This window comes from Lepus europaeus, chromosome 7 (assembly GCF_033115175.1).
Source record: "Lepus europaeus isolate LE1 chromosome 7, mLepTim1.pri, whole genome shotgun sequence".
NCBI classification, from domain to species: Eukaryota; Metazoa; Chordata; class Mammalia; order Lagomorpha; family Leporidae; genus Lepus; species Lepus europaeus.
Genome location: NC_084833.1, coordinates 27,823,908 through 27,895,996, shown reverse-complemented (window position 1 = coordinate 27,895,996; position 72,089 = coordinate 27,823,908).

Genomic DNA, 72,089 nt, shown 5'->3' with positions numbered 1-72,089 from the left:
AAATGCTTGAAATCAAACAAGCATAGTAAGACAGAGTTTTAATGTTGGATTTCTTTGTTTGATAGATCTCTTGCTTCTAAAAGAGCACCAATGAATAGGTATAAGTTCTGGTGGCATCCTGGTTTATTTGGTTCTGCCTGTTGGATACTTCTGCACCTGCCAGGTTTTGTGACATAGAGTTCCCTGCTCTCGGGTCCCACTGCACATGCAAAACTATGCTCTACAGAGTGGGGTCAAACCCATTGTTAAAGCATAACATATTGAATCTTTCAGGATAAGAATGGGGAATATAATAAGAAGTTGTTTTGAGTTTGTGATATTGGGGGGAACTCGGTGAAGCGGTGGTGCAGACTGGTAAAGGGGCTGTCTTATAACAGTTTGTCTCAGCAACTCAATTGCTAAACCTTCAGAGGGAAAGTTTTCAGTTCCCTAAAATGTTGTGTTTCAGTTTTTTAAGTCTATAATCCATAATCCCCATCTACTCAAAAATCCATAGGATGTGTGATATAAGTTATAATTTAAGTACCAAGAACTCTACCTGCTAGAGATGAGGCACTCAGTAAATGATAGTTGGCTTTCTTGTTTTACCATATCAATCATATAAGATATATTGGAACTCAAGAAAAGATGTATATTTTGATCTCATCAAAAAGTATGTCTTTCTGGGGTTTTCTGTATCCTGTTGAGCTGTCTGACTTCTGTATTTCACCCTTTTGGCCAATTTTAGTTTTGCAATTGGTGGAAGAAACATTGCAGAAATCTCTGTTACCTGGAAAATGTGAGAGGCAGGGTTGCAGGAACAGCATTGAAAGGTAAACATAAGTTCCGGTCTGAGTAGAGCACCACTATTGGAACTTCCTGACGAAACCTTCAGCCTCATACATGACAGTGTGTATCCACTGCAGTTAATACAACTGACTGTCTACTCAAGGTCATTCAGAGAAGGATATACCCCACATGCAAATATAGAGGACTGAAAGCTTTCCTTCTACCCTTTTCGGGTTAGTTAACTAAATCTTTGTAATAAGTGGACAGCAGGCAGGATAACAGGAGGAAAGATGTGCAAATTCATTGCATGCATAGGGGCATCAAAGGAAATATTGGAGAATACTGCAAAACCTAATAAAACTTACATGCTATACCCTCTTCATAGGAGAGAGGGGAAGGGACTATGGGAAAGGCAGGGGAAAGAAAATGATTTTTTGGCAAAGATGAAAGGTCCTTAGAAAAATGTATGACAGTCAAAGATAAGGGCTGTCTAGGTGAGGTGTCAACCTTCCGTCTCCTAATGTGGGAGGTGGGTGGACTAACAGGCAGTTAGGTTGGGTTTTGGTCAGAATGAAGAAAGGGGGAGCCTCTTTAAGAGGGTGCAGAATGCACACTTCTCCCCAGAAGCTGCCTTTATCAAGATAAAAGTGCCAACCCCTGAGTTTCCAATTTTATCATGAGAATAGCAAAGAAGTAGTGATTCCACCCTTTTGAGTTTTTAGTGTATCATGGGAATATAAAGCAGAAGTTACCAATCACCCTTCTGGTGGCTTTCCTTTTCTTGCCTTTTTTTTCCATCCTGAGCAAGCTAGACAGAATTAGGATTCTGTTTTTATTTTATTTTTTTAATGGGATTTTTCACTACGCTCTGATTGTTAGCTGCTGTTCTGTTATTTATTTATTAATTAATTTATTTTTTGCCCCCAAATTGTGCTTAAAAGACTGAACCATCACAGTTTCTCAGGTCTGCCTCTCTTGGAGCCCCACTCCGGGGTGCTGCAGCAGGTTTCTGACTTAAATAAATCTTGCTTTGCTCACTGCCTTTTCCATGTGGAAATTCTCCTATGTGAGATAAGAACTGAGGCTGTCTTCTTTGCAGCAATTTTACCTTTAACACTGTGTGGAAAGTTCATCTTCCTTGGTTGATGAAGGGCACTTATGGCAATCAAATCCCCTTTGGCAAGTTCAATCCATCTTTAGGCCACTACAGGGAGCCTGCCACTCTTCCCTAGATGCTGTCAGTTCCAAGTAATCAGCAAATCAAAGCATCATATTTGGGGGTGGGATTTCCTGAACTCATTGACAAAAAAAAAAAATATTTGTTGGTAGAAAATGAATAACGGAACAGACAGGAGACAGACTTTCCAGTTTTGATAAAATTATTATAGACAGAATTTGGTAGCAAGCATACTTTATCAGGAGGAACATGAGGGAAAGGAAATAGCAAAAAAACAAATGTTTTTTGGGTAAATGGTCATGCAACCAGTCAGTTGATACACTTGAACAAGTTGCTTCCATTCTTTGAGATTTAGTTCTATACCTGTTGATTTATGATATTACTGCTTTGATTTTGATTTTCTTATCTAACAGGAATGTATTACTGTAAGACGTATCTCTGGAAAGACTTTGAAACAATTGTGGATCCCACTCAGCATCATAGTTGGCAGAAATCATGAAGAGTAGGATTTAGCTTGCTCCCTGGAGCTGCAGCTGAAGATGCTGAGCCAAATTCCTGGGGCATCTGGTCCACCGCCTGGCAGTAAGTTCTTCCAGGAATGCTAAGTGGTACCTTTGAGACCTGGCTGTGTTAATCAGGAGTTAGGTACTTTGGGAGGTGTTTTAGCTCATTGGTACCTTTGGCCTGGGACAAAATTTTATTTATGGGAAAGTAATTTGTTTTTCTCTTCAAAACAATTGTATGAGTCATTATTTGCCAGATAAAGGTGAGATGTTCAGATAAAATTGTGTCCTTGAAATATAAGCATATGTATGCAAGGATGAATTTTAAGTATACAATTAGACAATGTGGAAGATGTTAGACCAACTTTGTGTCAGCATGCTGAAGAAATTAGTAGGTCCTAATCTTTGGGTATAAACTAAAATAACTTGATGCTTATCCTGTGCATGTCCTTTAAAAAATGTGTTTTTTTTTTTCATTAGTAAGAGTATGACCTAGATTTTCCCTCTATGTCCAAGAAAGCAAAGCTTTCTTATTACAAGACAGAGCTTCTAGTAATGCTCATGTTAACTTAAAAATATAGGACAACCACCTAAGAAATGCCACAGGAAAAATATAACTGTTTTCAAACTGCGAGTTTTCATGACAGATATTCAGAGGAAAGTTGCCTTCATCTAAGTGGCTCTATAGATATCACCCTCCCAACACATGCACAGATGCACATATACTCAAATTCATGTAAGCACACATATAACATACAAAGTTAATTCATAATAGAACAGCCAAAGCTTAGGCTTTAGAGATAGATTTAAATTGAAATGTTTGTGACCTTGAATTGGTCAGGTAGTCTATAGGTAAATCCATAATGTCAGTAGCGTTTACTGTATGAATTTGTTGGTGTGCAATCTAAGAAAACATAAGATAACATGCTGTAGGTAGCATAACATGCGAGAGAGAGAGAGGAAGAGAGAGAGAAAGAGAGAGAATCCATAGGAGGTATATGAGAGTATTTCATTAAGTTCATGGAAAATTTGAATTGAAAGATAAATTTGAGGCATCCACATCACATATTGGAGTGCCTGGTTTCAAGTTCTGGTTCTCCTCAGCATTCCAGCTTTCTGCTAATGTGAACCATGGTAGACAGCATGAGATAGCTCCAGTAGCTGATTCTCTGCTACCCACGTGGGAGACTTGGATTGAGTCCCAAGCTCCTGATTTCAGCCTGACCCAGCCACTGGTGTTACAGATACTTTGGGAGTAAATCAACAGGTAGGAGAGCACTCTATCTCTCTTACTTTCAAATAAGTAAAATAAAATAGATAAAAATTGAAAAAAAGAGTTTGTTTTGATGCAAAAAATGACATCCTTAGTTAGGTTTTAGTTAGATAGATAGTTAGATAGATATACTTATTTTAAGGAATTGACTTGCATGAACACCTGATCTTCGAAGTGCCGAACGTGCAGCATAGACAGGCATGCTGGATACCCAGGATAAAGTGCCAGTTTGAGTCCAAAGGCAATTTGCTGCCAAAATTATTTCTTGCTCAGGGAAAGTCAGTTTTTGTCTTATGTAAGGCTTTCAACTAATCGGAGGAGGCTCTCCTACAATGCGGGTAGTAATTGGCTTTACTTACAGCCTACAGATCTAAATACTAATATCATTTTAAAAATATCCTCAGAGAGGTTCTAGAATAACATTGTTTCAGATATCTGGATAAGGTGGTCTAGCTACATAAAATCCACCATCAAATATGTCAAAACCTAGTTTACAGGGGCCAGAGTAGTGTTGTAGCAAGTTAAGCCACTGCCTTCAGCTCTGGCATGCCATATGGGCTCCAGTTTGAGTCCCAGCTATTCTACTTTCAATCAGTTCCCTGGGGTTGTGCCTAGGAGAGCAGTGGAAGATGGCTCAAGTGCTTAGGCCCCTTCAACCATGTTGGAGACCTGGAAGAGGCTCCTGGCTTCTGGCTTTGATCTGGCACAGCCCAGGCCATTGTGGCCACTTGGGGGGTGAACCAGCAGATGGAAGATCTCTCTCTCTCTCTCTTTCTGTCTCTCTCTATCTCCTTCTCTCTCTCTGACCCTGACTTTGAAATAAATCAACTAAATCTTAAAAAAAAAAAAAAACCAAGCAGTTTACAGTGTGCCTGACATAATGAGTACTCATAAAGTATTAGCCATTAAGCCATTATTGTTTTAGAGTCATGAAGGAGCTTCATTTGACAGCAGTTCTGTCCCAGACTCTATATAGGATTAGAAGAATCAGAAGCAAAATAGGTAAATTAAATTAGAATTGTTAACTTACCTTTAGAAATCCTTCAGACGTGTGTGGTTTAATTGTGCAGAGTTGTAGCAAAGTCATCAGAATGCATTGGTGTTTGGGGCTCTCTTCCTGTCTTTCTGCTACTCAACCACCTCTCTAAAGGTTTTTAAATGTAATTTGATGTTATTGCTTCCTTTTCCATATCTGTTGCATACCTGTGCATTCCAAAATATTTTAGAAAACATTTTTTTCTTTTTTTTTTATAGTTAGACAGAGAGGAAGAGAGAGAGAGAAAGGTCTTCCTTCTGTTGGTTCACCCCCAAATGGCTGCTACGGCCGGTGCTGTGCTGATCAGAAGCCAGGAGCCAGGTGCTTCTTCTTGGTCTCCCAAGCGCATACAGGGGCCCAAGAACTTGGGCCATCCTCCACTGCCTTCCTGGGTCACAGCAGAGAGCTGGGCTGGAAGAGGAGCAATCAGGACTAGAACCCGGCACCTATATGGGATGCTGGCGCCGCATGTGGAGGATTAACCAAGTGAATCACGGCGCCGGCCCCAGAAAATATTTTTAAAATAAGATAGTTTGGGGCTAGTGCTGTGGAGTAGAAGATTAAGCCTCTGCTTGCAGTGTCAGTATCCCATTTCGCACCAGTTCGAGTCCTGGCTGCTCCACTTCTGATTCAGGTCCCTGATAATGTACCTGGGAAAGCAATGGAGGATGGCCCAAATGTTTGGGTCCCTGCATCCATGTGGGAGGTACAGAAGCAGCTCCTAGCTCCTGGCTTCTGCCTATCCCAATACCAGCTCTAGCGGCCATTTGGGGGGTGGGGGGTGAACCAGTATCTCTGCTTTTCAAATAAATAAATAAATATTTTAAAAAGAAGTTAATTGAGGAAACTAATGCGCAAGTCTTAACACTCATGAAAATTACATCAACAATATATAGGCAACAAATGTGTCCCTGTATTCATCACTTAAGTTAAATCAGACCAACAACACCAAAAAATTAAGAATTGTTGATCTTGTAATTTTGCTTTTTTTAGCATTATTCAATAGCCTGCTCAACTCATCAAGTCACATAAATAAGCATAGTTTTAGAAGGCGTTAACTGACAATAAGAAATTAATGAGTGACAGGCTTAATCTTTTTTGCTTTTCATCAGTATGCATTACTACTTTACATTATTTGCTATTTGGTAAAGAATGTAAGATATCAACACTACCATCAAACAATTCCAAGGCCTCCTTCTCACTGTCTCCACCATCACATTATTAGCAAATCAAGTTCAGCAGTTTCAAATGTAGTTTTAGCATGGCAAAATCTAATTAACTTTATTTAAAAGAAATGTATTGCTTTTTTTTTTTTTTTGACAGGCAGAGTTAGAGAGAGAGAGAGACAGAGAGAAAGGTCTTCCTTCCATTGGTTCACCCCCTAAATGGCCGCTACGGCCAGTGCGCTGCGCCAAACCGAAGCCAGGATCCAGGTGCTTCCTCCTGGTCTCCCATGCGGGTGCAGGGCCCAAGGACTTGGGCCATCCTCCACTGCCTTCCCGGGCCACAGCAGAGAGCTGGACTGGAAGAGGAGCAACTGGGACAGAATCCGGTGCCTCAACTGAGACTAGAACCCGGGGTGCCAGCACCGCAGGTGGAGGATTAGCCTAGTAAGCCATGGCGCCGGCCAATGTATTGCTTTTTCACAAATGAAATATTAATGTGTAGAGTCAACATGAATGGAAAAACAGTATTCTTGAATTATATAACACTGTGGCTCCTGATTCACATTTATAGTTTTCTTTATAAGTGAGCCATTCCAAACAAATTTAATCTTAGAATAGAATGAAAAGAAAAATAAGGACAGAGGTAAAAATATAGCTACAGCAAATAGCAGATTAATCACAAAATGCTAATAATTTATTTTATATGCAAAAGAAATATTTTTAGAGAAGATTACTTATTTTATTATTTATTTGAAAGGCAGAGAGACAGAAAGAAACAGATTTTTTTTTTCCCTCTGCTGGTTTAGTTCCCAAATGTCAGATAGGCTGGGCCAGGGTAGGAGCCAGGAACTCTATCCAAGTTTCCCATGTGGGTAGCAGGAACCCAAGTCATCTATTGACTGACCAGTACATTAGCAGGGATATGGATGGAAACAGCATAACTGGAACTCAAACCAGCTTCTCTGATATGGAATGTGGGTGCTCCAGGAAACCACTTAACCTGTGCCACAACATGCCCCAAAATGAATTCTTAATTGGAGCATTCTTAGATCTTTTGCAAAGAACTGACTAGAAGGCATTCAAGACTCTCCCTCTGCCCATCTAGGTGAGTTGGTGATGCCTAATGGAAGCTTTTCCTGAAGGGAGAGCCAGCCCAGAGAACCACTGGAGATAAAGATCTTGTGTGGATCCTAGGACTGAGGCAACTAATGTCATGCAGAATTGTCAGAAATAGAGTGATCAATGGCAAAGGGTAAATCTAAGACTACAAAGAGGGTTGAGCTAACCAGCTCAAAGAAGCCATACTCACATGGAGTGATCAGGTTAGTTAACAGAAAACAATTTTCAGAGAAGCTAAGATAATGGGAAATAATGTGAAGGGTGGCTAGATGGTGATGCATGAAATGATCTGAAGAGTTTAAAAGCGCTAGAACTCAAGTATTGTAGGTGCTTGTTTGCAAGTGCTTCCAGTGTGCAATATCAGACTAGACAAAATGGGAGCTGCAGTTGATACTTAAAACTCTAAATGTCTTCACATAGTTTTCATGAAAATATGCTCCAGAGAATGAAGAATTTTTCATAAATACTTCTGTTCATAGGCAAAAGAATGTCTATTTGGCTTTTAAGAAAAACAATATTTTGTTCATATTTTAATAGAACTATAAGAACATTTAAGGGTGATGGTTGTTTTTCTAAGACTCGGGCTATGTGTCTACATTCTCTTCTAACCTGTAGGGTTTCTGTGAGTCTGTTTCTATAGTTAGCTGTGAGTCTAATTGGAGATCTTCTGAAGGTAATCTGGAGTTTCCCTTGTGCACATTTTAGAAACTTTTTAAAATTTGATTACAATGTGTCATGGTGAAAATCTTTCTCTGGTCGTATCTTTAATGATTTCTATATACCTCATGTACTTAGATGTGCCTTTCTTTTTCCAAATTAGGGAAGTTTTCTGTAATTACTTCACTAAATTGGTTTTCTCATCCATTCTCTCTCCACAACTTCAGGAACCCCTAAGACCTGCTGGATGGTTTGATAGTGTCTCATAAATCTTCCAACACTGCTTTTAATTTTTCCACTGTCTTCTTTTTTTTCTGGTCTGAGTGAAAACTTTCCAAAAATTTGTATTCTAGCTCAGAGCTCAGATATTCTTTCTTCTGCCTCACCAAGTCTTCTTCTTCTTCTTCTTCTTCTTCTTTTTTTTTTTTTTTGAGATTTGTTTATTTATTTGAAAGGCAGCGTTACAGAGAGGCAGAGGCAGAGAGAGAGAGTGAGAGGTCTTCCATCCACTGGCTCACTCCCCAGATAGTTGCAATGGCCGGAACTGTGCTGATCCAAAGCCAGGAGCCAGGATCTTCCTCGGAGTCTCCCATGAGGATGTAGGGGCCCAAGGACTTTCACTGCTTTCCCAGGCCACAGCAGAGAGCTGGATCTGAACTGGCACCCATTTGTGATGGCAGTACTGCAGGCAGTTGCTTTACCTGCTACACCACAGCGCCGGCCCCACCAAGTCTACTGTTGAGACTTTCCAGTCTATTTTGTATTTGACATATTGAATTCTTCATTTCTAATATTTCATTTTGATTTCTCTTCAGAATCTCCATTTAATGGGAGAATTTTTCATTCATGTCATGTATGGATTTGTTTAATTTGTGAAATTGCTTCTGATTGCTTCTGATTAATCCCAGGATTAGTCTTTTGAATTCCATTTCAGGCATCCATGAATCTCTTCATCTTCAGATTCTAACATTGAATTGTTATGTTCCTTGGTGGGGTGGGGGAGTGTCCTGTTGTATTCTTTATTCTTGTTTGTTGAATTTCTGCATTGATTTTTAGGTATTTGTGGAAACACTTGTTGATTTTCTCCCCTGATTCCTCTGTGGCTTAGTGAGGTGTCTGTTTTTCACTGAATGTCCAGATATGGGTGCTGTCTTTGTTTAGGGAATTCTTGTCAGTGCTGTAGGGTGGGGTAAGTATCCAGGATAACAACCAAGTTGGTGTGGTAGACCTGCTCTTTTATAGCTGAAAGGAGAGTATGACCGCCTCTGTTGGTGTGATCACACTCTACTCTACTCTCTTCCAAGGTGATCAGTTCTCAGGTGTTAGCTTACAATGGGTGCAATACTTGTCCATGCTGCCACATGGACCAAGCAAAGGATCTTTGCAGTCTGTAGTGTGTGCTTGGACCCCCTTGCAGTAACCCACCCCATGCAGTCAGGGAGCTCTGAGTATGTGGAACCACTCACACTGATTGCCCAGAGACCCAGCTACACCCTGCACCTTCTCATGGAGTCACAGCATTCCCACAATCTCAACACACAAGATTCCACTGTCATGTGGTACAAAGGATCCACTCTGCCCCACTACTATGTCCAGCCCACAGAGAAGCAGAGATGTTCCCAGAGCCAGCGGCCTGTGTGTGCTCCGCTTAGGCAGTTAGAGCCCCAGAGCCTGTGACATGTTGAGACTGGCAGCACCTCACAGTCCTACATGGGTGACCAGCCCCCTGTCAGTCCACCTAGCCAGACTCAGAGTCATTTGGGAACACGGGTTTTTCCCTCTGCTAGAATCTCTGTATCACATGTATGTACAAGAGGCACTGGTGGAATGCTGCATTCTCCCGGCTGGAAGCCCGGCATGGGCATCTGAGCTGCTGCCTGCGGTAATGCTGAGATGATGGCGTCTTATCCCAGCCAGTTTCTGGGTATGTGCACAAGAACTTCCACTGCTTATGCTCAAAAATGGCACCCACCCTCTCTCAGCCATTTGCTGGGAGCTGTTGTTGGGGGTGAGAGAAATGTGCTCCTTTTTCTCACACTGTGTCAGTGGGTATCCGATTCCCTGTAGGGCTCCAGGCTGAACTCATGCCTTGCTCTCCCTATGGCTCTATCACCAGTGACATGGACTTCTACAGTCTGATCTCACCCCACTTTCCAAAGCTGGGGGTTTCTCCAGCTCTCAGCTGCTGGGGTCCTGTGTTGTGTCCATGTTTGTGCTGTGTCTCCGCACCTTCTGCACTGATCCATGGCATTACTCTTCCTTCTATAGAATTTCCACTGAGGTTTTCTCTTTAAATCTCTCCTGAGAATGTAATTCATACACTTTTTTTTCATTATTATTTACCCCTAGTTTTTCACGCAATACACCCTTCCTTATTCCACTATCTTAGAATTAATCTTCATGTAACTTTTCTAGAACTAGAATTTAATATTTATTCTGATGCACTGTATTACATTTTCTGGGAAAGTTACACATATGTATGTGTTTTGAATCTTTCATTTCTACCTATTATATTTGAAATTTTTTAATATTATTATTCTATTTTTTTCTTTTTTTTAAAACCTCTTTCCAACTTCTATTTCTCTTATACATTGTGTGTTTGTGTTTGGGCGTGTGTTTGTGTCTTCATTTGTGAACTGAGTTTGCTTTCCCCCAGATCTGATTGCTCTCTGATCTAGAACCCACTTCTGAGTTTCCTTATTTATAATTAATATTATTTTTCCTTATTTTGTACATTTTTATCTGACTTGGAAATACTATATTAATTTTTTATCAATTTTTAGTCAGGCCTTCCTGCTGCTACTTAATTGTGGGGATATAATTCTTGTTTTTTTTCCTTTTGGACAGGCAGAGTTAGACAGTGAGAGAGAAACAGAGAGAAAGGTCTTCCTTCTGTTGGTTCACCCCCTAAATGGCCGCTATGGCTGGCACGCTGTGCCAATCCGAAGCCAGGAGCCAGGTGCTTCTTCCTGGTCTCCCAAATGCATGCAGGGCCCAAGGACTTAGGCCATCCTCCACTGCCTTCCCAGGCCACAGCAGAGAGCTGGACTGGAAGAGGAGCAACCGGGACAGAACTGGTGCCCCAACCGGGACTAGAACCCGGAGTACCAGCATCACAGGCGGAAGATTAGCCTAGTGAGCCATGGTGCCGGCCTGTGGGGATATAATTCTAATCTTAATTTTTTTGTAGTATAGTGTATTTTATGGGATTATATTGCAATGTTTTCTGTTGATTATTTATTAAAACGAAATTTTTGTTAATATTTTTGGAGGAGGCAAGTGGTTATAGTGGCTATTTTTAATATCCTGGTCCTAGAAACACCTCTTCTGTTATTTTTTGAAGTCTTAAAACATGTTCTCATACTTTAAGAGATTTCCTTACTTTTTCTACTTTTATCTAGCTTTCTCTTTTTCTTCTGCTATTGCTGCTGTTTTGTCCAGTTTCAAATAAGTTTCCAGAAGTTTCTCCTAACTTGATGTTTGTTCTGGGGAATTTGGCAGATTGATTTAGAAAGTACATAAGATCCAAATTGCTTCAGCCTTTCAGAGATTCCCACTGATACCTCCCAATCACCTATGAATGTTTACAACCACTACCTGGCTCAGAATCTTGGGCCGCTCTTAATGCTCTGGGCATTCGTGAGGTCTCCCTATTCTCAGATTCATCAGATATTCCTTTGCTTCCTTCTGTTTCTTCTCTCATGGATACTGATGCTATATAGATATTACATTTGTTTTTTAGCCTGAATAGTGTATTGTGATGTATATTTGAAATAGCTTTGGGTAAATTGAGCAAATACTAAACCACTTTTAAAATTGCAAGGTTGAAAATTGCATAATCTTCATTATGAATTACCAAGCCCTACCTCATTAAAGATACTAAAGTGTAGTAATGATAATGAGACTCATGCCCTGCATTTCTATGCTGTTCTGTATTCTGCATTGTTCAGGAGAGCAGAAAGCTTACAAAAAGATGAATGACATAACACAGTGGTAATCTTACATAGGAAACCACGTACAATTAACTAAAAATTATATAACGTGGTACTAAATGGGGCATAGCTGAATACACTGTGCAAGTATTTAATGTGAGAGGAAAATGTATTATGTGGAAATTGTGGCCATTAAAAACTAATATTTCTACTTTTCTTATCCTTCAGCCAACTAGTAATCTGACAAGTAGATGGACAAAAAGTGGTGGGGCAGATTTGTGCACAGGACTGAATGATAGACAAAAATCACTTTAAATTTTTTTGAAAATTTACATGTGAGTTATTTCCTTAATGCTTTCAAAATAAAATTAGTGACATACATGAGGATTATGGAAACAGTTGAAATGTGATGTTAGAAAAGAAATTTAAAAATTACATAACCAACCTACCAAATATGAGTCTTATTACTTAAGTGTTGTGCGGTGGTTTCTGGGGTTTTTCTGTAGTTCTACTTGTCTATTTTCCATAGATCAGATCTGTGACCTTTGTGGCTAAAGTGATGAAATAGAAATCAAATCCCAAGAACAGTAAACCTTGGACATAAGAATTTGAAATAAAATTTAACTGATGTGCAAGAATGGCCTTTTAAAATAATTTATGCTAATTTCTCTTCAGTGTGAAGATTTGTTATCTCCTTGACTTCCATTCCTCCCACTTATATAATCAAGAGCACTGAAATTGGGTTCCCAAACAATGTCTTGAATTCAAACGCTAGATATCATTGGGCTTCAGTCTTCTACCACCTTCCCTAAGCTTACCTCACTGTGTTGAGGGAGAGTTATAGCCAACCCTACAAGATTCTAATCACCAGACTCATGAAGTCATTTGCTCCTGCAATAGATAGCATCTTGGTGGCTGATATTGTCTGCAGGGGTATCCTTTAGGGAAATTCCAGGTCCAGGTGAGGGAATTCCAATCTGGGGCAGAAACTAATAACCACCTGCTGTAGCCACAGCCGAACTGAAGCCCATATGGCCATCCTACCAACTAGGAACATGAACACTAGCTAAATATGTAACTATACCAAATAACCACTGTGACTCCAACCACCCCCTTATTGCCTGGCCAGAGGCAGGAAATGCAGCTGTCCCTATGCTTCTCTCTCCTTATTCCTGACTCCCTCTTCCTTGTAGCTTCCTTAAAAACAACAAAACATCCTCATTTAGGAGGGCAGTAGTTCTTGAGACTATTTTCCATACCCTCACCCCGTGTCAGGAAAATAGGTTTCCTATTAGATGTCCTTTTTCTTCATCAGCCAATTGGTTTAGATGGAATTAATCTCACTGTAGGCACTGATTAGCCTACAGCATTTGATATCCTCCATTCTGTTTACCTAGTTTTGGGGTTATATAACAAGAAAGTTCTCACCATCACAGGAAGTCATTTATACCAAATGATAACCAAATAGAGCCAGGAGACCATGAAACAAGGGTCCTCTTACATATTTTCCTAATGGCAAAAAGTATTGATTACCAAAACTATGGTCATGAACAAAGAATACTTCCATGAGGACTCAGTCCAGCCACTGCCTTTTCAACCTTGGATGAACTATTGATCCTTTTGGTCAAGGATAATTGTTTCAAGCCTAACTCATGTGACCTTTTCATTTTGCCTTTCTGAGTGTGCCTATTGCCACCCATGGTTTGCCATCCTGGCTTACAAATTCATCCTTCATTCCTCCATAAATTCTTTCCTCTCCCTTGGAGAGCCTATCTTTTGTTATTTTAGGCCAATAAACCAAGTCATAATGTTGTCACTGATTTGAACCCTGGGAACTTGTTCTATCAACAACGAAGTATGTGGCCAATTAACCAGCAGGTGAGAAAACAGTTTTAACTAGTTTATTTAAAAAATAAACACAGAGGCCGGTGCCGCGGCTCACTAGGCTAATCCTTCGCCGGTTCTAGTCCCGGTCGGGGCACCGATCCTGTCCTGGTTGCCCCTCTTCCTGGCCAGCTCTCTGCTGTGGCCAGGGAGTGCAGTGGAGGATGGCCCAAGTGCTTGGGCCCTGCACCCCATGGGAGACCAGGAGAAGCACCTGGCTCCTGCCATCGGATCAGCGCGGTGCGCTGGCCGCAGCGTGCCTACCGCGGCTGCCATTGGAGGGTGAACCAACAGCAAAAAGGAAGACCTTTCTCTCTGTCTCTCTCTCACTGTCCACTCTGCCTGTCAAAAAAAAAAAAAAATAAAATAAACACAGAAATTCCTACACTTGAAACACCAGGCAGGCCTCTCAGGAAAGAACTGAGAGCCCAGTCTGCATTCAGATGGGGTTTTTATGGACATGAGTGTGGGTCTCCTGTTTCTTCTCACCTCCTCCCTCTTCTGGGAAAGTCTGGACAGAAGAGTTTTGGATGTGGAATTCCCCTAGACAAAAATCCCTCCAGACAATACTGGCCATCAGGGTTCTTATCTATTGGAAAAGCAGATTTTTCTTTCAGTCCAGGAAGGCCAGCTGTTTTGCTTCCTCAATTCAGTGAAGTCCTTTAGATAAAGGACGTGCAAGTACACCCTGATCTAGAGGAGACGGACAAGAGGCTGGGTCCTGCTTTCAGGGCTTGTCCTCATTGCATTACATATAAATCCATTTTCTTTAAAACGTCTCATTTTCTTCAGCCCATCTTACACACACAGGCTAATAACTACCTGGCTGCCTGAGAAATAGCCAGTGAGTTGTGAGATATTTAGGCTTCTGAGCAAAAGTGACTTTCTACCTCTGGACACCATAATTACAGCAACTAGATTTTGTGAATCAATATGTTTTCTTTGTTTTTCACATCTCTTTCAGTTGAGACTTTTACCTACAACATACATTTTTTCATAAGAGCTATGAGTAATCTAAGAACCCTCTAAATGGAGATCATTTATTGAAGCCAAGCTGCTATATAATGCCTTGGATATACGTACTGGATACCATTAGGTCCTGGTCTCCCATGGTCTCTCAACCTCCCTCTCTTACTCTGCTTTTATGATTGTAAACCAACCACTCACTAAAATTTAACTCACTGCACGGAGGGAGCAGTACAACCATCCTTACAAGTTCCCTTATCACCAAATTCATGAAGTCGTTTATTTTCTCTATAGATGACATCTTGATGTTCTGTCTTGCCTTGAGGGGCTTCCTTTTTTTGGAGCAAAAAGTAAACAGATGTGAGCAAAAAGTAACAGCCACTTGCATGTAGCCCCTACAATGACTGGAAGCCACTTTGCCATCATCAGATTTTCCTAAAGAGCACAATACTGCTAGCCAGTCAAAGGAGGGCAAGGTGCCCAGGAATTAAGTGATAGCTGGCAGGCTCCTTGCTCTGAACTTTCCAGTAAAAATACTTGCATTCTTTTACCAACTCAGTGATGGTGATTGGTCTGCTTTGTGTCAAACAAATTCAGTTTTGAGGGTTCAATAGCAATTCTCCAAACCAGTTTTTGGGATGTCCTATAAGATAGAACATACTCTATAATATTGAGTGAAAGGCAGTCTAATATTTGAAGTCTGATGGTTTAATTCATAAAGTTTGTGAAAATGCCTTTTTAAAAAAATCTATCAGGGCAGGCACTTGGCCCAGTGATTAAAATGCCAGTGTCTTACATCAGAGTGCCAGCTTCCTGGTCGTGCAGGCCTTGGGAGACAGCAGATGGTGGCTGGAGTAATTGAGGTCCTGCCACCCATGTGAGAGACTTGGATTGTATTCCCAGATCCCAGCTCTCAGCTTCTGCTTGGAATGCTCCCAGCCATGGTGGGCTTTTGGGAAATGAGTTAGTGGATGTCAGCTCTCTTTGTGTTTCTTTCTTTCCTTGTCTGAGATTGATAGATTTAAAAACCCATGTGCAGATATCAGTCTTTTTGCATCAAAATAACCATCTTTTAATTTAATTTTCCTTGAAATTTTCAAAGTATCCTTAAGTAATTTGAAGCATATTATGTGTAGCATGGTGTGTAGATGCCTTCATATTTTAGAAGCATGTATGAATGTTTTACTCTGACATTGAACTAAATAACACATTGCCTGAAGTTTACAGGACACTCTATCCTTAAGATTGGCATAGAAACATTTTCTGAATAGTCAGACATCTGTAATGACTTGTGTGAGCTTGTACTTGGTGTGCCTCTCTAAAATAGATGGATATGAATGATCAAATCACTGACTAGTGATCTTTTACTCAACAAGCTTTGGCTGCAAGCAAAAGAAATTTGACTCAAAATAGATTTATTATCTTATGTAACAGTTAGATGGTTCCAGATTTAGTTTATTCATTGGCCCAATTCTATGATCTGGGACCCAGATTCTTCCATTTTTTTCCTGTCTGCCAACTTCAGAATGTTGGCTTAGATTAGCTTCTCCCAGGGCCCCAAGACGGCTTGTTATATTTCCAACTATTTTGTGTAGATAATTGCAACCAGAGATTGGAATGGAAGTCTCTATACATCTCTCTTTAACAAGTCAAGAAAAGTATAGCCTCCACAGAATAACATTTTGCAGAATGGCATCACACTCACAGGAGTTTCTAAACCAATCACTGGGAAGGGAAAATAAATTATCTTGATTGGTGTAGACAGACATTTGCCACTTCCCCTACTCCTCTCTATTCCCCATTCTCCTGAGCAAGAAAGGGCTTTTTGTTTGATCAGTGGCAATAGAAAGAAACTTCTTTCATGGAACTTAAGTTTTGCCAGCAGGGAACAAAGGGAGATGGCAACAACTTATTTGTTTTCTATCAAAGAGTTTGGCTTACTTGCTAGAGATCGTCTGAACCTATTTTTTCTCTGTCTCTGTGGAAACACCTTCAGTCTCATTTCATTTGATAAAGGCCTATAACATTGAAAGTGAAAAGAAGCAAGTTTCTTGTGGCACTTTACTTACATATTTGTAGTGTCCCAGAGATCACTGAAGCACAATCCTGACAGTGTCGACTGTGTTGCTTTTTTTTTTCTTTTTAGATTTATTTTTATTTGAAAAAACAGAGTTACAAAGAGAGGGAGAGACAAAGATCTTCCGTCTGCTGGTTCACTCCCCAAATGACTGCAATGGCCAAAGCTAGACCCATCAGAATCCAGGAGCCAGGAGCTTCTTCCAGATCTTCCATGTAAGTATAGGTGCCCAAACAATTGGGCCATCCTCAGCTACTTTCCCAGGCACGTTAGCAGGGAGCCAGATTGGAAATGGAGCCACCGGGACTCGAACTGGCAGCCATATGGGATGCCAGCATCACAGGTGAGGCAATGGCTTTATCCTCTACACAGCAGTGCTGACACCTGCTATGTTGCTTTAATCCAACCACACTCTCACTTGCCCTCTTTTGGATGTATTTCTTGCAATGGGGGTGAGGGCATAGTTAGATGGATCCTCAGAAATCAGTTGATTAGCCAGTTCCATTTTGAAACTGACAATGGACCCAGCAAATTCACTCACATTCCTCTCCCTCCCCTGAAAAATGGTGTCATGATTTGAGTATATGGGTTTAATCAACTTGTTACTTCTGAATCACTCTACCTCCTTTGGTAGGCAGGATTCACAAATGAGATATTTCAAAGAAGATTGCCAAAATTTCTTAAGGAATCTGTACTAACACTTTCAAAATAATGAATAAGAATCTATCTAAATAAATTATGATTCAATTCTACTATACATATTGATATTTCTTATCCTCGGTAAGAAAAATGGCAGTGTTCCTCAAGGTAATTTTGAAGGGATGATATTATAAACCTTATATGTTATTACCAAACATATATATATATATATACATATACATATATATGTCACTGGAGAAGTGTGTGTGTGTGTGTGTGTGTGTATCCTTTTCATTCATATATTATATGAGGTATAGGTCTCAAATAAATATAATTAAGATCAGCTTCTTATCAATATGTATGCACTTAAAACAGCATTGACCTGGCATTCTGGCTGCAGATTTTGCTGAGGTACCTAGAATAATTGCATCTGCTTATTTTTAGAAGGTTTCTATTTCATTAGAAAGGAAGTGCCTGATGTTCTTCCAAACTTGCTATGTTTTATCACAGGTTCCTTCACAAGAGTAATACATATAAGGTAGTGAACTGGTCTTAACTTATTCACCTCCTTAGGCTTATTGAATGTGGAATAGGTCAAGGGACAACCTTGCACCTTCATGCCTCTTGTGTTTACAGGAACTAGTGACTACTGGCCGTTTCTAGAAATTGGTCAATGGGGAACAGATTTTTAAACTAACAGTCCGTTAGTTTATTTGGTACCTTTTTCCTTCCTTTTTTGACCTGATTGTCCATATTTTCTATGTTTAGAATCACATGAAGTAGAACAGTGCTTCACAAACTTTAATGTGTACATGAAGGTATTGGAGCTTTTGTTAAAATAATTCTAATTCAGAGGGTCTTGGTGTGTCCTGAGGGTCTGCATTTCTAACAGAGGGTCCTGGAATGTCCTGAGGTTCTGCATTTCTAAGGAGCTCCCAGGGAATGCTAGTGATAATTGTTCATGAACCAGACTCTTGAGTAGAGGATCCACCATTTCTTGCCCCTCTTTTTCATTTAGTTCTAGTGGTTCTATTTCCCAATCCCACAGAACCCTGGCTAATACCTGGCAATTATGTAGGCATTAGAGACGGGATTGTACATCAGTTTAGTTAATGCTTTGAGTTCTAGTATTTGTATTTGGCAGCAACTTTCAGTGCAACAAGAGATAAATTTTTTGCCCAGTAAAGACAGATTTCTTATAATTTGTTCATGTTTTATTATTTACTCTTGTCCCAAAAGAGGAGTAATCTGAGTAACAACCACAAGACAAGATAATATAATAATTGGATGTAGATACCTGCTATGTTGTGTAGCACTGAATTCTTTCTTCATTTTTTCCATGCTCTATAGAACTCAAAAGCTAGAGTTGTCAGATGAAATGCAGGATCAATTTGAAATATTTAAATTTAAATACAGAGACACAATGATGTTTTCTGGTACAAATTGAGTATCCCTTATTTGAAAAGCTTAGGACTAGTTGGATTTTGTAATATCAGTATATATACGAACATAATAAGGTAACTTGGGGATTGGATCCAAGTATGAGCATGAAATCCATTTGCGTGTCATATCTACCTTATCCCTACCATAGCCCAAAGGTAATTTTTTATAATAATTTTAGCGTGCAAGCATTTTTATTGTGTACTGCTGATAATGTTTTGGATTCTGAGCGTTTCAGATTTTGGATTTTCAGATTACAGATGCTCAATTTGTATTTGCCTTCTCCATCCAACATTTGGGGCAGAGCATATAATTTGGTTGGTATCTATTAGATGATTGCTTTAATTAACTTCAAATTATTTTATCTGACTCAGTGTCTAGAAATCTTTAGCCTAGGATAGAACTTGGACTGATCTTAAACATGTCAGCTTCTATACCAACTGCTGTCCTGTGAATCCTGTACTTTCAAAGTATTTGCTTTTTTTTTTGTTTTGTTTTGTTTTGTTTTTTGGACAGGCAGAGTGGACAGTGAGAAAGAGAGACAGAGAGAAAGGTCTTCCTTTTTCCATTGGTTTACCCCCCAATGGCTGCTGTGGCCGGTGCACTGTGCTGATCTGAAGCCAGGAGCCAGGTGCTTCCTCCCGGTCTCCCATGCAGGTGCAGGGCCCAAGCACTTGGGCCATCCTCCACTGCACTCCCAGGCCACAGCAGAGACTGGAAGAGGAGCAACTGGGACAGAATCCGGCGCCCCGACTGGGACTAGAACCCGGTGTGCCGGCGCGCCGCTAGGCGGAGGATTAGCCTAGTGAGTCGTGGCACCAGCCCCAAAGTATTTGCTTTTGTTTCCTTAGGGAAAACAATGGGTTTGGCAGCAATGTCTTGTTCACCTTTCCTCTACTTCTTTGCAAATTAATTAGTGATTGAAACGGCTTCTCTGCTGAGGTAGTAAAATATATCAGAGTCACCTAAGATATCCTATTTCTGAATGTCATAATCTGGGAAATGACACAAAATTTCACAATATGAGAATCCAGATATTTGGAGGAGACTTATGAAGCACATTGTAGTATTTAAAAAATCTTTGAAATGTACTTGCTTATTTACTTATTTTTCCTATAAGCTGGAAGATAAAGACAGAAGAGAGATCTTCCCTTCTGTGAGTCACTCTTCAAAAGCCCCCAGATGTCAGGACTGGGCCAGACTGAAGTATATTAGCAGGAAGGTAGATTGGAAGCACAGTAGCTGGAACTCTAATCAGCCATCCTGATATGGGATTGGGGTGTCCCAAGTCATAACTGTTGTGCCACATGCTCACCTACAGCAGCATCTTAGAATATCTTTTGCTTGTTCCTGATTTCTTTCTCCCAGAAACATTTATGGTTGTCAAGAATATGTGTGGGATTTTAATGTTGGAAGGAAAAACTTCTCCCCTACCAACTTAGGTCCAAGGGTTTGGGAGCCTATAAGTAGACCGAGAGTATACAGATTCATAGGAGTAAGTTTGTTATCCATGTATGAATGCCCAATAGTGAGTAACTGAAGGAATAGCTGAAAGCAAAGGTTTACAGGTGTATCAAAAGAGGAGAGAGTCAGGAATTAGATGGGAAAGTAAGTAGGGTTATGTCATCCTGATGCTAATGGGCAGTCTTTCTTAACTGGAAGGAGAGTTTTTGGCAGCTTAATTCACACATTCCTGGCCAACGGATCTTTTTCCAAACAAAAGCTCCCTCAAAGAGGGGAACATAGCTGTGTTTCAGGGAAGATCTGCTGTAATCAGACAAGGGAAGAAGATCAGAGTGAAGAGTGGAGATTTGTTTCTTCTGATTCCTCCAGTGGCCTTTAGCTGTAGGCCACTTGGAAAGGCACACCCTGTCAGGATGACCATAAATATATTTAGGTAACATATCTTACTAAATAAAAAAAAAGAATTGCAGAAGCTTGACATTAGGTATTGTCCAGACACTATGTTGCACTTACCTGTAGTGGAAGAATAAGGGACAAAGGAATGCATGGCAAAAAAAATTACATTTTCCTCGTTTACTTTCAGGGTGGATTCCTTAGTTTTCAAGAGACAGAGCAGATGTTAGAAATGAAATAATTGATGTACTTTGAATGAAAAAACCAGATGGTACCACGTAGACACATGCAGCTGTATGCTATTTCATTTCTGTCTCCAACCATCCATGGCTTTCAGCAATTAGAATTTATGAAATTAAGTGGATATAACATGTAGTTATTTCATCTATAATGTAAGCTTGTGTGAAGGTTACTTCTGACTGCAAGGATCCTTGGGTATTAGGAAAGGATTGAGGCAAGAAGAAATAGGAAGAGACATGTGGGTATAAAATTTAACTTGAAAGAAACTTCCTCCTTTTAAAATGTGGTATATTTATTCATCATACCTTGTACTAAGTTCCTAGAAGGAGATTTGGCAACAATTACAAATTGGTACACATTGTTTACCCCTCTATCTGTGTTATCATAAAAAGAATATTTTGTTCATAATTTAAACTAATATTTTCACATAATTGTTCTCACCTCAGCATCATGACCAGTCATGATTTAGCATACAGTTGTCCCTCAGTATCCATGGGAATTTGTTCCAGGACTGGAGATAGCAAAATCTGTGAATGCTCAAGTCCCTTATATAAAGTGCACATCATATAACCCATTTTCATATAACCCATGCACATCCTCCTGCTTACTAATCATCTCTAGATTACTGCTGATACCTGATACAATGTAAGTGCTATGTAACTAGTTGTTCTACTGAATTGTCTAGGGAATAATGACAATAAAAATGGTCTGTACATGTTCACAGCAAATGCAATTTTTATTTATTTTTAAAAAGTAAATTATTTTTATTTGAGAGAGAGAGAGAGAGAGATCCTCCATCTGCTGGTTCTGCCCCCAAATCCCCACATGACAGCAGTAGCTGGGACTGGGCCAGGCTGAAGGCAGGAGCCTGGACTCAAGAACTTCATTTGATCTCCCATGTGGGCGTCAGGGACTGAACTTCTTGAGCCATCATATGCTGCCTCCCATGGTACACATTAGCAGGAAGCTGGATCAGAAGTTAAGCTGAGACTCAAACCAGACTCTCTTGTAAGGGATATGGGTATGGCACGTGCTGACTTACTTATTCCTCTATGTCACAAATCCCACTCCCAGATAAAAAAATTTTAAACTTTTATCTACAGTTGTTGAATCCATGAATGAGGACCCTATGTTTAAACTATGTTCAAAAAGACAAATACTGAGTTGTAACCAGTCAGTGGTCTTTGCATCTCACTTCTATTTTCTGTCCATAAGTGCTATTTGACCATGTGGCAGACCAAAATTCTTTGAACTTGCTCTAGTTTGAAGGGCTAATCAATCCTAGAATTATGAACAAAAGACAAATGAGGTCTTTAAGGTAAATTTACTGTAATTTTGTCTTTTAACTGATTCATTGGCTGGGACACCTTAAAAAATACATACTAATAAGAAAAACTATACATGCTTATTTGCTGGGACTGGTGTTTTGTTATGTCCTGTACTGCTGGTATCCCATGTGGGCGCTGTTTCAAGTCTTCCAATTCAGCTCCCTATTAATGCGCCAGAGAGAGCAGCAGAGAATGGCCTAAGTACTCAGGACCCTGAACCCATGTGGGAAGCGTGAATGGAGTTCAAGGCTCCTGGCTTTGGCCTGGAGCAGCCCTGGCCATTGCAGCGATTGAGGAGTAAACCAATGGATGAAAGACCTCTCTCTCTCTCTCTCTCTCTCTCTCTCTCTCTCTCTTCACCTCTCTGTAACTCTGCTTTTCAAATAAATAAATAGATATTTAAAAAAAACTTACTTGCTATAAGTTTTAGATGTCATGGGAGCCTGCTTAAGGAACTGAAGACTTAAGGAAGTGGTTTAACCTGTATGTTTTTATGCTAGGTTTGATGAAGAGTACAGAGTCGAGAAGAAATAGGATAAAGGGGAAATGAGCTAGACGACATAAACTGGAAAAACCAGCAAGTCCTTTTCTTCTGTTTACAGGACCCTCTGACACCCTTCAGGGGAAGGTTAGAAAAAACTACCAAAATCTGCCACTTTCTTAAATCCTTTAACATGACGATGTGATGTATTTGGGGGTAGCATATTCTGAGTCCCATCAGTGGAATTATAAAAATTGACAATAACCTTACCTACTTGGCAAGAGTGATGGGAAAAGGAAACTCCATGTTCCCTTATACCTGATTGCATTATTATAGACTGTTTTGATATTTCTTTTATGAAATTCAAATATAAATGGAATAAATGGACTAGTTGAGAAATATTTTATTAAAAATTATGAAAAGGTTAAAATTTGAATTGTAAATAGTTGCAAACTATCATATTACTGACAGTATTTTGGATTATAAGGTAAGATGTTCTCTCTTGAGAAGGTGGAATGATAAGTTCTTGCCTTAAGAACTATTTATATACATCATTTATTCTCTGCTTTGGGTTTGATCTTAAGCATAACACAGTCTTGTGTGTTGTGATTTTGACCTAAGGAACTACTTTATTATCACTAACCCTCTCCAGATATTCTTTTAGTATTTTATTGAGACAAAGATTGTCTGATTTTTTAACAGATTTACATAACTTTTAGGTTGTAGTGCTTTCTTAGTTTTTTTGTTTTTAACCCTATATTCAAGCAAGAAAGAACCTTTTAAAAGTTTACAGCTTTGTTATTTGGGCCAGAATCTTGGATAAGCAACAACAATGTTGTTGAAGATTAAAAAAACATCAGGATTCTAGGTGCTGGGCTTTAGTTTTATAACATTCCACTTCCATGATTATTGGTTGAAAAGATTTTCTGCCTGGCCAAATGTTCATCTGACTCCTGAATTTTCTGCTAGTCCCATCTGTGTACTTCCTTACCTTACAAAATCCAGTTTTAGCAGAGACTCTGCTGCATCTCTTTGGCAAGTGTTTTTGACCTTCTATAGCACATCACCCTGCATTTATAATCTGATTCCTTATCCCCCACTACCCCTCAGTTGATAACTGATCATCCTGGTCTATCTTCAGCATGAATCTGATTTATATTGATTAAACCAGACTCCTACATGCTCCTAATTTTATCTCTTGGTAATTTTCTGCCTGGCAACCCCGCCTTGCTCATGTGCTATTTGGATTTGAACCTAATCTGTACCTGGTAGCCAAATCCATTATCATAATCTTTTTGTACCCATTGTGATGGTGCTGAGTAGTCTACAACACAATGTTTTAACAAATGTCAATGAACACTTTTTCCTTAACATAATAGAATGTATAACTAAGAGGAATGGGAATTTGTTGAACAATGTGTTATGATTTGACTATGTCCCCAAAAATCTATGCATTGGAAATTTAATCACAAATTCATGTTAATAAAGGTGGGCTCTTTGGGAAATGATTAGGATTAGATGAAGTTGTAAGGGAGGAGCTCCTGTGATGACAGTAGAACCAAGCAGCATGCTTGCTCTCTCTCACCACATAATGCACTCTGCCACGCTGTGGTGTAGCAGGAAGGCCTCATTAGATGCTGAGCAGATGCCAACCCCATGATCTTGGAGTTCTCAGCCTCCACAACTATAAGATTCTAAACCCTTATTTTTAAATGAATTACTTGGTCTCTGGCTTTTGTTATATCAACAGAAAATTATCTAAGATATAATGTGAGTCGTTAACTGAGACTATAGCAAATAATAGGTACTCTTCATTAGGTATTATCATCTTCATTTGTTTCCAGAATTATTTTTGATTTCTGTTTTGATTTCTTCTGTAACATAATGTTCATTCAGAAACATGTTGTTCAGTCTCCGTGTGTTTACATATGATCTAGAGATTCTTGAGTTGTTGATTTCCAACTTCATTCCATTGTGGTCAGCGAAGATGCATGGTATGATTTAAATTTTTTTTTGAATTTGCCGAGACTTGCTTTATGGAATAATATATGGTCTATTCTAAAGAAAGTTCCATACGCTGGTGAGAAAAATGCATATTCTGCATCTGTAGGATGAAAAGTTTTGCATATATTCATTAGGTCCATTTGGTCTATAGTGTTGGTTAACTCTGTTGTTTCTTTCCTGATTTTCTGTCTGATTGATCTGTACATTGGTGAAAGTGGAGTATTGAAGTCCCCCGTTACTATTATATTGGAGTCCATGTCTCTGTTTAGATCAATTACCATTTCTTTTAAACAGTCAGGTGACCTTGGTGCTGTGGTGCAGCAGCTTAACACCTAATGCCCTGGCCTGAAGCGCCAGCATCCCATATGGGCGCCGGTTCAAGACCCAGCTGCTCCACTTCCAATCCAGCTCTCTGCTGTGGCCTGGGGAAGCAGTAGAAGATGGCCCAGGTCCTTGGGCCCCTGTACCCACATGGGAGACCTGGAGGAAGCTCCTGGCTCCTGGCTTCAGATTGACGCTGCTCTGGACCTTGTGGCCAATTGGGGAGTGAGCCATCAGATGGAAAACCCCCCTCTCTCTCTCTCTCTCTCTCTCTCTCTCTCTCTCTCTTTCTGCCTCTCCTCCCTGTGTAACTCTGACTTTCAAATAAATAAATAAATCTTAAAAAAAAAAAGGTCAGGTGCCCTGGGGTGCATATACATTTATTATAATCACACCTTCCTGTTGAATTGATCCCTAATTCATTACATAGTGCCTTTCTTCATATCTTTCAACAGGTTTTATGTTAAAGTCTACTTTATCTGATATTAGTATGGCAACACTTGCATTTTGTGCATTCTATAGCATGGAATACCTTTTTCCATCCTTTCACTTTCAGTCTGTGTTTATCTTTGTAGGCAGCAAATAATTTTATTTTATTTTTTCTATTCAGCCAGTCTGTACCTTTTAACTGGAGACTTGATGACATTTACGTTCAAGTTGACTATTGAGAGTTTAGGCCATTTACATTCAAGGCCATTTACATTTAGATAACAGCTTTTTTTTTTTTTTTTTTCCAGGCAGAGCTAGACAGTGAGAGAGAGAGAGACAGAAAGAAAGGTCTTCCTTCAGTTGGTTCACCCACCAAATGGCCGCTACGGCTGGAGCTATGCCAATCCGAAGCCAGGAGCCAGGTGCTTCCTCCCAGTCTCCCATGCGGGTACAGGGACTGAAGGACTTGGGCCATCCTCCACTGAACTCCTGGGCCACAGCAGAGAGCTGGACTGGAAGAGGAGCAACTGGGACAGAATCCGGTATCCTAACCAGGACTAGAACCCGGGGTGCCAGTGCCGCAGGCGGAGGATTAGCCTAGTGAGCCACGGTGCCGGCCTCTCAAATAACAACTTGGCCTTGCCATTTTTCCATAAATACTCCTGTTGTTTACTTTGGATTTATTTTGTACTTTTATTGGGGGTTTTCTGCCTTCACATTCTTTAATAAGGTTGGCTATCTTTCTGTGTTTCTGTGTGTAACACATCCTTAACTAAGGTTCTAAGGCTGGAAAACTGGTGACACATTCTTTCAATTTCTTTTGTTATGAAAGGTCTTTATTTCACTCTCATTCATAAGTGAGAGCATTGCCAGGTACAGTATTCTTGGTTGATAGTTTTTTTGCTTTTGAGACTTGGACTATATCTCACCCTTAACTAATGCCTGTAGGATTTCTGATGAGAAGTCCACAGTGAGTATAATTGGAGATCCTCTGAACGTTATCTGGCATTTCTGTAATTCATCTTTTGGAATCTTTTCTTTATGTTTTTCTGAGAAAAGTTTGACTACACTGTGTTGTGGTGAAGCTCTTTTTGATTCATGTCTGTTAGGAGTTCTATATGCCTCACGTACATGGATGTTCCTTTCTTTCTCCAAACTGTGGATGTTTTCTGTAATTATTTCACTAATTAGGCAATGTAGTCCATTTTCTCTTCCCACACTTTCAGGAATTCCAAAGACTCATATTTTGGGTCATTTAATAGCATCCCATAAATCTCCAACACTGCCTTTAAATTTTCTATTTATTTCTTGTTTTTTTTTTTTTCTAGTCTGATTGTAAGGTTTCCAAAAATTTATCTTCTAGTTCCAATATTCTTTCTTCTGCCTCTGAAAGTCTGCTGTTTAGGCTGTCCCCTAATTTTTTATTTGACATATTGAACTCTTCATTTCTAATATTTCATTTTGAATTCTCTTTAAAATCCTTAAAATCCTAAACAAGATTGAAACAAAAAAATAAAAAATATCAGTGAAATGAAGATCTGGCTTTTTAAAAAAGTAAACAAAATTAATATAGCATTGGTCCAACTACCCCAAAAAATGAGAGGACTCAAATCAATAAAATAAGAGATGAAAAAGGAAATGTAACACCAGATATCACATAAATAAAAAGAAACACCAAAAATTACTACAAAGATCTGTATGCAAACAATTTGGAACATATAAGGGAAATAGTTGGTTTCCTAGACACAAAATACCAAAATTGAGTGATGCAGACAAACAAAACCTAAATAGCCCATTAACCAAGATAACCAAGACAGAAATTGAATCAGTAATACAGATCCTACCAACAAAGAAAAACCCAGGACCAGATGGCTTCCCTACTGAATTCTACCAGACATTTAACAAATAAATAATTCCAATTCTTCTCAAGCTATTCAAATCCACTGATAGGGAGAGAGTCCTCCAAAACTCCATCTGTGAAGACTGCATCACCTTATTTCCTAAGCCAGAGAAAGATACAACAGAGAAAGAGTACTCTAGACCAATATCCCTCATGAAAAGAGACATGAAAATATTCAACAAAATATTAGCTAATCGAATCCAACAACACATCAGAAAGATCATTCAACTGGACCAAGTGGCATTTATCCCAGATATACAGCAATGTTTCAACATTTGCAAATCAATAAATGAGATACATCACATTAACAAACTGAAGAACAAAACCCATATGGTTATCTCAATAGATGCAGAAAATGCCTTTGATAAAATACAACATTCTTTCATGATGAAAACGTTAAGAAAATTGGTATAGAAGTAACATTCCTCAAAACAATCAAGGCAATTTATTACAAACCCACAGCCAGCATCCTATTGAATGGGGAAAAACTGGAAGCATACCACATAAGATTCAGAATCAGAAAAGGATGCCAACTCTTGGGGCCGGTGCCATGGCTCACTTGGTTAATCCTCAGCCTGCAGCACCAGCATCCCATATGGATGCTGGGTTCTAGTCCCTGTTGCTCCTCTTCCAGTCAAGCTCTCTGCTGTGGCCCGGGAGGGCAGTGGAGGATGGCCCAAGTGCTTGGACCCCTGCACCCGCATAGGAGACCAGGAAGAAGCACCTGGCTCCTTGCTTTGGATCAGTGCAGTGCCGGCCATAGTGGCCATTTGAGGGGTGAACCAACAGAAGGAAGATCTTTCTCTCTGTCTCTCTCTCACACTGTCTATAACTCTACCTGTCAAATAAAAAAAAAAAAAAGTGTCAAATGTGCAGCACAGACAGGCATGCCGGATATTCAGGACCTTTCTCTGTCTCTCTCAATGTCTAACTCTATCTGTCAAATAAATTAAAAAAAAATAAAGATACCAACTCTCACCATTGCTATTTAATATAGTCCTGGAAGTTTTAGCCAGAGCCATTAGGCAAGACAAGAAATCAAAGGGATACAAATAGGAAAGGAGGAAACCAAACTATCCCTATTTGCAGATGGCGTAATTCTATATATAGGGAATTAAAAAAACTCCACTTAGGGACTATTCTAACTCCTAAAAGAGTTTGGTAAAATGGCAGGATTTAAAATCAACACAGAAAAATCAATAGCCTTTGTATGCACAGGCAGTGCCTTGCCTGAGAAAGAACTTTTAAGATCAGTTCCATTCATAATAGCTCCAAAAAGTATTAAATAAATACCTTTGAATGAATTTAGCAATAGACATGAATGATATCTATGATGAAAATTACAAAATATTAAATTGAAGTAGAAGGAATTAAAAAACGGAAAAATTTTCATGTTCATGGATTGGACATTAACATTGTCAAAATGACCATACTACCAAAAGCAATTTATAGATTCAATGTGATCTCAATCAAAATACCAACAATATTCTTTACAGATCTAGAAGAAATGGTGGTAAAATTCATATGGAAACACAAGAGACTCCAAGTAACTATGGTAATCTTATACAATAAAAACAAAATTAGGGGCATCATAAGACCTGATTTCAAGATATACTGCAGGGCATTTATAATCAAAACAGCCTGATGGGCCAGCTCTCTGCTGTGGCCTGGGAGTGCAGTGGAGGATGGCCCAAGTGCTTGGACCCTGCACCCCATGGAAGACCAGGAGAAGCACCTGTCTCCTGCCTTCGGATCAGTGCGGTGCGCCTGCCACGGCAGCCATTGGAGGGTGAACCAATGGCAAAGGAAGACCTTTCTCTCTGTCTCTCTCTCACTGTCCACTCTGCCTGTCAAAAAAAAAAAAACAAAAAAAAAACCAGCCTGATGCTGGCACAAAAACAGACTTGTAGACAAATGAAAAACAATAAAAAATTCAGAAATCAATCGATCAATCTACAACCATCTTATCTTTGACAAGGGAGCTAAAATCAACCTCTGGAGCAAGGACAGTCTCTTTAACAAATGATGCTGGAGCAACTGGATTTCCAAGTGCAAAAGTATGAAACTAGTCCCCTACCTCACACCTTAGACAAAAATCCATACAAAGTGGATCAAAGACCTAAATCTTTGAACTGACACTATCAAATTACTAGAAAACATTGGTAAAACTCTGCAAGACATTTCAAGACATAAAGACATCTTGAAAAATACCCCAGAAGCCAGGGCGATCAAAGCAAAAATTGACAAGTGGGATTGCATCAAGCTGAGAAGCTTCTGCACTACAAAAGAAATACTCATTAAAATGAAGAAACAACTGACAGAATGGGATAAAACATTTGCAAACTATGCAACTGATAAAGGGTTAATATCAAGAATCTGTAAGGAACTGAAGAAATTCAACAACAAAACAATCCAGTTAAGAAATGGGCAAGGACTTGAACAGGCATTTTTCCAAGAGAGGAAATTCAAATGGCCAACAGACAATTGAGAAAATGTTCATATCAATAGCCATCACGAAAAATGTAAACCAACACCATGGTGAGGTTTCACTTCACTCCATTTAGCATGGCTCACATATAGAAATCAACAAATGACAAACACTGGTGAGAAAGTGGGGGAAAATATTAATGGGAACATAAATTGGTGCAGCCACTGTGGAAGACAGTGTGGAGATAACTCAGAAATCTAAATGTAGCCCTACCAAATGATCCAGCCATCCCACTCCTGGGAATTTTTTCATACCAAAAGAAATGAGGATATGAAATAGTTATTTGTACTCTGGGTTAATTGCAGTTCAATCACAACAGCTAAGATATGAAATCAGCCCAGGAGTCCCATGGACTATTGACTGGATAAGGATATTATGCTGTGTGTGTGTGTGTGTACACATGCTGTGGAGAACTATTCAGCCGAAAACAAAATTGAAATACTGTCTTTTGCCACAAGATGGACACAATTAGAAACCATTATACTTAGTAACATAAGCCAGTTCTAAAAAATAAATATGTTTTCCATGATCCAAAGCAAATAATAGAGCACCTAATATGTATGGGTTGGAATGAAATAGACATTTTGAGATTTGATGATTTAGAGCCCTTGTCTCTTCTGTAGAGAAAGTTTTTTTTTTGTTTGTTTTTTCTTTCTATTCATAATATTTGTTGAACTCTTTTACTTAGCGTAGTGCTAATTATATGATCATTACGTATACTGAAAATAGAGCTTTGTAAAAATTAAGGGTGAACAACTGCCCATCAACAGTAGACTGGATAAAGAAATTATGGGACATGTACTCTATAGAATACTATACAGCAGTCAAAAAATGAAACCCGGTCATTTGCAACAAGATGGAGGAATCTCGAAAACATTATGCTGAATGAAATAAGCCAGTCCCAAAGGGACAAATATCATATGTTCTCCCTGATCGGCAACAACTAATTGAGCACCAAAGGGGAAACCTGTTGAAGTGTATTGGACACTATGAGAAACAGTGACTTGATCATTTCTTGTCCTGCCTGTTCATGTACAATGTAATACTTTACCCATTTTAGTATTTTTTTTTGTTCTAGTACTATTGGTTGAACTCTGTAATTAACACACAAGTATTCTTAGGTGTTTAAATTTTAACTGAAAAGTGATCCCTGTTAAATATGAGTGGGAATAAGGGAGGAGACGTACAATTTGGGACATGCTCAAGCTGACTTGTCCCAAATGGTGGATTAGAAATGTGCCAGGGGGCCGGCGCCGTGGCTCAACAGGCTAATCCTCCGCCTTGCGGCGCCGGCACACCGGGTTCTAGTCCCGGTCAGGGCACCGATCCTGTCCCGGTTGCCCCTCTTCCAGGCCAGCTCTCCGCTGTGGCCAGGGAGTGCAGTGGAGGATGGCCCAAGTGCTTGGGCTCTGCACCCCATGGGAGACCAGGATAAGCACCTGGCTCCTGCCATCGGAACAGCGCGGTGCGCCCGCCGCAGCGCGCTACCGCGGCGGCCATTGGAGGGTGAACCAACGGCAAAAGGAAGACCTTTCTCTCTGTCTCTCTCTCACTGTCCACTCTGCCTGTCAAAAATAAAAAAAAAAAATTAAAAAAAAAAAAGTGCCAGGGGATTCCAGTACAATCCCATCAAGGTGGCATGTACCAATGCCATCTCACTAGTCAAAATGATCAACTTCAGTTCACAACTGATCACATTGAGAGGTCTAAGAGTCAAAGGGATCACACAAACAAGACTAGTGTCTGCTACTACTAACTGATAGAATCGAAAAGGGAGAGAACGATCCAACATGGGAAGCTGGATACACAGCAGACTCATAGAATGGCAGATGTCCTAAATAGCACTCTGGCCTCAGAATCAGCCCTTAAGGCATTCGGATCTGGCTGAAGAGCCCATGAGAGTATTGTAGGCATGGAAAGCCAAGACACTCTGGGACAAAAAAAGAAGACCTAAATGAAGGATCTCTGCGAGTGAGATCCCAGTGGAAAGAATGGGGCCATCAAAGAAGGAGGTACCTTTCTCTGAAGGGAGGAGAGAACTTCCACTTTGACTATGACCCTGTCGGAATAAGATTGAAATCAGTGAACCCAAAATGCTTCTATAGCCTTGGCAACTCATGACTAGAGCCTAGCGAAATTACTGATGCCATAAACAAGAGTGTCAAATTGTTAAGTCAACAACAGGAGTCACTGTGTACTTTCGTCTCATGTGGGATCTGTCCTTAATGTGTTGTCCAATGTGAAGTAATGCCATAGCTAGTACTGAAACAGTATTTTTATACTTTGTGTTTCTATGTGGGTGCAAACTGATGAACTCTTTACTTAGTATATACTGAATTGATCTTCTGCATATAAAGATAATTGAAAATGAAAAAAAAAAACATTTGGTTTTAAATTGGAAATTGCATAGAAAATTAATCAATTTTTTGGCCGGTGCCGTGGCTTATCAGGCTAATCCTCCACCTTGCGGCGCCGGTACACCGGGTTCTAGTCCCTGTCGGGGCGCCGGATTCTATCCCGGTTGCCCCTTTCAGGCCAGCTCACTGCTATGACCCGGGAAGGCAGTGCAGGATGGCCCAAGTCTTTGGGCCCTGCACCCGCATGGGAGACCAGGAGAAGTACCTGGCTCCTGGCTTCGGATCAGCGAGATGCGCCGGCCGCAGCGGCCATTGGAGGGTGAACCAACGGCAAAAATATGACCCTTCTCTCTGTTTCTCTCTCTCACTATCCACTCTGCCTGTCAAAAAAAAAAAAAATCAATTTTTAAAAAATATCATGTAGGATCTCTGTCCTTAATGTGCTGTACATTGTGATTTAATGCTATAACTAGTACTCAAACAATATTTTTCACTTTGTGTTGCTATGTGGGTGCAAACTGCTGAAATCTTTACTTAATATATACTAAACTGATCTTCTGTATATAAAGAGAATTGAAAATGAATCTTGATGTGAATGGAAGGGAAGAGGGAGCGGGAAAGGGGAGAGTTGTGAGTGGGAGGGAAGTTATGAGGGGGAAGCCATTGTAATCCATAAGTTGTACTTTGGAAATTTATATTCATTAAATAAAAGTTTAAAAAAATTAAGGGTGAAAAAGTGATAGGGAGGAGGAGGAAGGGTTGAAATATGGGTGGGAGGAAGGGTAGCTGGGAAATATTACTATGTTTCTAACTATGTATATATGAAATACATGAAACTTGTATAACTTGAATAAAGTTAAGAAAAAGAAAAAATGCTCTTCAAACATTTGTTCCATAAATGAAAGAACACATTAAAGAAAGATAAGATAATTGAAGAAGGCAAGTCAGTCATTTCATTAGTCAAGGTTCATTTTGCCTTTCTTTTTTGGTGTTATTAATTAATCTAAATGTGCCTTGACTAAGTTACATGTAGCTGGGTATAAATAAATCTCCTCATTTCAAATGATTTTGCCTTTTATAACAAGAAATTAAGATCACAGGGTGACGATAATAGTTTATTATTTCCTGAACTACCCATGGTTATGGTCTACAGAGCAAGAATGAAGGGAATGCTGATTAATAGACTTGCTAATTGTTCTTTCCTATTGAGGCCATTAGTTATAGCAAAGGTAAATGTATTGTTTCCCATTGCTTTAGTAAGCAGTTTCTGTTAGGTCTAATTTTCTTCATTTCATATGAAAACATATTAGACCTCTGGCTCTAGCTCTTGTACAAAGAATCTGGCATACATGTGAGATGAGCATGCTTTGCCAGGTTTTCTTCTTTCATGTAGAGTGCCTTTTGTGTTTTAACCCTGAAAGTCATGGGGTATATAGAATAGCCCAATGCTGTGATTTGAGGAGTTTTAAAAACTACTGAAGCCCATTTGTAGAGATTCCAATTTAATTGGACCAAGGTACAACTGAGAATTAGGACTGTTGAATGCTCCCCAGGTAAGTCTAATGGCACAGCTAAATTTGAGACTCACTAGGTGGTTAAGAACATAGGCTCTCAGAAATCCATTTACCCCTTTTATTCCTGCTTGTCTCTTCTGTTACATGGGGGAAATAATAATACAAACTACCTCATGGGCTATAAGAATTTTAAGTAAGTTAATATATGTAAAACCTTCCACTCTTTAACACATAAGTGTAAAAAACTTTTTATTTGAGAAATTGCATTTCATTTTTAGTAATAGCTATCCTGTATTAGAAATATAGTATATGCTAAGCATGATGCTAGGTGCTTTTTTTTTTTTTTTTTTTTTTTTTTTTAGAGGCAGAGGCTAAGCAACTTCCATCTGCTTATTTCCTCCCCAGATGTTTGCCAAGGTTAGATCGGGGCTGGGGAAGGTCAAAGCTGGAAGCCAAGAACTCCATACAAGACTTTCATGTGAGTGGCAGAGACTCAACTACTTATCACTGCTGCCTCCCAGGTTTTACATTAGTTGGCAGCTGAATTTGGGAGCTGGAGCCGCTTGTCAAACCCATGTAGTCTGATATGGGATGCAGGCTTCTTTTTTTTTGTTTGTTTGTTTTGTTTTTTTTGGACAGGCAGTGTTAGTGAGAAAGAGAGAGGCAGAGAGAAAGGTCTTCTTTCCATTGGTTCACCCCTCAAATGGCCGCCACAGCTGGTGCGCTGCACTGATCCGAAGCCAGGAGCCAGGTGCTTCTCCTGGTCTCCCTTGTGGGTGCAGGGCCCAAGCACTTGGGCCATCCTCCACTGCCCTCCCGGGCCACAGCAGAGAGCTGGACTGGAAGAGGGGCAACCGGGACAGAATCTGGTGCCCCGACTGGGACTAGAACCTGGGGTACCAGCGCTGCAGGCGGAGGATTAGCCAAGTGTGCCGCGATGCCAGCCCCAGGGATGCAGGCTTCTTAACCAGCATCTTTTGGGCTGGACCAAACCCCTGCCCTTAAATATTTTTCATTCGTTTCATTTACTCTTTGTTAGCACCACAGGAAAACAATACTGTTTTATTAAGATAATGAAACTGATGCATGAACTTTAGGTAATTTTTCCCAAAGCCTAAACTCCCAAGGATTTCACAAAGATTGTTATTATTATTTTTAAAGATTATTCATTTATTTGTTTATTTGAGAGGCCACAACAGCCCGAGCTGACCCAGTGTAAAGCCAGAAGCCAGGAGCTTCTTCCAGGTCTCCCTTCTTCGACTGCCTTCCCAGACCATAAGCAGAGAGCTGAATGGGAAGAGGAGCTGCAGTGACATGAACGGGCACCCATATGGCATGTTGGTACCACAGGTGGAGGTTTAGCATACCATGCCACAGCACAGGTCCTGGATTTTACAAAGATTAAAACTCAGGTAGTCTGAATTCAGAGCACATAAGGAAATCCGTAAATCTAACTGAAAATAAAATGTGTTCTGCTAACTACTAGGTCATATTAAGTATTTCACATGGAATAAAGTAAAATTTAATATCAGAATAATTTTCAGTTGTGCCAAATAATTACCAAATCTATGTATGAATATCTCATTTTCTTTATAGTTCTTGCTATGAAACAAGGATTTCCATAATACTCCTTGGCTTTTGACAGACATTTTATTTCCAGACAGTTGACTATATGTGTTTACCATCTTCTCACATTCTCTGCCTTCTGTTGTTACATGACTAGGGATATTTGCATGAAAATAAGATTTCATTTCAGTTGAATGTTTATTTCTTACCTTCTTCTTCTGAGGGTATAATGGTTTCCACAGCTATAAGTTTCCAAATAGAGTATTATTTCTTTAAGTTGGTAACAATATGAGAACAATTTATGATAAAGTTTTTCTGCAAATTACATTCTCATATTTAAAGAAAGGATGGTTATGTGGAGTGGAGTAGGGGCTTATGAAATTCATGACCTAAAGCGTTATTGCAAGTGTCATGGGTGTATTTTCCAGAGTCTAAAGAGTTTATATCAATTTGTCCCTGTTTCAGCCACAGGCAGGGTTCTGTGTTTCCCTTTGTTTCAGATTCAATTTAGAGTTAGTGCTTTCCGAAAGCATTCTGCTACCTTTTAACTTGTGGGTCCTGTTGGGATCTCTGGTCAACAGTCTCCCTTTTCACAGCTGGAATTATTCATAGACATTTTCACCCCTCGTTGCCCTTCTGGGATAACATTCCACATGTCCGTATTTCAACATATTGAAAGGCTGCTTAGAGCATTCAGACTCTGTTCAGGTTGAAGTTGGACATTCAATAGTGCGTGATAGACTTGTGCACTTAGCCCTTTCATAATCGATAGTGAAAGTTCTTTAAGTTCCAATTCAACCTTTATTTGAATATATTGGCTCATGAAAAATGGATGCATTTCTTAGTTTCAGCTGTATTGGTTAAATTATATTAATGTTTCTTGCATCTTGCCCTTATTTTATTAAGGCAGTAGTGACATAGAATAGGAATCAAACAGCTAATATTAATGATAGTATGATTAAAATTAAAAAAAATGGAAAACACTTGGCACATTGAATACAGTGGATTTTAGCCTCAAACCTATGGGAAATCTTAGTATGAAAAAATAGATAAAATTAAAGGAACATTTGCATTTTCTGAAATATATCACAAAAGCTTGTGCCAAAAAAATCATAGAACCATAGGAAGGGCACAGAACCCTTCCTAATTGACTCTAATCAGACATTCTCAGTGTTGGGTATTTACACATTTTGTATCTGAACATTTTCAGGATAATTGTACCCAGAGGAGTACAGCTGTTAATAAGTATTTGCTGAATTTAGCTGACTATTGTCCAATAGCCTGTCTGTAAGGCAAAAGCCTTAGAATATATTGTGCAGAATGACTCAGTGGGTACATTTATTAAGTGATAATTATTTGAGTATACTCAAAATAATGACCACTAAGCACAAAGGTGCAAATGGTAATGCTAAGAGTGGCCATTAGTTTACTATTAGACAATCTATTCGAGGAATCGCTCTATTGAAGCACTCACTTCAAGGCGCTGTGGCTTTCTAGCCCATCTTTATTTGTTCCAGTGAAGGTCCTGCAATGAGAACAGAATACTTCCCTTGTGAAATAAATGCACTGATTTCCTCTCAAAATATTTCATTGACTTGAATTGAAAAAAAAAAAGAACATAAACAAAAAACAAAAGCCAAAACTGTAAGACTTCTAATATTTATACACACCTATAAACTTACATAAGTCACCATAACCTTGTGATTTTTTTCTCTCAAAATGACATAAGACCTCCATACGCAGAAGTTCAAGCTATCCACAAGCTAACAAAGTGACAGTGTCCAAACGAACACTTGTGTTAGTATTTGCTTTATATTCTTACAAATATTTCTCTATGTATAGGCATATATACAGTTGGAAATATTTCTAAGATAAAGTGTTAAGTTTATACTTAAAATTGGCAAAAGAAAAAAGAAATAACATGGAGAATCTGATGAATCTTGTATAACTTTTTATGTCCAAAAAAGGTGAATTCTGCTAAGTAGTTGAAATCTGTGATTTTTAACCATGCCTTCCAGTTTCAGGTACCAGCAATGAATTCCTTACTTTGCATGAAGGTTAATTAGCATTCTTATACTTTCCTTCGCTTCTCCTGCTCACACCTTCCAGTATTTATTGGTTATATTTTAAATCGTTAGAGTTTATAAAATTTACCATCTGTTCTGCCACCACAATTCCCCAGATGTTCAGTCACAACAAACCATTTACTAGATTTAATGATCACCACGATCCCTTTTATTATACATTTTAGTCTCCCTCTCTGTCTCTCTCTCTCTCCCTCTCTTTTTAAATGATCTGGTTTACCAGATTACATCATTTTTCTTTCTAGAAGAGTTCATGAGTGTTATATTTTCAGAGTCCCATCACGTTTCAGATGTCTGTCTGTTGTTCAGGTTTGAATGCTAAGTTGTGTGGGTTAAGTATTCCTTTGTGAGACGCATCTACTTCCTCAGAAATTTGTGTCCATAACTCCTTTATCTTGTATCATTGAATGTGATTCTAGAGAAATTTAATGCCAGTCTGTATTCCCTTCTTGTCAGTGATTTGCTTTTCTTGCTTATACAGTTGAAAAATTTTCTCTATATTTTCACAGTCTGTAACTTATCTAACATATGTACCGCTGTAGATCATCAAGAACTTTTAATTTCTGTTGTATTGCATGCTAGTATGATGTGTGCACTAAATTCTTCATTTCAGGGAAAATTCCCTACAATACATCATTCTCCCCCAAACTGCCTACACACCCAGAGACTGTCATCCTCCACACATATCATTTTTCCCTAATTGTTTTAACCTTTTTCTGTACATATACCATATTCGTCTCAAGCCTTTTACCCCGAACATTAATTAAATTATTAGAAATGTCAGTTTATTTTAAGGTTTTCTAATTCATTTGTTACTTCTTCCATGGTGTTACTTTGAATATTTTCTTAGGTTTGTAATCTCATTTTAATGCATTATGCTGGTATTAATTGAGTTATTTTTATGTCTTCTTTGAAATCTCATTCTTTTCAGCTTCTAAAATCTTCAGTTCTGTAGCTAGTGTGCTTCCTTTTCTTGGGTTGTGTTTCTTGCAATGGAGTCCTCTGTCTACGTTTGCACATTATTCTTCCATTTCTCTTCCTTTCTAACTCCTCTTTCTATTTATTCTTCTTTTTCATGTGTCCTCATTCTTTTCTTCTTTCCTTTCTTCTCTTTTCCTCCTTCATTCATTAAGCTCTGCCAAAGCCCAACTTTCCTCTTTGTATCTGGGTGTGGTGCATTTCTATTATTGCCATTACACAACTTCAAACCACACTTTGTTATGGGCAGTTCCAATATTCACTTTCCCCTAAATAATCAGAGTGAATTTTACCACATTTTAAAAATTTTTTAAAGTTTTTATTTATTTATTTGAAAGGTAGAGTTACAGACAATGAGAGGGAGAAACAGAGAGAAAGGTCTTCCGTCTGTTGGTTCACTCCCCAGTGGCTGCTATGGTCAGAGCTGCGCTGATCCAAAGCCAGGAGCCAGGTGCTTCTTCCCAGTGTCCCATGTGGGTGCATGGGCACAAAGACTTGGGCCATCTTCTACTGCTTTCCCAGGCCACAGCAGAGAGCTGGATTGGAAGTGGAGCAGCCAAGACTAGAACCGGCGCCCATATGGGATCCCAGCGCTGCAGATGGAGGCTTAACCTACTGTGCCACATTGCTGGCCCATAACATTGTATTTTATTCTTTTTTTAAGCATCAATTTGTCCTTGGTCTCTGAAGTATGGTTTGAATTATAAGTATAGCTTTTCAAACATTTTTCTGTGGTTTATGGGTGTGGAAATGGGAAAATGGAAGAACTCAACTGGGACAGATGCTGTGATAGACCCTATTCGAGGACTTTTTTATTAATCCATGGAAATATTTCACTCTTTGGCCATCATCTCCTGCCACTGCCGCCTCCCCCCACCCCCAACTTATGCATGTTCTTAGCCAAAAGGCCGAGAAGCAATTCCCCAACTTAGAGTTGTCAGATATAAGAAGCAAAAGTATAAGGAAACCAGTTCAACTTTAATTTCAGATAAACATCAACTATACATTTAAAGTATAAATATACCCCATCATATATACATATATATATATATAATTGGTTTTTAAAAAATTGATTGAAATGCCTATTATGAAAAAGTGTTCATGCATATCAAATTTTTTTGAATCTAAATAAACTTTGATTTCTATTTTTCATGAGCTGTTAAAAGTCTTTCTCTCTCTCTTTCTGCTGCTGTGAATATGAAAATAAAAGTTGCTAGGCTTAGGCCTCCTGTATTTTATCAGACATAGATTTTAATTTTGCATGCTATCTTGGAAGACAATTAGCTCCGGGTGCTCTCCTGGTTATACTGACATTTTGGTATACATGTGAAGTTTTCTTAACTATTTTTAGTATTACTAATGACATTTTTTGTCCATGTTTCCCTACATCAGAATCTATTGCTGCCAATTCTCAGCTTTATTTAGTCCTTTTAATTTCTGATTTTTATTTATTTGAGAGAGAGAAATAGAGAGAAAGAGGAATCTCTCTCGTGGGGCTGGCACATTCACCAAGTGCTCAAAACATTCAGATGTGGAAGTCAGGAGTAAGGAACTCACTTCTGGCTTCCTCAAATCATTTGGCTGGCAGGGCTCCAACTACTTGAGGCACTACTACTGCTTTGCAGGGTGTGCATTAGCAAGAAGTTGCAGTCAGGAGTGGAGCCATCACTCAAATCCAGGGACTTCAATTTTGAATGTGGATGTCCTAAGTGCTGTGTTAACCAATTCACCAAACACCTGGCCCTAGCACTTTTCTAATTTGTACTTTGGGAAGGTAGATGCTGAGGTGCGGACATGGATAAAAGATGCTCAAGTAACACTCCAGACAATCTTCTAAATATCTAGCTAGATCGAAATTCTCGAAGTTATCTTTGCTGAGATATTGCTACACAATTAAACTTTTTTCTTGCTTTTGACTTGTTTTTTCTTCTTCAGTATTGGAGTAGGCAAATTCTGTATTTATTACTTATAAATTTATAGACTGTGAAATTTTTGATGACTCCATTTCATACCTCAAATGTTTTCATTCTCTGAACTCCCAGACATACAGTTTGCTCAATAGGAATTTCATGAATCACTATTAAAATTATTTTAGAGGGATTAAGTCTAAACATTTTGGTCTAAAAAAAGAAATATACCATCTAACACCACAACTCACATTTAATAGAGATGAATTTTTATAAATAAATCAATCCATAATCCATAGGAAATTATTTTAAAACTTATTTATTTATTTGAAAGGCAAAGAGATAGGCAGACAAACACATACACACACACACACACACACACAGAGAGAGAGAGAGAGAGAGAGAGAGAGAGAGACTCCCCAAATGCCTGTGATAGCCAGGGCTGCTGCAGTCCAAAGCCCAGGGTACAGGAGTCAGGGACTCAATCCTGGTCTCTTACATGGGAAGCAGGGACCAAATCACTTGACTTATCAACTGCTGCCTCCCAGGGTGCACATTAGCAGGCAGTTGAAACTGGGAGTGGAGCTACTATGACTCAAACTAGGCACTGTACTATGAAATTCAAGTGATTTAACTGCTCTACCAAATGCCTAACCCAACTCACAGGAAATTCTAAATTTTCATCTTGATGCTGCTATAGTTAGTTTTGGTTTAATTTGGCTTGGCTGCATCACCCAGATATTTTGATATGTTTCAGTAAAGCTGTTTTGGAGACAAGATTAACATTTTGAACATTTTGTCAGTAAATGTTAAGTCAAGCAGATTACCCTCAATAATATAGATGAGCTTCATCCAATTATCGGAAGTCCTTAATAGGTTAAAGGCTGAGCTCCAGAAATTCTGTCAGCAGAGCGCCATTGGATTGAAACTCTTCCCTGGGTTCCTAGCCTGCTGTTCTACCCTGTATATTTGGACATACCAGCCTCCATAATGACGTGAACCAATTCCTTAAAATCTCTCTCTCACTCCTCTCTCTCTCTCTCTCTCTCTCCATCTATCACCTCCACCCATTTCTCTCTCCTTCTATGCATGTATTTTTATGCATTTATCTATGGTTGTATGTACATCTATATCTTATTCATTTTGATCTTTTGGAGACTCCTAAGAGTGTTGTACATCAGGAAGCTGGGCTCTTAACTTGGTTTTTCTCTAGGATACTTTGTCTTAGTCTTTGATAATGGGTTTCTTAAGGCTATGAATATTTTCCACAATTTTGCCTTCCATAGTGACTGGTATAGCGCTGATTCCAGATGAAAAGAAATCTATGAAGTCAAGTAATTGCATTTTTTTAAAATTGAAGTCGAAATGTTCTGAGTAGAATTGTTATATTTGTTTTTATTCCATTTTTTCATTTGATAGTTGAAAGACAGAAAGAATAAGTAACCTGGTAATTCTGGTAATTTAAATGTGTTGGTTCATATGACAAGTAAAATCTTTTTTTTTTGTTATTCTTCCAATCTTCAAATTTTTATTGGTATTTAAGTTTTGAAGGCTTATTAGAAACATAGTTTTTTAAAAAAGAAGATGAGAAATGTATTCTGTATAGGATAAATAATATGTGTGAAACACAAAGTATTAACAGACTCAGTTGTGAATATTTGATCCCAAAATAAATAGTTCTCAGATTGATTTGGCAGTCACCTGTACCAAAAATCCCACAGCTGTATGTTAAAAATGAAATTTTTGGGGCCCCATTTTAGATGTATGCAGTAGTAATAGCAGAACATGCAACCTAGAATTTTGCATAAAAATAAGTAAATAAAACCTCATGACACTCAGTGGGAGTGATTTTTATACAAGAAGGCTTCAGAAAGATTATTAATTGTTTTTGCCAATATACATTAGAAGACAAATGTATATTAGCACAAAACAATTTTGAAATCTATTAATGATTTTTCTGTAATACATGTTTCCATGAACTCTTTGAAGCCTTTTTATATATGCTCAACTTTCCAAACCACTGCATTTAAATGTTCTGACTGTGTAGAATTTTCATAGAGCCATATTATGAAAAGCTTAGTTTACCATGGTAAAAAGAGTGAGATTTATCCTGTGGCCTGTTGAAATCTACAGATGAGGTCTCAACAGGTAAAAAGTCTTGAGAGGAGGTTCACACCTCCCTTAGGATATACCCCATGTGAAGAGATAGATAGGTCTGGGCCTCTGAATTTACAAGGCCTAAAGCCCACCAGATTATTATCAAGCCCCTTCTATCAGGTTCTATTTGCCTCTCAATCAGAAAAATTACTTGTAGCTTAGACAGCATCTTTCTTAGCTCCTCTAATAATGACTCTGTCCTTTGTTCTAGGCCCTGTCTAGTGCACTTGGGCCTCATTCCTTTGTAATCATAACCTCTACTCTACCACCAATGGCTCTACTCCCAATTTGTGTGTACTGATGGTCCTCTTCCCCACTTAATGCTGTATAATTGTTCAAACCTGGTAAATGCCACTCTTAGGATCATTGGTTACTATTCTCACCCTGTCTTTTATGACCTTGTCTAAATATGATCAGAGTCGGTAAACTTGGAAGGCTTCCATAGCCTTGGCAACTCATGACGACAGCCTAGGGTGGTTACTGGCGCCATAAACTAGAGTGTCAATTTGTTGGGTCAACAACAGGAGCCACTGTGCACTTGCTCCTCATGTGGGATCTCTGTCCTTAATGTGCTGTACATTGTGATTTAATGCTATAACTAGTACTCAAACAGTATGTTTCACTTTGTGTTTCTATGTGGGTGCAAACTGTTGAAATCTTTACACTAAATTGATCTTCTGTATATAAAGAAAATTGAAAATGAATCTTGATGCAAATGGAAGGGGAGAGGGAGCGGGAGAGGGGAGGGTTGCGGGTGGGAGGGAAATTATGGGAGGGGGAAGCCATTGTAATTCATAAGGTGTACACTGGAAATTTATATTCATTAAATAAAAGTTAAAAAAAAAGTCTTGAGAGGAACCCTTGAGAGGATTGCATCCCATATGCTTGTTTCAAGTCCCAACTATTCCACTTCTGGTCCAGCTTTCTGATTATGCATCCTGGGAGACAGCAGATTATTACTCAAATACTTTAGTCCCTGTCACCTACGCAGGAGATCTGGATTAAGTTCTGGACTCCTGGCTTTTTCCTGGCTCAGCTGTAGCTATTGCGGCAATCTGGGGGAGTGAACCAATGAATAGGGGATTTCTCTTTCTCTTTCTCATTTTTTCGTTCTTTCTCTCTCTCTGTAGTTCTCTTTCTCTCCATTTAAAATAAAATGAAGATAAATAAAAACTAAACATAAAAATAAAGAGTCTCATCACACCGGCTTTCTGAATGAGCACGAAGTAGGATGTGTAGAGGATGGCTGGAGATTTCTCCTAGGCTTTCAGTCCTTTGATGTTTCTATTTGTTTTATTTTGTTTCCGTATTTAAAAAATACATATGATGTTCAAATATGTATCTTATAGATTTTTTCAAAATTTTATTTAATGAACATAAATTTCCAAAGTACAGCTTATGGATTACAATAGCTTCCCCCCCACCATAACTTCCCTCCCACCCACAACACTCCCCTCTCCCACCCCCTCTCCTCTTCCATTCACATCAAGATTAATATTCAATTATCTTTATATACAGAAGATCAATTTAGCATATATTAAGTAAAGATTTCAACAGTTTGCACCCACACAGAAACACAAAGTGTAAAATACTATTTGAGTACTAGTTATAGCATTGATTAAACACCTAAGAATAATTGTGTATTAATTACAGAGTTCAACCAATAGTTTTAAGTAGAACATAAAAAATACTAAAAGGGTAAAGTATTAAGTTCTTTTTTCTTTTTTTGTTTGTTATATAGTTATTATTTTTTATTTAATAAATGTGAATTTACAAAGTGCAACTTTTGTATTGTTGTGGCTTCCCCCCCTCAACCTCCCTCCCTCCCGTAACCCTCCCCTCTCCCACTCCCTCTCCCATCCTTCCCTTCATAGAGTTTCATTTTCAATTACCTTCATATACTGAAGATCAATTTAGTATATACTAAGCAAGGATTTCAACAGGCTTCACTCACACAACCGCACAAGGTATAGAGTATTATTCGACTAGTAGTGTTTTTAAGTTTCATAGTAAAACACATTAAGGGCAGAGATCCTACATGGGGAGCATGTACCCAGTGACTCCCGTTGTTGATTTAACAATTGGCACTCTTATTTATTACGTCAGCAATCACCCGAGACTCTTGCTATGAGCTGTCTAGGCTATGGAAGCCCCTTGAGTTCACCGACTCTGAACTTGTTTAGTCAAGGCCATATCACAGTGGAGGTTCCTTCCTCCCTTCAGAGAAAGGCGCCTCTCGCCTTGATGGCCTGTTCCTTCTGCTGGGGTCTTGTTCACCAGGATCTTTCATTTAGATTGTTTTTTGCCACCGTGTCATGTCTTTCCATGCCTGTGAGACTCTCATGGACCTTTTAGCTAGATCTGAATGTCCCAAGGGTTGATTCTGAGGCCGGAGTGCTGTTTGGGGCGTTTGCCATTCTATGAGTCTGCTGTGTGTCCTGCTTCCCCCTCAGGATTATTCTCTCCCTTTGTATCTTATAGATTTAAATGCCATAATAGACCTGGAACAAGACATGATTGGGTTTGATGAGGCTAGCAGTAGAGAGTGGGACCTCTGGCAAGACAGGGAATGATAGTTGATTCCTAAACTGGTTAAACATCACCAACCGAGGGAAGAAGATTCATTTTATGGTAGTGTTAAAATTATTCTGACACTGATTAAAATGATAAGGCAGACTATTCAGGACTATTGAGATAGATATAGGGACTTCTGCAATAGGATTTCACAATAGAGAAGAGAGTTTGGCTCAATTGTGAGTACAACAAGGAAAAGTAGGATTTTACTATGGTTAAGGTACAAAAAGGGAAGGGTAGTTGGTGAGTTTGAAGTTACTTAAGAAATGTCATGGATAAAGAGGGATTCTGGCTTAAGTGACTTGACCACATTCTTATTAACACTAGATATGCCCAAGAATTGGAGCTAGTCAGGCTAAGAGGAGATTGCCTAGAGTCTGGTCAAGGCCAGCATCATTCTCAATGTGTGAAGAAATATTTAGGGAGTGTGTGAGTGGTAAAGAAAGTAAGAAGTTACAGGATGATAACCAAGGATTGCCAAAAGTGAATAAATTTTCTAAAATTTAATAACAAACAGGAGCTAGGGAATATACCAGAAAAAAAGCTCTCATTAGTTCCCACATTGCACTTTTTCCCAATTTGCTAATGAGCAGTTGACCTACTTCTTCAAAGACTAATTGTGCTTGTTTCTGTTCAAGGGGAAGATGTGTTCATCAAGTCAACAACAGGAATAGGCTTAGGGGCAATCAAGCTAGAATAGTATGAACACTCTTTTACCAGGGATTTATCAAGTGAATGTGGCTGTTCGATAATAAGACAAGATGTAAAGCTATGTTTTTTTCACCCTCCTCTATACAAAACATGTTGCTATCACATTAATTATGTACTTGTATTCTTGAGGGAACAAGATGTCAAGAGAAAGAATGTGCTTGCATTGGTAATAACCATTCACAGTCCACTTGAACCTCTCTTCATAAAGTTAACTACAGATTTAGATGTCAAATGCAATTCTTTCAATTTTCTATAAGTCATTTTCCTTCTGTAGGCTGTTACCTCTTGCACTGATTTGATGAAATTGCTTTGCCTTTCCCTCCTTGAAGAACTAATTGATTAATTGCTAGTGTGACCTGTTTCATTCTATTTGTCAAAATCTTCATAGAAATAGTTTTCCCCAAATATTTAGGTACTTCACAGTTTAGAACTTTTACAAAGATAGAGATACCTGACAGTAAATTTCCTGAGGGTCATAGTAACTCAAACACAGATCTGTTTTCATCAGACATGCCTGAAAATTCTAAAATTGAACTCTAGGCACATTTAGTCAGCTAACTCCATCAGCAAACATTAATGTATGAGAGCATGTTATGCATAACCGAAAATAAAGAAAGTGGAGGAAAAGAAATTTGTGTATATGAAGGTTAAAAACTAAAACAGTGGAAATTAAAGAATATGTAATGGTCATGTAGTTTGCCTTCTCTATCTATGAGGCAGCTTTCTTTAAAATTGACATTTAAACTAAGCACCCCAAATTTGGGTAGAAGACTGAAGAATGGAAAAATGCACAAAGTTATGTGCATGCTCATTGCTTTGACCATTCGTAGTGAATTTCAAATACAAATATTGAAATAGATTAGAGCAGTTCATCAGTCTGCCAAACACAGCAGTGTTTTTTTTTTTTTTCTGGGCAAATAAACAATTTCAGCATTAGAAGAAATACCCTTTAATAAAAGTATTTTATTGTTAAGGTAGCATGTGGTATTTGGAATTTGAGTAAATATGGGAAAGGCTTCGTTATATGAGCCTATTGAGATCCAGTTCATATTGAGTCCCCATCTCTCATGTTGCACTGAACTTGCTGAGAGCACTGTATTCCCAGCTGAAGTGCAGCTTCCATTTACTACACTCTGTAATTGAGTCTTTATTCATTTCTTTGTAGGATTACTTATAATTGCCGAGGGACTCTGTCATTTTGTGTAGACCTAAAGAAGAAACCATGCATCCAATTGAATTAAGCAAAATGTGCAGTGGTGAGGAAATTAAGTAGAGAATTAAAGAGAAAATGGATAAAACATCTTATTAATGGTGTGCAGGCACTCTGATTTTAGGTTGTTGTACAAATGACAAACTTCAAAAGTAACACCTTACAAATAGGGGGAAATAAAATTAGTTTTTTAAAAGATGTGTTTATTTATTTGAAAGACAGTTACAAATAACACACACACACAGAGAAAGAGACAGACAGAGAGAGAGAGAGAGAGAGAGAGAGAGCAAGAGAGAGATCTTCCATTTGAAGGTTCACTCCTCAATTGGCAGCAACAGCTGGAGCTGGGCTTATCTAAAGCTGGGAGCCAGTAGCTTCTTCCAGGTCTCCTACGTGGGTCCAGGGCCCCAAGCACATGCGCCATCTTCCCCTGCATTCCTAGGGCATTAGAAGGGAGCTGGATTGGAAGTGGAGCAGCCAGGACACAAACCGTTGTTCGAATGGGATGTTGGCACCCCAGAGGATGGCTTAACATGCTACACCACAGCACCAGTTCCAGCTGTCTGTTTTAATACACCTGTCTCCAGTACACATGCATGACTTTTTCTAGGGAAGGCTGGATCTCAAGATGAAAGCAATATACAACTTTGACATTCTATCCCTGAGATATTGCATTCTCTATAAAAGGTTCTAGAAGTGTGTTGAAGCTTAAGTTAATCTTAACTGAGACTTGGATTCTAAATTTGAGACATCAGTCAAAAGAAACATTTATCTCCTCTGTCATTCCTGTGATCTGCCCTCATAGTAATGGGTTTTGAAACTTCTTCCATTCTCACATATTAAGAAGAAAATAAGACTTTAAATCAATACTTCCTGTTCCTTTTAACAGTCTGTTTAAACACACAAATGGAAGGAGTGTTTCCTTTAATTGTTCACATAATAGGTTTATTGATACATACTCTAGATTAAGTACTGTGCCAGGGGCAAGAAATTGAAAGACTTGCCCTCAAGTTGCTCAGTCTAAGGAGTATAGGAACCCAGTCTATAGTCTGGGTTACGAGAAAGGCAAACACAGATCCTATGAGAGCACAAAGGAAGGTCATGGAACCAGCTTCAATTAGAACTAATGCTTTGGTCCCCTTTCTTGAGGCCAAATTACTATGCAGCAATTTGCTTTACTTATTCCTTTTGCTTTTTTTTTTTTTTAAATCCTTATCAAGCTCCATTGAACCTAAATTGGACCCACTAGGCACTGAAAGATTGTTCCCCTTCCCATACTCTACCTGAAAGACAAAATGTACTTCACAGGATAGAATTGCGCAAGTCACAAATATGTACATAATGCTATATGACCTGACCCATTCCACTATTTTCTATTATTGGTTTAAGAGGCAGTCAGACTTATCTGTTTAGCTGGATTGATTCACATTTTTCAGTTAAACAAAAACCAATACAGTCCTCAAGGCATAATTGAATAACTGATATTGGGCTTTTAAAGCATGACTTTATTATAAATGATATTATAAGGGGTACACATGATGAGATGAATAGAGCTAGGAGTGTAGGAAGTGGAATGGATTTCTTTGTATTTGAAAATTTTCATAACTGCTGAAGAAAAAATAAATTTGAAAACAGAAAATATTTGCTAAAAAGTAAAACTGCTAGGTTAAACGAAGGCCTTTTATTTACTTATTAAAATTATTTGGGAGGAAGAGAGAGCTCTCCCATTTACTGGCTCACTCTCTAAATACTGACAATGACCAGTCAAGAGCTCAATCCTGGGGCCAGCGCTGTGGTTCACTTGGTTAATCCTCTGCCTGTGGCGCCGGCCTCCCATATGGGCACTGGGTTCTAGTCCTGGCTGCTCCTCTTCCAGTCCAGCTCTCTGCTGTGGCCCGGGAGGGCAGTGGAGGATGGCCGAAGTGCTGGGGCTCCTGCACCCACATGGGAGGCCAGGAAGAAGCTCCTGGCTTCAGATCGGTGTAGCTCCAGCCATAGCGGCCATTTGGGGAGTAAACCAATGGAAGGAAGACCTTTCTCTTTGTCTCTCTCTCTCACTGTCTAACTCTGTCAAATAAAAAAAAAAAAAAAACCCTCAATCCAAATAAAATGGATGGTAGGATTCAGTTACCTGAGCTTTCCTCACTGTCTCCCAGGGTCTGGATTACCAAGATTTTGGAACCATTAGAGTGAGGGAATTAGGTCATTACAAAAAAGATCCATAATATAATTCCATTTGAAGTTCATAAACAGGCCAACTAAGCTATCATGATAGGCATCAAGATAATTATTCTTTATGGGGTTGGGGATTATAATCAAGGAATATAGAATACTGTCTTGGATGTAGGATTATTTATGTGCCAAAAATTCATTAAATTTTGCACTTAATATTCATGGTTGTCACTGTATATAAATTCTTTCACAGTAAAGTACAAAGAAAAAAAAAACACCCATGTATGCATTAACTAATGATAGTAAGTAGAAAATTAATTTTTTCTTGAGATTTACACACATTTTTCAAGGAAAATTTATACTCAATGATGTTTCTCTTGTATAATATTTCTATTTAAATTTGATACCTTAAAATTAATGAGTGATTTGTTAGGAAATTGATGATGATTGCATATAACAGTGATATCAGCTTTACTCTACAATTATTCTGTACCTATGCAATGTACTGAGAACTTCACATGTGTTATTTAATCTATCACATGACCTTATAAATTATTATCCGTATTTTACATGTTGGCAGGTAGATGAGAGGTAAACTCTGTTCACACAATCTAATATGCAGTGGAATCAAAATAAAATCCTAGATTTTCTGATACTCAAAACCATAATTTTTACCTCATTAATTCTTGATGGATTTATTTTAGCATGGAATGGAATTTGTCTCTATGAGCTAAAATATGCTGTGTTGAAGAGGAAATGTATAAAAATGATGATAAAGATCAGAAATTATTTTTATGGAGCTTATAAGAGTGGAAAGAAATAGCAAACAAATACATAATTAAACAAGTTATGTTATGAAGAAGTATAAGGTGTTGTGTGTGTAAACACCAGAATGACAACATAGGAGAGTGCTTCAAAAATTCATGAAAAATATAATTAAATGATATACACATTTGCATGTACTTCTTGAAGCCCCCTCATATTATCTAAATTGGTTTCCTTATTTGCAATGTTTTGTGCAAAATGAAAATCAAGACCCATTGTTCCCAAATTAATAATTTAAATATGGTGGCTATGAAGAAAACACAACTCTAAATCTACAAAGTTTGCTTATCTATGAAACCATCCCTGCATGCTTTAGGAGGTCAGATACTGGTGTCCTGAGGTAGTGTTCATTTCACCTGGGATCTGTAGGAGGAATGGGAGTTATATAAATCATATTATATATGTATTTATTATTTTGTTTTATTGAAGGGGGTAGAAAGGGGAGAGGGAGAGGGAGAAAGTGTGTGTGTGTGTGTGTGTATGTATGTGTATTTGTATGAGAGAGAGAGAGAGAGAGAGACAGAGAGAGAGAGAGAGAATGTAGCAAGTTCCCATCACCAGTTCACTCCCCAAATGCCTGCAATAGCCAGGCTTGGGCCAGGCTGAAAGTAAAAAATGTTCAAGATCACTAGCAATCAGGGAAATGCAAATCAAAACCACAATGAGGTTTCACCTCACCCCGGTTAGAATGGCTCACATTCAGAAATCTACCAACAATAGATGCTGGAGAGGATGTGGGGAAAAAGGGACACTAACCCACTGTTGGTGGGAATGCAAACTGGTTAAGCCACTATGGAAGTCAGTCTGGGGATTCCTCAGAAACCTGAATATAACACTACCATACAACCCAGCCATCCCACTCCTTGGAATTTACCCAAAGGAAATTAAATTGGCAAACAAAAAAGCTATCTGATCGGTGACAACTAACTGAGCACCAAAGGGGAAACCTGTTGAAGTGTATTAGACACTATGAGAAACAGTGACTTGATCATTTCTTGTCCTGACTGTTGATGTACAATGCAATACTTTATTCCTTTTAGTATTTTTTTGTTGTTTCAGTACTAGTGGTTGAACTCTGTAATTAACACACAATTATTCTAAGGGTTTAAATTTTAACTGAAAAGTGATCCCTGTTAAATATAAGAGTGGGAAAAAGAGAGGGAGGAGATGTACAATTGGGGACATACTCAATCGTACTTGTCCCAAATGGTGGAGTTAGAAATGTGCCAAGGGATTCCAATACAATCCCATCAAGGTGGCATGTACCAATGCCATCTCACTAGTCCAAGTGATCAACTTCCGTTCACAACTGATCACACTGAGAGGTCTAAGAGTCAAAGGGATCACACAAACAAGACTAGTGTCTGCTACTACTAACTGATAGAATCAAAAAGGGAGAGAACAATCCAACATGGGAAGCTGGATACACAGCAGACTCATAGAATGGCAGATGTCCTAAATAGCACTCTGGCCTCAGAATCAGCCCTTAAGGCATTTGGATCTGGCTGAAGAGCCCACGAGAGTATTGTAGGCATGGAAAGCCAAGACACTCTGGCAAAAAAAAAAAAAAAAAAAGACCTAAATGAAGGATCCCTGCGAGTGAGATCCCAGTGGAAAGAATGGGGCCATCAAAGAAGGAGGTACCTTTCTCTGAAGGGAGGAGAGAACTTCCACTTTGACTATGACCCTGTCAGAATAAGATCGAAGTCGGCAAACCCTAAAGGCTTCCATAGCTTGGCAACTCATGACTAGAGCCTAGGGAGATTACTGACGCCATAAACAAGAGTGTCAAATTGTTAAGTCAGCAACAGGAGTCACTGTGTACTTACTTCTCATGTGGGATCTGTCCTTAATGTGTTGTCCAATGTGAAGTAATGCTATAACTAGTACTGAAACAGTATTTTTATACTTTGTGTTTCTGTGTGGGTGCAAACTGATGAACTCTTTACTTAGTATATACTGAATTGATCTTCTGTATATAAAGATAATTGAAAATGAAAAAAAAAACACTTGGTTTTAAATTGGAAATTGCATAGAAAATTAATTAATTTTTAAAAAATATCATGTAGGATCTCTGTCCTTAATGTGTTGTACATTGTGATTTAATGCTATAACTAGTACGCCAACAATATTTTTCACTTTGTGTTGCTATTTGGGGGCAAACTGTTGAAATCTTTACTTAATATATACTTAGCTGATCTTCTGTATATAAAGAGAATTGAAAATGAATCTTGATGTGAATGGAAGGGGAGAGGGAGCGGGAAAGGGGGGGGTTGTGGGTGGGAGGGAAGTTATGGGGGTGGGGAGTCATTGTAATCCATAAGCTGTACTTCGGAAATTTATATTCATTAAATAAAAGTTTTTTAAAAAAGAAAGTGTGAGCTGAGAATTCAGACTCAGTCTCCCATCTGGGGGGCAGAAACCCAACCACTTGCACCCTTACCTGCTACCTCTCAGAGTTCACATTATCAGGAAGCTGAAATCAAGAGCAATGGAACTGGGACTCGAATTCCAGCACTCAGATAAGGGATGTGGTCATCCCAACCAGTGGCTTAACAGCTAGGCTAAATGTTGGCTACAAGTAGACCATTTTAGACTTACATTTTCATTTTCTATTCCCTTTGGGCTCAATGTGTTATTTTTTATAGAACTATGTGAATACCAATGGGTGATGCAAGTTTTCACTCTTGCTTAGGCTGTTGATGATAGAGATATACGGTTATCTTGCCAAGTTTCCTGCCATATATGAATCAAAAAACAAAAATTAAGGCTAGAATTGTATGACTCAGACATTTGCAAAGGATGATTTTTAAATAATTCTCAATTTTTCTTAAGTATTTATGGAAATACACTGGCCTGGGAGTTTAAAAACCTGCTTTCTTTCTTGGATCTGCATCTGACCTTGGACAAGACACTTTTCGGATCAAGACTTTCTAATATGAGAAAAAAGAAATGATATTTTAGATTGCTTTCAAGTTGAAGTTTTAAACTACTGACAATAGCATTTTCTAATTTTCTTTAGTAAAAAATATAGTAGATCATTTTATTCTGGTCTACGTTTTTTAGAACATAAAGTCACAGTGTTGGCTGAATTGCTGACAGCATAAATACAGCAATAGCTGCCAAAGGCCACCTTCAACAGGCAATCTCTTTTCTTAAACAACCACATTAAATCCCTAAGGTGACCAGTGCGATTCCATTCTTCTGTTAGTTAAAGGTCACCTCTACTAGCAACCAATTTTCGTATCTCCCTGGGGTAGCTACTTACGACTAGCTTCATTGTCTGTATTAAGTTCTCTACTGCATCTGTTAAATATCAAGGTAATTAAAGACTTGGATAGACATTGGGTCTCTTTATTCCCAAGAAGAGACTTTTTTTTAATACCAACAAACTTCAGGCAGTATAGTTTCAGAATGATGAAATTCAAAATACTTTCAGATTTCTGGAAAATTTCTTCCTTGTTTATAGAAATATTTGAATAGTTCAAATACCTTTTGCAATTGAAATCCACATAGTTTAGGCTATTCTATAATAAAAAAAAAAACAATTCCCTAAATTGTGCAATCTTAAAATGATAATAGGTTTATTTATTGTCAAAGTCTTTGTAGGTAGAGACAAAAGTCTTCCATGACAGCATCCTGCAATATGAATTCACAGGATCTGCACCATCATGTCGCTATGGCGTCTTTGGAATACCTTGATATAGCAGGGGAAGAAAGCACTTGAGGATCTCTCAGTGAAATGATGTATTTGACCTTCAAGTGGCACAATTTATTTATTAGCTAACAAACCAATGATAGGTATACTCCTCCATGGGCTTAGAACAGGGGATGAGAGCCAGCATTCTGGCACAATGGATTGTTTTTAAGATTTATTTATTTATTTGAAAAACAGAGTTAAAGAGAGGCAGAGACAGAGAGAGAGAAAGAGAGGTTGTCCATCTGCTGGTTCACTCCCCAGATCAGGCAGATCCGAAGTCGAGAGCCAGGAGCTTCTTCTGGATCTCCCACATGGGTGCAGGGGTCCAAGTCCTTGAGCCATCCTCTACTGCTTTCCCAGGCCCTAGCAGAGAGCTGGATCAGAAGTGGAGCAGCCAGGACTTGAATCGGCACCCATGTGGGATGCCAGCACTGCAGGCAGTGTCTTTACCCACTATGCCACAGCACCAGCTCCATGGCACCATGGATTAAACCACCGCCTGTAATGCTGGCATCCCATATGAGTGGCAGTTTGAATCCTAGCTGTTCCTTTTCTGACTGAGCTCCCTACTTATGCTCATGGAAAGCAGTGAAAGATGGTCCAAGTACTTAATGCCCTGCAACCTACATGGGAGACCTGGATGGAGTTCTTAGGTCCTGGCTTTGGCCCATCCTGGTTGTTGCAGCCATCTGGGGAGTGAACCAGAAGATAGAAGATCTCTTTCTATCTTGCTCTTGCTCTTGTTCTCCCTCTCCTTGTAACTGCCTTTCAAATAAATAAATCAATCTTTAAAATAAGGAGGTGAACTCAAATAAGTTTCTGTCATATTTCCATATACAAAAGTTCTAGTCCCGGTCGGGGCACCGATCCTGTCCCGGTTGCCCCTCTTCCAGGCCAGCTCTCTGCTGTGGCTAGGGAGTGCAGTGGAGGATGGCCCAAGTCCTTGGGTCCTGCACCCCATGGGAGACCAGGAGAAGCACCTGGCTCCTGCCATCGGAACAGCGCGGTGTGCCGGCCGCAGCGCGCTACCGCGGCGGCCATTGGAGGGTGAACCAACGGCAAAAGGAAGACCTTTCTCTCTGTCTCTCTCTCTCACTGTCCACTCTGCCTGTAAAAAAAAAAAAAAAAAAAAAAAAAAAAAAAAAAAGCTGATATAAATGAAAAGCCTATCTGGAACTTTTTGTTTGTTTTCTTAATAATTAAGTTTAGATTAAAACATATTTACTTACATGGATCCTGAAGTCTAGTTGACCCAGAACATACACACCCATATTACTAACCTTTAATATGGTGGTATCTTTGATGTATGATCATTGTGTTTGATTTAGTTGTTTGTTTTTCTGTATTACCATTTTCCTTCTTTCGTTGTCTGAATACTGATTGAATCCCTACCCTTTCCCAAGAGATGATAACTCATGTTTGATTCATTCATTTAAGGGGCTCTCAATAATCTTTGAGCATCAATTAGACCCATAAATAAACATAATTCTTGAAGTCACACATCCTAAAGAGACCACATTCAATTTCAACCACACATAAATTGGCCTTTAATAGCATGTCTTAAATTTTTAGTTATATTTTTCACACTTTATGGCATGTGAATACATCATCATAGCTGAATATTTGCCAAGATATTAAAGCAAATTCAGAGCTCCTAAATGAGGAAATAAGCTCTAGTATTATTGATAGGAACCCATGGAAGCCACTGTCATGAACAAGTAGGGCCATTTTTTACATCAGGAAAATATTTCATAGCTATATTTTTTTCACTATTAAGTATGGTGTCTAAAGTACATGAAGTGCTTTTCAAATAGCTATGTAGAACCCGATCTCTCTAGTAAATTAGTTATATTGAATGCAGTATTTAGAGATATGTATGTGAACTCAACTATGTATTATGCATAGTTTATTATTTTTCAAAAATCTTGAATTGGTTTTTAAATTTTTATTTTTAAAATAATACTTAAAAATTATACTTAATTGGGTCAGGAAGAGAGAGGAGAGGAGAGAGAGAGGGAGGGAGGAAAGAAAAGACAGAGAGAGAGAGAGAAAGAGAGAGAGAGAAACTTTCAATTCCTGGCTCACTCACCAAATGCCTGCAGTAGTAAGTGCTTGCCTAGATTCAAATCCAGGAGCTGGGAATTCATTAATCCAGGTCTCCTACATGGGTAGCTGGATCCCAATTACTTGAGCCATCACTGCTATGTCCCAGAGTGTCCATTGTTAGAAAACTAGAATCAGTAGCCCAAGGCAGGTATCAAACTCAGGCACTTAGATATTGAATGTGGGTGTCTTAACTTGCAGGCCATATGCTCACCTCACAGTTTATTGTTGGTTGAGACCTTATGTAAACCATCTGTTACTTAAGTTAGGCTCTCTGTGGGGTTTATTAAGGTATTTTTTTTCCTGTTTGTTCCTTTACTTAGTATATTTTGATATCTTACATGGAGTAGGTGCTTTTACAGACATTCAATAGGTAATATGGAATAAAATCAGAATTCCTAACTTTCAGGAACTTCCTGTCTGTTGGAGGAGACATACACATATACAGCATAGTAATTCCTATGTTGGATAAATATGCTCAGAAGAGGGGAGCTTCTGTCTTGGAGGATAATTGTGTGTGTGTGTGTGTGTGTAAGGGATAGCCATAGAATGTGGCTGACAGCCAAACTAATGAGTCTGAAGAGGAAAGTGTCTATAGAGAAAATTTCAGAAAGAGTTGGTATGTGATGGAATGTGTGACATGGTCAAAACCTGAGAGAAAATATAGTTATTATTATAGAAGATGAGAGGGGAAGACCACAAAATTGGAACATGGAAAGAGATAAAGGCAAGTTCACAAAGACTTCAAGTCATTAGAAGTTATAAACTTCTAAAAGGCAATGGCCCTGAGAGAGCATAAAGAATATTACATGATCAAATCTGTGTATTGGAAACATTATTCAGGATGTGATGGATTAGAAAGAGGAACAAAGTGAAAACATGAGTGTCAGTTGTAACACATTAATCCATTTGGAGAATGATTATCATAGACTAGGTAGAGGTAACAGAGAATGAATGGATCAAATGGATTTTCAAGAGATAGAAGTGGCAGAAGTCAGTGAATATGTGGAGTACAGGAAAGAAGACAGAATTCAAGATTGGCCCTTAGGTTCCTCACATGGGTAACTAGGTAGCTGTAAGGTAATTTGGAAATGTGAACAAAATAGAAATAATTAGGATGCTGAGAAAGGATGGCTAAAAATAATATGCTTCATTGTGGAAAGTTTGAACTGGAAGTGCATCTGGTACCCAAAAGTCCAGAAGCTCAATGGAGAAGCTGAGCAGTAGAAATAGATTTTTCAGAATGGTTCTAAATCGGCTGGTGCCGCAGCTCACTTGGCTAATCCTCCGCCTGCGGCACTGACACCCCGGGTTCTAGTCCCGGTTGGGGCACTGGATTCTGTCCCAGTTGCTCCTCTTCCAGTCCAGCTCTTTGCTGTGGCCCAGAAAAGGCAGTGGAGTATAGCCCAAGTGCTTGGGCCCGGCACCTGCATGGGAGACCAGGAGGAAGCACCTGGCTTCTGGCTTCGGATCGGCGCAGCCCGCCAGCCACAACACATCAGCTGTAGCGGCCATTTGGGGGGTGAACCAATGCAAAAGGAAGACCTTTCACTCTGTCTCTCTCTTTGTCTCACTGTCTGACTCTGCCTGTCAAAAAAAAAAAAAAAAGGTTCTAAATCTACAGTTAATTCTCACTTAAAAGAATGTCTCAATTGTTTTACATTTTCTTGTGTAATTTCAATTAATATATATATGTATATATATATATATATGTATGTATGTAGTTTAAATGTTTATTTAGGGCTGTTTTTATCTATTTCTGTTATATCCCCTTTAAGCCTTATTTCTTCTTCTACTAAATTTGCCTTTGGTATGTCCAATAGTCAATATACCACATATATAAGATTGTCACATTTCTCTATTTTTCATATTGTATTTGAATTTGTTGACTATACCTGAGTAAATAGTCAATAACTTAATTTGTGCCAATTCTAGTGAAGGAAATTTCAGGCTACCATGATTTGCTTTATCATTGTCAGGCCATCAACTTTCCAATTTCTGAAAGTTGTCCAAACAAATTTAATGTTCACAGTACCTGAGAACAATCTAGGGCTGTACCATCAGTCTCATTACTGGGAAGTTTGTTTTTAGCCTTACATACATTCATGGAACTTGAAATCAACCATTTACTTTGGAAATTAGGTAAATTTTTGGTCCTTAAGTTCATTGAACTCACTCTTTTTCACAAATATTCTGGTTTAGGCTAATTCCAGCCCTGTGAATCTGTGGTCATGATGATTTAAATTTATTTTTTATTTTTTTTTATTTTTTACTTTTATTTAATGAATATAAATTTCCAAAGTACAGCTTATGGATTACAATGGCTTCCCTCCTCCCATAACTTCCGTCCCACCCACAACCCTCCCCTCTCTCGCTCCCTCTCCCCTTTCTTTCACATCAAGATTCATTTTCAATTCTTTTTATATACAGAAGATCAATTTAGTATATATTAAGTAAAGATTTCAACAGTTTGCACCCACACAGAAACACAAAGTGTAAAGTACTGTTTGAGTACTAGTTATAGCATTAATTCACATTGAACAACACATAGACATGTGTCCTATGTGATGTCATGTGCCACCTCTGGACTTTGCCTTCAAGAAGGCCACACATCATGAAGTGGGCAGGCAAAGGTGACTTTCACAAGAGCCTGTACCATGCTGTTTGGATTTTCAGTCTCTCAAATGTTGAAGCAAATAAAAGTAGTTTGATTTAAACCATATCTATTTTGAATTAAATAGAGGTAGCCAAGGTTGTGTGTGTGTGTGTGTGTGTAAGGGAGGAGGCTGGGGAATAGATGTATTTAGTAACCTGATCTAACTAGAATCTTAGTATACTCAAAAGATTTATCTGATAAGCACCTGGCTCCTGCATCAGATCAGCCGTGGCCATTGGAGGGTGAACCAATGGCAAAAAGGAAGACCTTTCTCTCTGTCTCTCTCTGTCCACTCTGCCTGTCAAAAAAAAAAAAAAAAGATTTATCTGAACTATTGCTTTAATATAGATTTTTTCAAGTTATTTGACTTACCTTTAGATGAAATTCAAAAATTATGAGTTCTGGTCATTTCATTGGTCTCTCTTCATTTTAGGAAATATCTCTAGCTATGCATTAAGTTGTTAAGGTTTCCATAATAAATGAAAGTTTTCAAAGTATTGGTGTAGGAGAAAAAGTATATGTGCATGGATGGGTCCAGGCCTTTGATGAAGAAGAATATAGGAGTGAAAGTCTCTCAGGACAGTACTTGGAGGTTCCAAGTACTTCAGAAGCAGCATTCACTGAGAAAAAACAACCGAAAATAATTGGCCTTTCGACCTTCTTGATCCTCTCAATATCTTCAGTTTGGGAGTAAACAGTAGTGTTTTTTTCCTAAGGAGACTGATTTGAATCCTGTGTTGATAGATATTAGATATTGGTAGGTTTTCTAATTCAAGGTGGGATATTTTATTAATCTTTCATGGATGAAGATCAAATCTGGACAAGGAGATTACAATTCTTGTGCACTAAGTAATGAAAGGAGTAGTTCACAGATTGTCTTGTCAGTGTAGTCTCTTTTTTAAAAAATTGAGACAGGGGAGGGAAGAAGGGAGAGAAGAAGGGAGGAAGGGAGGAAGGGAGGAACGGAGGGAGGGAGAGGGAGGGAGAAAAATATTTAACTAGATATTTAATAGTCCTCATTTCTTTGAAAAGAAATGCATTATGGATGAAAATAAAAAAATGACTAGTTCAAATATTCTGTATCGTTTAACTCTTGCTGCATAAACCATGCTAAACATACATGCTTTTTAAACTTTATTATTATATTTATTTGAAAAAGAGAGAGATAAAGAGAGAGAGAGGGAGAGAAACACCTTCCATCCAGTGGTTCACTCGCCAGATAGTTGCAAAGGACAGGGCTGGGTCAGGCTGAAGCTAGGAAACCAGAACTCCTTCTGGGTCTCCCATTTGGGTGATACATGCTCACATACTTGGGCCATTTTCTGCTGCCTATCCAGGCACATTAGCAGAGAACTGGATCAGAAAGAGAGCTCCAAACAGCACTTTGATATGGGATGCTGGCACTGTAGGCATCAGCTTACCTTGTTGTACCATAAAGCTGGCCCAAAAATACACAGCAAAAGCAATTATTTATTTTTTATGATTATTCAGTCTAAAACTTGATCAGGGAAATATTTTTGTCAGTCTTTCCTACCATGCTTATTCATGAGCTGCTGGTCAACTGGCAGGTTGCTGGATACTCGTTGATCTAGGATGACCTCTTATTCACATTATCTAGAGGGTGATGCTAGTTGCTGGCTAGTGATATTAGAAACTGGCCAGCCTGCCTTTAGTTTCATCCCCTAGTGGGTATTGCAAATCTCACTGGGAAAGATGAAACAGGGCTAGTCCCAATGTCTAAGTGGCTTCTAATCTCTGCTTGGGTCACTTAAAAAAAAGTCCCATTTGAGAAGGCAAATCAAGGAATAGAGAAATAGACTCCACCTTTTAATAGGAAGAGCTTCAAAGTGATATTGCAAAGGAGCATGAAAATTAGATATGACGACTTCGTGGCAATTTTGTATGTACTATTCATTGATCCTTTTAGGAATTTACCATGTCATCAATGTATGACAGTTTCAATTATTACCTTTTGCAACACAAGCTATTGTAATTTATATTTGTTGATGTTTGACATCCAAAAACTGCACAAAATGTTAGCTTTTTTCTTATTTGGATGAATTCAAAGGAAGTATTCAGGATTTGAGGCTGGAAGGGAAGGCTGGAGCTATATTATGGAGAATTTGAAATGCCAGACTTGAAGGGTTGAACCTTAAATCAAGATTAAGGAGATTTTAAATGACAGAATACCCAAAAGGCAAATAAATTGAGGGAAGGAGAAAGGTAACAGTTGTAGCTTACTGACAATACAAAAGACTGACTTGTTAGAGAGTGTTTCCCATAAATGGAAGGGTTCCAGCACAGTCTGGTTAAGCAAACACAAGGATGTTTAAATGGTACTCAGGTAGGGTCAGTGTTGGTCAGCTTGGATAGTCTTCCTGTAAGTTTCTTTCAGATTTGTATTGATTTATGAGTAGAGAATCTAAGAACAGTATGGAGGAAAGATTTGAGCAAGATCAAGGAGCCATAAGAACCACTCATGTGAGATAGCTCAGTATAGGCAGTGACAATGACAGCAGGTGGGGATATTCTGTTTTGAGAAAATTTCTGTGAGAAATGGAAAGGACATCAAAAATCAACCAGTCATGGACCAGTGTTCTGGCACAACAGATTACAATACTGCAATCATCACATATTGGAGCACAGGTTCAAGTCCTGGCTGCTCTATTTCTAGTCATGCTTCCTACTAATGCACTTTGGGAGGGCAACAGAAGATGGCTCAAGTACTTGGACCAGTTCTTGGCTCCTAGCTTCAGCCTGGCACAGACATGGATGTTGCAATCATTTAGGGATTGAACCAGTGGGTAGATTTCCCTCTCCTTCTCTCTCTATCTCTCTCTCTCTTTTGTACTTGTTCTCACTCTTGCTCTGCCTTTCAAATAAATAATCTTGACCCAACAAATTGACACTCTAGTTTATGGTGCCAGTAACCACCCTAGGCTGTCGTCATGAGTTGCCAAGGCTATGGAAGCCTTCCAAGTTTGCCGACTCTGATCATATTTAGACAAGGTCATAAAAGACAGGGTGAGGATAGTAACCAATGATCCTAAGAGTGGCATTTACCAGGTTTGAACAATTATACAGCATTAAGTGGGGAAGAGGACCATCAGTACACACAGGTTGGGAGTAGAGCCATTGGTGGTAGAGTAGAGGTTATGACTACAAAGGAATGAGGCCCAAGTGCACTAGACAGGGCCTAGAACAAAGGACAGAGTCATTATTAGAGGAGCTAAGAAAGGTGCTGTCTAAGCTACAATTAAGTTTTCTGATTGAGAGGCAAATAGAACCTGATAGAAGGGGCTTGATAATAATCTGGTGGGCTTTAGGAGTTGTAAATTCAGAGGCCCAGACTTATCTATCTCTTCACATGGGGTATATCCTAAGGGAGGTGTAAACCTCCTAGGGGAAGGCACCCTGTTGACTTTCATTACTTGGCTGGCCTGGGAGGAGAGCAGGGGGCATCTCTAACAAGAAATTTACAGTTCTGCCTGCAATGTTGCTGACCCTACTTGACCATACCCTCAGCTGCAGTGGTCACTTTGGAAGTTGGGCTGAGTGAAGGGCTTTTCAGCTTAGAGCCAATAAGATCTGTGGCTCTGACCTGGGCATCCTTCGACTCCAGGGCAGGTCCATTTCCAGTGATCCAACTCTTGGCAGAGCTGCCAGGGCTCTTCACAAGCTGACTTCTGCTGAAGCCCATGCTTACCACATTGAAAGCCACTGCAGTGGACTGGCCTGTTGGGTCTCCTTGAGGGCAGATTACTGTACAGATCAGCCATTACTAGGCCTGCCACCCATTGCTTCTGATGCCTAGCTTTCTTTTCCTCCTGGTTTGTGTTAAAGCAGACCAGAGGATGCAAGTCAAGGGAGTGCCTGTGTCTCATCTCTAATCTTCGGTGACCTGAACTACAAGTCTATAGTCACAGGCATGTTCTGTAGTAGTTTTTCTAAGGTAGACAATGCCCATGAGGAAAATTATATTCTCACTTTAAAACTTTCTTTCCCTTTGGTCTGAAAGGGAGGTTTTTTCAACTTACTGTTTGCTTCGCTGATGGCGAAGTGAATCTAGCTATGAGATTATTATTTAAGTTCTTATTTTGGCTATGCTATTACAGAAAAATGTTAGCCATCTCTTTTATAAGGTCTAAAGATTAAATTGTGCATCCTACAGATTCCTTTATAATAGAATTAGTTTCCTACCTTGAAGAGAATAGAGAAATGAAAGAACAAGTTGGGCTTAGAATAGAGAAATGAGGGAGCAAGTCCTAGATCGCTTGCTGACAATAGCAATATTACATGAATACTTAGCAAACCGTTTCAACCATTAGATAACAACTTAAGAAAACATTTACCAGAAGGTCCAATGCCTTCTATAAATTTTAAGAATCATGTATTTGAAAACACCTCTTAAATATCTAACATGGTGTAGTTTGTTTAGCCAGTAAACTTAAGCACAACCATCTAAAATGTTTTTAGTTTCTTTCTACCAACACGTTTAGAACATATGATACACAGATTCAGGTCACACAAATTAAAATATATCTTTGATTGATTTTAGCAGCTTAAATTTATGGGCAATCTTATCTATAAGCCATTTAAAATAAAACTCTTAATAAAATTTCCCCATGTGGACATACAATATGTACACACATATAACATAGCATAATAGACCAATATAGCAATTTTAATAATAGCTTTTAAAATCTTTAACTCTTTTTGTAGATTGCCAATTGATTTGAATTGCTTTTTGTTTTTAGTAACCTCAGTTAAGCATACTTTCTCTCAGTTGGTACTGTTAATACATTATTGGCTTCATCTGTTTACAGAGCCATCCCAAAGTACTGAATACAATAAAAGTGACAACAGGAGCCACTGTGCACTTGCTCCTCATGTGGGGTCTCTGTCCTTAATGTGCTGTACATTGTGATTTAATGCTATAACTAGTACTCAAACAGTATGTTACACTTTGTGTTTCTATGTGGGTGCAAACTGTTGAAATCTTTATACTAAATTGATCTTCTGTATATAAAGAGAATTGAAAATGAATCTTGATGCAAATGGAAGGGGAGAGGGAGCGGGAGAGGGGAGGGTTGCGGGTGGGAGGGAAGTTATGGGAGGGGGAAGCCATTGTAATCCATAAGGTGTACACTGGAAATTTATATTCATTAAATAAAAGTTAAAAAAAAAAGAAAAAAAAGAAAAAAAAAAGAAAAGGAAAAAATAAATAAATAAATAATCTTTTTTTAAAAAATTGCATTTATATGGTTAAAATCGATGTTGAGCTTCTTTTATATGTTTAATGACCATTTGGATATTCTCTGAATTCAAAGATTTTGCTCATGTTTTTAAATTAAAAGATACGTTTATTTTGCTACAAATAAATTTAAATCCATTCATAAAAGTTTTTCATAATACACACATTCATGAACTTTTTAAAGACCACTCATATTTATGGCATTACATTATAAATATTCATTTGTAGAAAAGAATCTAAAAGTATCTTTGTAACATATTCAGAGACTTTATAACATAGATCTTCTAAAATATAATTTCTTTTTTTCAATTTTTATTTAATAAATATAAATTTCCAAAGTACAACTTTTGGATTATAGTGGCTTTTCTCCCCATAACCTCCCTTCCACTCACAACCATCCCATCACCCTTTCCCTCTCCCACCCCATTCTTTATCAAGATTCATTTTTAGTTATCTTTATATAAAGAAGATCAACTTAGTATAAACTAAGTAAATATTTCAATAGTTTGCACCCACACAGATACACAAAGTATAAAGTACTGTCTTAGTAGTAGTTTTACCATTAATTTGCATAGTACAACACACTAAGGACAGAGATCCTATGTGCAATGGTATGCTTTTACTTTTTTGACCTGTATGATACATATACATACATAAATCCACGAATTTATTTTGATGCAAGTCTTTGTGGAACTTATGAATCACAAATGTTCTCATTCAGTTCCTGTCTTGCCTATCAATTCTCTCATTTTTCCCTTTAAATAAAATTAGGAACTTAATTATAATGAAGTTAAATTTTTCAATATTTTCTCTTATTATATGCTAAATTAGAAATCTGTATCTACCCCAACATCAGAAAAATATATCTCTCTGCTTTCTTCCAGAATTCTTACAAGTTAACTTTTGGTTAATGTAGGCATATTATTTACTTTGAATTATTTATTGTGTGTGATAGGAATCATGATTCATTATACTTTATCTGTCATCTATCTGACACAGTCTAATTTATTTTACTGTCCTTAATGTCCTTTGCATTTTATTTCAGTATATCTATGTTGAAAATCAGATGATCATATATTTGGGTGAAGCATTGATAAATAATTTCTAAAGATTTATTTATTTTTTTAAAGATTTTTTTTTAATTTTTTTTTTTTTTTTTGACAGGCAGAGTGGATAGTGAGAGAGAGAGACAGAGAGAAAGGTCTTCCTTTTTGCCATTGGTTCACCCTCCAATGGCCGCTGCAGCCAGCACACTGCGCTGATCCGAAGCCAGGAGCCAGGTGCTTCTCCTGGTCTCCCATGCGGGTGCAGGGCCCAAGCACTTGGGCCATCCTCCACTGCCTTCCTGGGCCATAGCAGAGAGCTGGCCTGGAAGAGGGGCAACCGGGATAGAATCCGGCACCCCAACTGGGACTAGAACCCGGTGTGCCGGCGCCGCAAGGTGGAGGATTAGCCTGTTAAGCCACAGCGCCGGCTATTGATAATAATTTTTAAACACTTTAGAATAGAAAATCCATATGTCCAGAATTAAATACAAAATTTGCATTACATTATAAGATTATGATGATGATGATAGAATATAATGTAGAAAAGAATACCTCAAATTTAAAAAAATGCTGTTGCACTGATCTATGTCTATTATAATTTTTTCTCTCCATTGGGTTTGTGTCTGTATCTAAGAAGAGTGAGGCACATGGACAACAAAGAGTGTGTGTAAAGCTAAGGGGCTAATTGAAAGAAAACAGAGAAGTTAAAAAAGAAACAAAGGGAAAAAAAGACTCCCTACAAGGCTGAGAAGAAGCCTTGAAGGAGAGAGCTGTTTTGAAGACTGATTGTCTAGGATTTTTATAAACTGTAAAAGAGGAACTTCTTATGATTGGTTTGGGAAAGGATGGTTTTGATTGATTAATTGGATAATAGTTCTAATTGACACTCAACAAAAAAAAACATATCCTGCAGCACTATCTCCAGGTGGTGTGGAGGGTTCCTCCGCTCTCTGTCTACCTAACAAGAGTCAGTCTGTATATATACATACCTTGAGTTTATTTGAATGGATTCCATCGATCCTTTATGCCATGCCTTTTTGAGTGAGGTGTGAAGACCACCTGTGCCAGAATCATCAGCGATCCATGTTAAACTGAGGATGAATGAAGCCATTCCCAAGTTTATAGACTCTGTTAGAATTGTAGGTGACACATAGATACTGCATGTTTTACGAGTCATCTTGATGATTCCTATTAAGAGAGAGAAGCACATTCTTTGTGTATCAGCACTCCCTTATTTTAGATCACAAAGGCTGAAACTTTCAGGAAATAAATGATAGCTTCATTATTAAGATCTTTAATTCACAGCATACAGTACCACCTTTTCTATGTTTTATTTCTCTGTGCTGAACTCAACATTTATCAATATATGGCTCATACATCATGTCTTAAAAATAATGAATTATGTGATTTTTTTCCTATTTCCTACCACATTCCAAATTTCAGATTACTCCCAATCCTAGTGTCTTCTCTGATGCTTGTCCCCATTCTAGTCTCTGGTGCCTCTAACCAGTATTAGCATTTTAAAATAATTTTTTGCTGGTTTCCTAGACCTGTGCAACAACGTACTAAAAATGGTGACTTAAAAAAACAGAAATTTATTAGTTTCTTTCTACCAACAAGTTTAAAACATATGATACACAGATTCAGGTCCCACAAATTAAAATGTATCTTTGATTGATTTTAGCAGCTTAAATTTATGGACAATCTTATCTATAAGCCATTTAAAATTTCCCCATGTGGACATACAATATGTACACACACATAACATAGCATAATAGACCAATATAGCAATTTTAATAATATAGCTTTTAAAATCTTTAACTCTTTTTGTAGATTGCCAATTTATTTGAATCGCTTTTTGTTTTTAGTAACCTCAGTTAACCATACTTTCTCTCAGTTGGTACTGTTAATACAGTATTGGCTTCATCTGTTTACAGAGCCATCCCAAAGTACTGAATACAATAGAAGTGGCTGGAAAAAGTCCATAGGAACCTATAGGAGGACAGCTAAACACAGAACCAAAAATGCTTTAGTTTTATGAGCAGCAAATCATATATAACTGTGGATGACAAAAGACTTTAAGTCGCCATGTTTAAAAGTATAAACTCATCAGCCAACAAGAGGCACTTGCTTACTTCACAGTATTTTTGAAAGCACCTGTAGGATTTTACAAGTATTTAACCCTTTAGGCCTCTGGGGCTTTCTCATTAAGATAACTATCATGTCTAGTAACACAAGATCATTAGACTTTTTAATTCTCAAACATTTGTATTAATAGCATTTTCCATTATAGAAACTTAAAGTTTGGTACCACATCACATCTTCACAGTACTTCTAATATAATCCAAATAGCCTGATTAGTTGGTGTCTCTATAAGATGAGAGACATAGGTCCTTCGATTTTTTCAGTTGGGCCCAAACTGGAAAAACCAAAGTCCAGGATTTACTGGAAATTTTAGAGTCCAGCTTGTTTGAAACTTTGATTTTTTGAATGCCTGTCAAGAATGCCAAGAAGGCTCAAAATCCAAAATATCTGGTTGAAATAAGATTCCTTAAAATCATGACATAACATAGACCAAATTTGATCATTGTTACAAGGTAATTATTCAAATCTTTGAAAATAAGCACATATTTAAATAACCCATAGCTCTTAATAAAAATTCAGCTGTTTTTGAACAATTAGAATTTAACAGACATCAAGAGAACATAATAGATTAATTTAGCACATTGCTTTAACAGAGCATCAGAGTTTAATTCTATGTCAAAGAGAAATTGAGCTTCCTGTGATCTTTTGCTGTGAGGTTTCCTTCGTTAACCTTCTTTCATATTGGTGACCATGTTTCTGTGTTTCTGTGTGTAACACATCTTTAAGCATCTTTTGCAGGGCAGGATGAGTGGCAACAAATTCTTTCAGTTCCTTTTGCTATGAAAAGTCTTAATTTCACCTTCATTCACAAATGAGAGCTTTGCAGGATATAATATTCTGGGCTGGCAGTTTTTCTCTCTTAGTGCCTGGGCTATGTCTCGCCATTCCCTTCTAGCTTGTAGGGTTTCTGATGAGAAGTGTGCTGTGAATCTAATTGGAGATCCTCTAAGAGTAATCTGACGTTTCTCTCTTGCACCTTTTAGAATCTTTTCTTTATGTTTCACTGTGGTGAGTTTGATTACAACGTGTCGTGGTGAGGATCTCTTTTGGTCATGTTTATTAGGGGTTCTATAAGCTTCCTGTACTAAGATGCCTCTGTCCTTCTCCAAACCTGGGAAATTTTCTGCTAGTATCTCACTGAAAATGCCTTCTAATCCTTTCTCCCTCTCCATGCCTTCAGGAACTCCTAGAACCCGAATGTTAGGTTTTTTAATAGTATCCTGTAGATTCCCGACAATATTTTTTAGATTTCTAATTTCTTCTTCTTTTCTTTGATTTGCCTGTTTCCTCTCCTGTTCTCTGTCTTCTAAGTCTGATATTCTCTCTTCTGCTTCGCCCATTCTGTTTGTGCTTAAGTTTACTGGTTAAACAAACTACACCATGTTAGATATTTAAGAGGTGTTTTCAAATACATGATTCTTAAAATTTATAGAAGGCATTGGACCTTCTGGTAAATGTTTTCTTAAGTTGTTATCTAATGGTTGAAACGGTTTGCTAAGTATTCATGTAATATTGCTATTGTTAGCAAGTGATCTAGGACTTGCTCCCTCAATTCTCTATTCTAAGCCCAACTTGTTCTTTCATTTCTCTATTCTCTTCAAGGTAGGAAACTAATTCTATTATGAAGGAATCTGTAGGATGCACAATTTAATCTTTCGACCTTATAAAAGAGATGGCTAACATTCTTCTGTAATAGCATAGCCAAAATAAGAGCTTAAATAATAATCTCATAGCTAGATTCACTTCGCCATCAGCGAAGTATACAGTAAGTAGAAAAAACCTCCCTTTCAGACCAAAGGGAAAGAAAGTTTTAAAGTGAGAATATGATTTTCCTCATGGGCATTGTCTACCTTAGAAAAACTACTACAGAACATGCCTGTGACTATAGACTTGTAGTTCAGGCCACCGAAGATTAGAGATGGGACATGGGCACTCCCTTGACTTGCATCCTCTGGTCTACTTTAACACAAACTAGGAGGAAAAGAAAGCTCGGCATCAGAAGCAATGGGTGGCAGGCCTATTAATGGCTGATCTGTACAGTGATCTGCCCTCAAGCAGACCCAACAGGCCAGTCCACTGCAGTGGCTTTCAATGTGGTAAGCATGGGCTTCAGCAGAAGTCAGCTTGTGAAGAGCCCTGGCAGCTCTGCCAAGAGTTGGATCACTGGAAATGGACCTGCCCTGGAGTCGAAGGATGCCCAGGTCAGAGCCACAGATCTTATTGGCTCTAAGCTGAAAAGCCCTTCACTCAGCCCAACTTCCAAAGTGACCACTGTAGCTGAGGGGACGGCCAAGTAGGGTCAGCAACATTGCAGGCAGAACTGTAAATTTCTTGTTAGAGATGCCCCCTGCCTTTACCTGGCCAGCTCTCCTCCCAGGCCAGCCAAGTAATGAAAGTCAACAGAGTGCCTTCCCCTAGGAGGTTCACACCTCCCTTAGGATATACCCCATGTGAAGAGATAGATAGGTCTGGGCCTCTTAACTTACAAGGCCTAAAGCCCACCAGATTATAATCAAGCCCCTTCTGTCAGGTTCTATTTGCCTCTCAATCAGAAAACTTAATTGTAGCTTAGACAGCACCTTTCTTAGCTCCTCTAATAATGACTCTGTCCTTTGTTCTAGACCCTGACTAGCGTACTTGGGCCTCATTCCTTTGTAATCATAACCTCTACTCTACCACCAATGGCTCTACTCCCAAGCTGTGTGTACTGATGGTCCTCTTCCCCACTTAATGCTGTATAATTGTTCAAACCTGGTAAATGCCACTCTTAGGATCATTTGTTACTATCCTCACCCTGTCTTTTATGACCTTGTCTAAATATGATCAGAGTCGGCAAACTTGGAAGGCTTCCATAGCCTTGGCAACTCATGATGACAGCCTAGGATGGTTACTGGAACCATAAACTAGAGTGTCAATTTGTTGGGTCAACAACAGGAGCCACTGTGCACTTGCTCCTCATGTGGGATCTCTGTCCTTAATGTACTGTACATTTTGATTTAATGCTATAACTAGTACTCAAACAGTATGTTTCACTTTGTGTTTCTATGTGGGTGCAAACCGTTGAAATCTTTATACTAAATTGATCTTCTGTATATAAAGAGAATTGAAAATGAATCTTGATGTGAATGGAAGGGGAGAGGGAGCGGGAGAGGGGAGGGTTGCGGGTGGGAGGGAAGTTATGGGAGGGGGAAGCCATTGTAATCCATAAGCTGTACACTGGAAATTTATATTCATTAAATAAAAGTTAAAAAAAAAAGAAAGAAAAAAAAACAGAAATTTATTGTCTCAATAGTCTTCTAACTTGGAAGTCTGAAATCAAGGTGTCAGCAACACCATGTTCTTTCTTAAATCTCTATGGGAATCCTTCCCTTCCTCTACCTAATTCTTATCATTATTCCTTGCCTTGTAGATACATCTCTCCAATCCCTTGCTTTCACATGACATACATCCTTGGTGCTTCTGTCTCTTCATGTGGTATTGCTTTTATAAGAATATCAGTCATAATATACCAAGGGCCCACTGTGTTCTGGTATAACCTCATCATATTTTGAATAATTACATATGCAAAGATCTTTTTACTTAAATTTTTTTTCACTTTATTTCAAAGTCAAACAGAGAGATCTTCCATTTGCTGGTTCATTTCCAAAGAATACATGCAACAGCCAGGGCTGGCCAGGTTGAAGCCAGTAGTGCAGAGTTCAGTCTGCATCTCCCATGTGGGTGGCAGGGCCCGAAGTACTTGAGCCATCACCTGCTGACTCCTAGTGCATCAGCAGGAAGCTGGATTTGAAGCAATTAACTAGAATTTGAACTAGGCATCCTTATAAGGATGAGGCAACTCAAGTGACCACTTAACTCCCAGTGGGTTGGTAGGGACTGTCTCCTTTCCACCCCCTCCCACAGGCCAAGTCCACAGTACACAAGAGAGAGAAATGGGAAGTCTCCTATGTGGGTGGCAGAGATCTAATTACTTGAGCCGTTATCTACTGTCCCCCAGGGGTGCATTCGCAGGAAGATGGAATCAGGTGCAGACCTGTGATTTGAAACCAGGCACTCCAATATGGGATTCAGGTGTCCTGAGAGTAATCTTAACCATTGTGACAAATACCTGCCAAACACCTGCCCCTACCATGTATATTTCTGTAGAAGTATTGAAAAGGTTTTTATATGGGGCTTCCTTTTTAAATGCAAGTAATGATATAAATACAAATAATATTATATTTCGGAGTTATACATCTTACTATACTGTGTTTCCAACAGTATTCCTTCTGAAAACAGAACTGATTAGCCTAACTAGATTTCTTTAACTCTTTTAAACCAGTATGAACATTTCAATTTAAAATATGAAAAATAAGATCATGACAGTAATTAAATCATATTCAGAGAAGAGAAAATATAAAAGCAAATGTTAATTTTTATACTGAATTAAGATCTCCTTAACTCTTGCTCTGAGCTCAAACATCCATTTCTATCTTGAAACTTTGTGTGATTTTTTTATCCTAGTTTTTGCAAAGTTGTTGCTGCTTGACAGCACAAAAAAGAATGGAAAATTAATCTTTTAAAAATATTTATTTATTCAGCTGGCGCCGCAGCTCACTAGGCTAATCCTCCGCCTTGCGGCGCCGGCACACCGGGTTCTAGTCCTGGTCAGGGCACCGGATTCTGTCCTGGTTTCCCCTCTTCCAGGCCAGCTCTCTGCTGTGGCCAGGGAAGGCAGTGGAGGATGGCCCAAGTGCTTGGGCCCTGCACCCCATGGGAGACCAGGAGAAGCACCTGGCTCTTGCCATCGGATCAGCGTGGTGCGCCAGCCGCAGCGCACCAACCGCAGCGGCCATTGGAGGGTGAACCAACGGCAAAAGGAAGACCTTTCTCTCTGTCTCTCTCTCTCACTGTCCACTCTGCCTGTCAAAAAATAATATATTTATTTATTCATTTGAAAGGCAGAGTGACAGACAGACAGAAAGAGGCAGATAGGGGCCAGCGCCATGGCTCACTTAGTTAATCCTCCGCCTGCTGTGCCGGCATCCCAAATGGGCGCCAGGTTCTAGTCCAGGTTGCTTCTCTTCCAGTCCAGCTCTGTGTTGTGGCCCAGGAGGGCAGTGGAGGATGGCCCAAGTGCTTGGGCCCTGCACCTGCATGGGAGACCAGGAAGAAGCACCTGGCTCCTGGCTTCGGATCGGCACAGTGCTGGCTGTAGATGCCATTTGGGGAGTGAACCAATGGAAGGAAGGCCTTTCCCTCTGTCTCTCACTAACTCTGTCAAATAAATTACAAAAAAAAAAAAAAAAAAAAAAGAAAGAAAGAGGCAGAGAAACACACAGAGATATTCCAACTGCTGGTTTACTCCCCAAATAAATGGCCACAATGATTTGGGCTGATCTTGGCTGAAGCCAGGAGACAGAAACTATATCTAGATCTCCCACGTGGATGGTAGGGGCCATGCAA